The following is a 72089-nucleotide window of genomic DNA, read 5'->3' as shown; positions in this document are numbered from 1 at the left end:
CCATTAAAGTAATCCCATATTTGAGGAATCTCATTGTTGATCGTAATGCTTCTGGTAACATGAAGCATTGCTGACGTTTTAAAATTTCTACTGTCCTTGCGTGATTGCCATGAACATAATTAAGATGCTTCTTTTCATTTTGTATATGTTTCGTATATTCTTATTGACCAACAACTGTTTACTTTCTATCTTTTTGTGCAGATAGGGATATCCATTTCACCTTGTTGCTATTGTGACCTTTTGGTGAACTGCACAAAACACTTTTTTTGGAATGAGTGTCTTGTGCAGTTCAACTAAAATGTCACGTGGGCAACATCTCTCAATTTTGGTGGAACTGCACAAAATGGTGATTGGAGTTTCCAAAATCTCCGTCAAGTTCTGCTGGTAATCTCGTGCAACATTTTATTAGCCTTTGCAAGATGGAGCCGTCACTGTCACCACAATGGCACTTTATTTTAGTGGAACTGCACAAAAGGATAAGAAAATTATAGTTGCACCTTACATGAGCCGGACAGCCAACCTTAATGTTCCTCAATTTTAGTGCAACTACTAAAGAAGAACCTGCCAGCTCACAAGAGCAAGTACTTCTTGCTAGCTGAATGATGCAATCTTTGCTTCATTTCAGGTGAACTGCAGAAAAAGGCGCATGAATTGAATCATGGAACTCCAGGCAGACCTCGTCCAAGTAGAGCTGGAGGTTGAGTTCAAGGAGGCCGCTATTAAAGCGAAATCATGCTCTCCTGTCTCCTTGTTTGTGTTGTGCAAACATGATGTGCAAACAGGAATACTCAACTGCAGATGTTGTGACGGTCAAGAGCATTCGCCAAGTTCTTCGATTGTATGACATGGCTAGCGAAGATGGATTTAATCCCGATATTCACTTTATCAAAAGGCTCTAATGGGTTGGTTCTGAATCTTGCAAGCTGGGAATCAGTGAGATGTGTAGGCATCTTTGTTGTACTTATTATTTGAATCTTATTTGTTGGTTCTGAATCTTGCAAGCTGGGAATCAATGAGATGTGTAGGCATCTTTGTTGTACTTATTATTTGGATCTTATTTGTTGGTTCAGAATCTTGCAAGCTGGGAATCAATGAGATGTGTAGGCATCTTTGTTGTACTTATTATTTGGATCTTATTTGTTGGTTCTGAATCTTGCAAGCTGGGAAACACGGCATGATGATGCAGAGGACAACAACCATAACAAACAGTTCAAACTTGGTAGTATTATCTTTGTGAAAGTGCGACAAATTTGCTGATCGTGTGCGTCCTGAGAATAATAATTCTAATTGTTGTGCATGTTGATCCTGTGGCACTGATAGAACGAGCGAATGCATTGCTTGTTTTAAGTATAAATTTCTATTAAAGCTAATTAAATTTAAGTAAAGTGACCACTAACTCCTGTTATTACAGTACCAATACAGACCCGCTCGTGAACCGACGTGTGGCCGAGGGTGCATCTTCTGTCGGGCGTGCAGCGGACGAGGGAGGGGTAGTAACTGTTGTCGCCTGTACACACTCAGCTTACTGTTGAATCCAGTTCCCCAAGAGCTGAAAACAAACTGCTGCCGCCGCCTACACACTCGTTCACTCGAAGAGACTCCAATGGCAATCCGAGGGGTGAGCCTGCTGGATATGGACTTCAGCAAGGAGTTCCCCTTTGAGTTCGCCGTTCAGTCCTATGGCTGCACCAAGTTGAATGTGATGTACACCAACGATACGGACTCGGTGAAGCTCTGCCTCGCCTCAGTCCTATGGCTGCACCAGGTTCTGGAGCATTCGCCCATTTCATCGGCAGCGCCGACTGCACCTTCGCTACGGTGGAGAGAAGGAAGAACGCGACGATTCGGCCATCTGGTGCAACAAGCTTGTCAACATCCAGAAGCAATACAGGGTCATCAGCAACGGGCAGGAGAAGGACTCCGTGGTTGACCTCGCTGAGAACATCATCGACCCCTGATACGCCAACATGAAAGAAGACGACCTGAACACGTGGGAGGTACCTCTGAATCTAGCCTACATAACCTACGCGGCCAAGGACGCATATGCATGCTACAACATGTACAGGAAGATCTTGGACATGAGGGCGTGTCTGCTTCCCGTAACCGACGAGTACACGGACAGCCGCAGCGTCATGATCAAGCATGCCAGGAAGGTCTAGATGTTGTACTTTATCTGTTTATAAGCACCTTTATCATCTGAGTGTTTCATGCATTAGCCTATGTGTCGTAATTATCTGTTTTGTCCGAAATATTTCTTTTAAGAACCCATTAACCTGATTGCTTTTTTAGTGGCTATTTGCTTATGTATGTAAACTAGTTCACTTGTCCGTAAAAAAACTAGTTCACTCGGCTGCCGTGCTTTGAATCTCCTTCCTCCCAACATATTCCCCTCCTCAGGTGGACCCAGCAGGTCTCTGAATTTTCTCCCACTTTCTTTTTCGCTGTAAACTGAGTTTTCTCCCAGTACTTTCCCCTAGAACCAACTCAACTGTCCCACGTCTAGCCTAAAAAATAATAATACCCCACGTACTATTAACTCATCAAATTAAAATGATATTTTATTTCGTAAGTTGAAAGTTCTTACAAAATAATAATAATAATTGTTTATATATAACTTGGCAAGTTAACTCCTAGTGATTGCGTACATAGGCTTGCAAAGATTTTACTGACGTGCAATCATGTGTTTATGTTTTTATAACATTTCTCCGTCTAGCCCAACATGATATTTTCACCCAGCCCAGCAAGTCCGCGGATTTCGAGAAAAATGGAAATGGGATTTAAACGGGCTGCATAGATGCTACATCATTGTTTCACCGAGCCCACCAAATGGACTAAAAAACAAATGGACTGGCTGACATGTGGGCCAGTAGGTCGAAGCCTAAGAAGGTGTTGGATTTACATCCAACGGCCGGCATTCTTCTTCAATCTCTCGTCTTCTTCCCCCAGCGCTGCCGGAACCGCCTGCTCCAGCCTTCGGCGTCCAGCGGCGCTGTTTTGCGCTCCTCAGCAAAACGCTACCCCGCCGACGGCCAGGCCATCCCTCCACTCCGCACCTCCTGATATTCTCTGCCGAGTGTAGGCCCACCCCGCACCCGAACCAGCCAAGTTTCCCACTCCTCTCCGTTTGCGACTCCACTGCCGCGTCTTCCCCATCTCCAGGTCATTCCAGTCTGGGGCCTCGCCATCGTCCACCGCCTTGGTGCGCTCGGCGCGGCGTGGTCAACATACGAGAGTCATCGGAAGAGGACTGTACGTGGAGAGCCTGACAGCTGGGACCCACGTGGTCCATGGTCGCACGCAAGGAAAGTTCCTCCTTATTACGCACTGTACGTGCACTGTACATGGGAAGGGCTTCTGTACTTCGTGAAAAAAAAACGTTCCCCCCGCTGACAGGTCGGACCCACCAGCTATATCTTCGCACGCAAGGAAGTGCCTCCTTATTACGCACCAAAAAATGAATACCCCCTGCTAGCTGGGACCCACCATAGTGGGTGGCTGACTTGTGGGCCTACTAAGTTGACGAGGATGGAGGGCTTTGTCAACTTAGTCAATATGAACGATTCTAGCTCCAGTGACCGTACGATGTCCATCCAACGGCCATATTGCTTCTTCAACCTCTGGTCTTCTTGCTCCAGCCGCCCAAAGCAGCGCCGGTCGTGCCGCGTGCTCCTGCCTCTCGTGGCCGGCTGTGATGCCGCGGAGGCCTCACCGCCCCCTACTACTCGCACCGCTGGCCCAGGGTATCCCTCTACTCACCCACACCCCCTGTTATTCTGCGGCGACGGCAGTCTCACGCCGCAGCCGAACCAGTGAACCCTCGTACTCCTCTCCGCGTGGGCATCCACTACTGCGTCTCCCCGGCTCCGCGTCGTCCCCTTCCTAGGCCTCGCCCTCATCCACTGCCTTGGTGCTCTCGGCGCGGTGTGGTCAATGTGGTCAACGACCGACTTCCATCGGAAGAGTACTGTCCGTGGAGAGGCTGACAGCTGGGTCCACGGCCACAGCCCAGTTTTTTTGTGATTTGCCAAGTAAGTCGCTTTGTCAGGCCTGTTGGGCTGCAAATCTTTCAAGATGAGGAGAGCTTCATTCGGCTGGCCGAGAAAATAGCCTATCAGTAATGAGAAATGGGTTGTACATTTTTTAAACACATCAAACTGGCAATTAGTTTCAAATACCTTTTTTTTTCATTTCAAGATTTTAAATTGCATTAATTTTTATGCGTGGAGAATTTGTTGGATTTTATACAGATATACATTTATTTTTAAAATCAGTTTGAATGTGAGTCGAAATTTTGGAATTAAAAACAGTTCGGACCGCACCGAAATATGCAAAATTTTGTACTATAATTTTTTAACCGTGGCCACAATATGGGCTGTAATGCTAACAAAAAGAATATGGGCTCCAAAAAAACCTTAAGAATTAGCAAATGGGCTGTAAATTATTAGAAATAACAGCAGATGGGTTGTATGCTGTTTTCCACAGATTTGAGGCTTTCCTAAAAAAAAAGGTTGACGCACAAGCAGTGACTGTTGGATGGCCATCCAACGACCGTCGTGCTTCTTCAATCTCTGCTCTTCCTGCTCCAGCCGCTCAAACAGGCGCCGGCGGGACTGCCTGCACCCTCCTCCCCGCGGCCGGCTCTGCTGCCGCGCAGGCCTCACCGCCCCACCGTACTCCCATCGCTGGCCTAGCCATCCCTCTACTCATCCACACCTGCTGTTATTCTCCGGCGACGACAGACGAACCAGTAAACCCTCGTACAGTCGTACTCCCCTCCGCGTGGGAAACAACTGCCGAGTCTTCCCTGCCTCCGTGTCGTTCCCTTCCTAGGCCTCGCTGTCGTCCACCGCCCTGGTGCTCTCGGCGCGGCCAGGTCAACATGGTCAACGACCGACATGCATCGGAAGTGGACTATACGTGGAGAGGCCGACAGCTGGGTCCACGGCCGCACGCAAGGAAATGCCTCCTTATTACGCGCAAAATAATGATTCCTCCACCTGACATCAGGGACCCACCGAAAGGGCCTCTGTATTTCGTGAAAAAACGTTACCACCGCTGACAGATCGGACCCACCAGCTATATCTTCGCACGCAAGGAAGTGCCTCCTTATTACGCACAAAAAAATGAATACTCCCCCTGTTAGCTGGGACCCAGTATAGTGGCAGGCCGACTTGTGGGCCTACTAAGTTGACGGGCACGGAGGGCTTTGTCAACTTAGTCAATATGCACGATTCTAGCTCCAGTGACCGTACGATGTCCATCCAACGGCCGTAGTGCTTCTTCAACCTCTGGTCTTCTTGCTCCAGCCGCCCAAACCAGCGCCGGTCGTGCCTCGTGCTCCTGCCTCCCGTGGCCGGCTGCGATGCGGCGGAGGCCTCACCGCCCCCTACTACTCCCACCGCTGGCCAGGCCATCCCTCTACTCACCCACACCCCCTGTTATTCTCCGGCGACGGCAGCCTCACACCGCAGCGAACCAGTGAACCCTCGTACTCCTCTACGCGTGGGCATCCACTACCGCGTCTTCCCCGGCTCCGCGTCGTCCCCTTCCTAGGCCTCGCCGTCATCCACCGCCCTGGTGCTCTTGGCGCGGCGTGGTCAACATGGTCAAGGAACGGCTTCCATCGGACGTGGACTGTACGTGGAGAGGCTGACAGTTAGGTCCACGGCCGCAGCAAGGAAGTGCCTCCTTATTACGTGCAAAATAATTATTCCTCCACCTGACAGCGGGGACCCACCGGACGGGCCACCGTATTTCTCGAAAAAAACGTTTGCCCCTGACTGCTGGGACCCACCAGCTACATCTTCGCACGCAAGGAAGTGCCTGACAGTCGGGACCCACCTGGTCGAAGCGTACGTAGCGTTGTCATTCTGGTCGCGAACGTGTACGTACATATATACTGGTTGATGTAGAGGCGCGCACGTGTCGTAGTAGAGGCGCGCATGTAGCATGTACACGTACGTACAGCGGCCAGGGTGCAAAAAGAAAATACGGCCACGTACGTACATACGGGCAGGGTCTCGAACGCCTACTCGCGCATACGTACGGCGAGGGCTCGTGTACATGGCTGGGTCAGAACGAAGAAACAGCATCGTCGTCGTGTTCATGGGGAGGCAACGGAATGCGTCGTGTTCATGGGGAGGCAACGGAATGCGTCGTGTTCATGGGGAGGCAACGGAATGTGTCGTGTTCATCGGGAGGCAACGGAACGCGTGGGAGCCAACCGGCTGGGTCGGAACGGAATGCGTGGTCGTGTTCATCGGGAGGGCTTGGACGGAACAGGCGATGGAAACGAGGCCTGGCGTACTGTAGAACGGAGGAAACGGACCTCCTACGGTCGAAACGGGGGTCCTGTTGATCGGGAGGGGTGTGGCGTACCGCAAAACGGACGAAACGGACCTCCTACGGTCGAAACGGGGGTCCTGTTGATCGGGAGGGTGTGGCGTACCGCAAAACGGACGAAACGGACCTCCTACGGTCGAAACGGGGGTCCTGTTGATCGGGAGGGGTGTGGCGTACCGCAAAACGGGACTCCACGGGATACTGTTCATCTCCACCGTCGACCTCCTCCAGCCTCCACGGGCTCCTGTTCATCCAGCCTCCACCGCGCGCTACTCCACCGGCTACTGTTCAACCACCCCTCCACCGTCTACTGTTCATCCAGCCCTCCACACCACGGGGTCCTGTTCAACCACCCCTCCACGGGCACCCCTCCACCGTCTACTGTTCATCCAGCCCTCCACACCACGGGGTCCTGTTCATCCACCCCTCCACGGGCACCCCTCCACTGTCTACTGTTCATCCAGCCCTCCACCACACCACGGGGTCCTGTTCATCCAGAGGCAACACCACCGCTCACTGTTCATCCAACCCCCCCCCCCCCCCCCCCGCAACGCTCACTGTTCATCCCAGAGGCAGCATCGATCGGCTTCAGTTAGCAGCAGTAGCGAAGGAATCGCTCGATCGGGTTCAGTTAACGGCCATCGATCGATCGCTCGGGTTCAGTAACGCGTAGCCTGCAGTGCAATCGCTCGGGTTCAGTTAGAGCCCAACGCCTCGCTCGGGTTCAGTTAGAGCCAACGCCTCGCACACACGCGCGTACGTGTACGAGAGAAACACGCATCGCTCGGCCCCCGACCTCCCACCGTAACCGGGAACTCCCCGAAATTTTCCTCCCCCTCGCTTCTACCACGGTTTTTTCCATCATGGACGGCCCAAAGAATGTCATGCAGCTGCGTCTCCGGCCCGCCCAGGACGAAAAGCCCATTTTCTATCATGATTTTTTGTCATAGAAGTAGGAGCCCACCACATCTATGATGATACCGGGTTTTGTCACAATTATCGTCATAGAAGTGTCATATGTATGACAAAAAAAATTTCGTTCGGTCCAAAATGTCACGGATGTGTCTTTTTTTTGTAGTGATTGTATATTTTATTTATGGTGCTGTCCTATGGTGCCCTCTGCCTCGCGCAAACGTGAGGGGCCCCCGCTATAGGGTGTTTCAATATGTTCATGGTTCGCTTATGGTGGGTTGCGAGTGTGACTGAAACTTAAACCCGAGTAGGTGGGGTATGACGTATGGGAGTAAAGAGGACTTGATACTTAATGCTATGGTTGGGTTTCACGACCTTAATGATCTTTAGTAGTTGCGGATGCTTGCTAGAGTTCCAATCATAAGTGCATATGATCCAAGTAGAGAAAGTATGTTAGCTCATGCCTCTCCCTCATATAAAATTACAAGAATGATTACCGGTACTTGTTATCGATTGCCTAGGGACAAATAACTTTCTTGTTGACACAAACCCTTTTACTAAACACCTAACTTTATTATTTTGCAAAGCACTTCTAGTTTTATTCTTGCAAAGTAGGTCTAGCATCACTCCTACAAACAAGTTTCATACTTGTTTTCGGTAAACCAGACGTCAAGTGTGCGTGGAGTTGTATCGGTGGTCGATAGAACTTGAGGGAATATTTGTTCTGCCTTTAGCTCCTCGTTGGGTTCAACACTCTTATTTATCGAAGAAGGCTACAAACGATCCCCTATACTTGTGGGTTATCATATCAACCTTACCTAGCTCCAAAATGACCGATTTTAACTAGGATAGCTCTAAAATGACCTACACTTACCATTTTGTCCTCCAAAATGAATAAATATGCTTAGTTAGCTAAAAATGGCATAACTACCTAGGTTAGCTCAAAAATGACCTGTACTTAGCTTCTTTAGTTCATTTATGACATGCTTAGGTAAAAAATGGCATGATAACCTTGGTTTAGCTCCAAAATGACATAGACTTAGCTTATTTTCCTCCAAAATGACAAAATAACCTTACCTACCTCCAAAATGACCGATTTTAACTAGGATAGATCTAAAATGACCTACACTTGCCATTTTGTCCTCCAAAATGAATAAATATGCTTAGTAAATGGCATAACTACCTAGGTTAGCTAAAAAATGACCTATACTTAGCTTCTTTAGTTCATTTATGACATACTTAGCATATTTAGGTAAAAAATGGCATGATAACCTTGGTTTAGCTCCAAAATGACATAGACTTAGCTTATTTTCCTCCAAAATGACAAAATAACCTTACTTACCTCCAAAATGACCGATTTTAACTAGGATAGCTCTAAAATGACCTACACTTGCCATTTTGTCCTCCAAAATGAATAAATATGCTTAGTTAGCTAAAAATGGCATAACTACCTAGGTTAGCTCAAAAATGACCTATACTTAACTTCTTCAGTTCATTTATGACATACTTAGCATACTTAGGTAAAAACTGGCATGATAACCTTGGTTTAGCTCCAAAATGACATAGACTTAGCTTATTTTCCTCCAAAATGACAAAATAACCTTACTAAGCTCCAAAATGACCTGTTTACCTAGCTTAGCTCTAAAATGACCTACACTTAGCATTTTTACCTAGCTTAGCTAAAAAATGGCATTTTTACCTACCTTAGTTAGAAGAAGAAGATAAAGAAGAGGAGAGGAGAAAAAGAAAGAGAAGAAGTTTTCTTCTCTTTCTTTTTCTCCTCTCCTCTTCTTTATCTTCTTCTTCTTCTAGCTAGTCTTCTTCTTCTTCTAACTTTCTTCTTTCCCAAAATTGCAGATTTGCTTTAGATGAGGAAGCTTGCATTGATGGAGTCTACTCTTCTCCTTGTGCTTACTTTTTATTTTTATTTTGTATGATATGTATGTATGGATGAAACTTGGAGTCTACACTTTGCATTGATGAAACTTGCGACCTATATATGTATGTATGGATGAAACCATTGTATGCTTGTTGTTGGATATGTTGCATATGTTCCTCTCTTCACGATTCATGTGTTGGTATGCTTGTTGAAATTCTTTTCAAATGTGTATATATATATATATATCTGTGAAATTGAATGAATTTAAGAAAAAATAGAAAAAATAGGGGCTATACATGCTCTTTGCTGTCTGCAGGTAGACGGCAAAGAGCTTTGCCATCAGCCAGCAGATGGCAAAGCTGCCACGTGGCAGCTACCTGTGCAACCTGGGGGGGGCACTGGGCTGGCCTATATGGTTGCTTTGCCGTCTGCTGGCAGACGACGAAGACATTTGCATCTTTGTCGTTTGCCGGCAGACGACAAAGCACGTCGTTAACCCCTTAACGGACCTAAGCTGCCACGTGTGCCGTCTGCTAGCAGACGACAAAGGCCTTTGCATCTTTGTCGTCTGCCAGCAGACGGCAAAGTGCCCTTTGCCGTAGTTTGTTCAGCCGGATGTGTTGCTGTCTGCTGGCTGATGGCAAAGGCCTTTGCCATCCGCCAGGCATGCCTTTGTCGTCAGCCATGGCAGACGGCAAAGTTCCTGATTCCTATAGTGATAGAGTCATATCGAGTTGTAATTCTTGAGTTGTAAGTAAATAAAGTGTGATGATCATCATTATTAGAGCATTGTCCCATGTGAGGAAAGGGTGATGGAGGTTATGATTCCCTCACAAGTTGGGATGAGACTCCGGATGAAAAAAAATAAAAAAAAATAAAAAAAATAAAAAAAGAGAGGCCAAAGAGCCCAAAATAAAAAAATGAGAGAAAAGACAGAAGGGGCAATGCTACTATCCTTTTTCCACACTTGTGCTTCAAAGTAGCACCATGATCTTCATGATAGAGAATCCCCTATATTGTCACTTTCATATACTAGTGGGAATTTTTCATTATAGAACTTTGCTTGTATATTCCAACGATGGGCGTCCTCAAATGCCCTAGGTCTTCATGAGCAAGCAAGTTGGATGCACACCCACTTAGTTTCTTTTTGAGCTTTCATACACCTATAGCACTAGTGCATCCATTGCATGGCAATCCCTACTCACTCACATTGATATCTATTGATGGGCATCTCCATAGCTCGTTGATACGCCTAGTTGATGTGAGACTATATCCTTCTTTTTGTCTTCTTGACAACCACCATGTTCTATTCCACCTATAGTGCCATGTCCATGGCTCACGCTCATGTATTGCGTGAAAGTTGAAAAGGTTTGAGAACATCAAAAGTATGAAACAATTGCTTGGCTTGTCATCGGGGTTGTGCATGATTTAAATACTTTGTGTGATGAAGATGGAGCATAGCCACACTATATGATTTTGTAGGGATAACTTTCTTTGGCCATGTTATTTTGAGAAGACATGATTGCCTTATTGTATGCTTGAAGTATTATTGTTTTTATGTCAATATTAAACTTTTGTTTTGAATCTTATGGATCTGAATATTCTTGCCACAATAAAGAAAATTACATGGATAAATATGTTAGGTAGCAATCCACATCAAAAATTCTGTTTTTATCATTTACCTACTCGAGGACGAGCGGGGATTAAGCTTGGGGATGCTTGATACGTCTCCAACGTATCTATTATTTTTTATTGTTCCATGCTATTATATTATCTATTTTGGATGTTTTATATGCATTTATATGCTATTTTATATTATTTTTCGGACTAACCTATTAACCTAGAGCGCAGTGCCAGTTTTTGTTTTTCCTTGTTTTTTAGTTTTGCAGAAAAGGAATACCAAACGGAGTCCAAACGAGCTAAAACTTTACGATGATTTTTTATGGACCAAAAGAAGCCCACGGAGTATCGGAGATGGACCAGAGGAGCCACGAGGCATCCACAAGGGTGGAGGGTGCGCCCCCTACCTTGCCGCTGCCTCGTGGACCCCCCTGACTTGAAACCGACGCCAAAAATTCCTATAAATCCATAAACCCCCAGAAAGAAACCTAGATCGGGAGTTCCACCGCCGCAAGCCTCTATAGCCACGAAAAACCAATCGGGAGCCCATTCCGGCACCCTACCGGAGGGGGAAACCATCACCGGTGGCCATCTTCATCATCCCCGCGGTCTCCATGACGAGGAGGGAGTAGTTTTTTTTTTGAAAGCTTGGGACAGTGAGGGCAACCCCCCACTGACTTTGTATTACATCTCAAGACACCAGATTACATGGGAAGTAGATTACATAGAGACAGGAGGAGTTAGAGTATCCCTATACATCAAAGGTATAAGGTTGTAAAGCTAGAGCAGAGCAACAATCTGGTCAACAAATGGCACTAAGGCCTCTTTGATCCTGTGTCTCATCATGCCAAAGTCCCCTTTGAATCTCTGGCTCCACCCATCGATGGTCGACGTCACACTTCTAAACAGCATATTGTTATGTTCCTTCCATATGCTCCAAGAGGCCACGATAAAGACATCCATGAACATTGGCCCGCCCCACGTATTCTTAGCTGCATGCAAAAGTTGCACCCGGTTGCCATGTATTGGCCATGCGATCCCCAGCTTCCCCCAACATGCTTTGCTGAATTCACAGTGGAAGAACAGATGTTCCACAGTTTCCTCGGGTGGGTGGTGGCATAGCAGGCATGCATAGTTATCATCTCTCAGCTTCATGTGTTTCCTCTTGAGCAGCCCCCGGGTGTTCAGCCTATCCGCAAGAAGCAGCCACGCAAAAACCTTCCATTTGTTGGTGCATTTTGCTTTCCAGATCCATTTAAACACATCATCCGCTTCCATGTCCCGAAAACAGTGCAGATAGAACCTACTAGAGGCGAGCTCCTCCGATCCCCAAAACCGTATGCCAGGCATCATTCACCTCCGTGAGCTCCAGCGAAGCCAAGGAGGTTTGCAGAACATCAAGCTCATCTCTAGCCTGAACCAAAAGCGGCAAGTAGAAGTTTTGTCCGAGCGTAGGCGACGTCAGGAGCATTTTGACAGATATGTCTTCATGTTTAGCGAAGGAGAAAAGACGGGGGTGACTATCAGCCAGTATATCACCATGCCAGGCATCTTTCCAGAACAAGGTTGAGCTCCCATCTCCCACCTCAACCGAAGTGACAGCTCTGTAGGTAGGCGCCAGGTTCATGACATCCTTCCACCAGAACGACCCACAGGGACCCGAGGCATGCGGGACTAAGCCGTCATAGTATGTGTTCCAAACAAGATCAACCCACGGAATGTCCCTGTGGTTATAAAATTTGTGTAGTTGCTTAAGCAGCAGGCCCTGGTTTTGGATCTTCAGATCAAGCACCCCGAGTCCGCCTTTGTGCTTGGGCCTGCAAACTAAATCCCAGGCTGCCATGGAGACTGCTTTCAAGCCATCATTCGTGTTCTTTGCCCAGAGACAATATCGCCGTAGTTTATCCAGATGATCCAGTATTTTCGGCGGGAGTCTGATGGAACACATCACATAGATCGCAAGAGAGGTAATCACCGAGTTCACCAGGGTAAGCTTCGAACCAAGGTCAAGCAGAGAGGCTGCCGTAGAGAGTTTGCGCTCAACAGACGATACCAGCGGCATGAGGTCTGCGACCGTCGGCCTGGCCGTTCCCATGGGCAGCCCTAGATATGTAAACGGCATGGCCCCGATGGAGCATCCAAAAACCTGTGCCAGATGCGAGGTGGTGTCTGCGGCGGTGTTGACTATAATAAGAGTTGATTTTTGGAAATTAATTCGCAACCGCACTGACGACACGTAGTCTTGTAGGATGGACTTGATGGTTTCGGCTTGGATCTCATCAGCGGGCATCACAAGGATTGTGTCGTCGGCGTACTGGATCACAGGGTAATCACCCTCTCGGGCAGGCATGGGCAGCTGGAGATCCCCCGCTCTGTAAGCGTCGTTGATGGCAGCTTGCAACAGATCGGCTGCGAGCACAAAAATAAGAGGAGACAGTGGGTCTCCTTGTCGCACGCCATGCAAACAGAAGAATTGCCTGCCAGGGGTTCCATTGAGTAGAACCGAAGACTTGGCCGTCGAAAACAAGAATTTGATCCACCCAAGCCACCGATCATCAAATCCTATGCACTTCATAATCTCCATCATCGGGGCATGTTCGATCGTGTCAAAAGCTTTAGCGAAATCCAGCTTCAAGATCGCGATCTCACGCCCCGAGGCTTGACACTGATGAATGAATTCGTACGCCCAAGCAACACAGTCTTGGATCGATCGGCCTTTCAGAAACCCATATTGATTTCGATGGATAATCTTGAGGATGACTCGTTGTAAACGGTTAGCGAGGAGCTTGGTCAGGATCTTGAGGCAACAGTTCAACAGAGTAATTGGTCGATAGTCATTAGCTGTTTCTGGCGATTGGATTTTAGGGATAAGAGTGATAAATCCCGTGTTCAGGCTCTCAAGATCCAGAGTACCTGCATGAAACTCGGAGCAAAGCCGATAGAAATCATCCTTAATGATCTGCCAGCACGACTTGATGAAACTACCACTAAAACCATCCGGGACTGTAGCACGGCCGGCCGGCATCTCTTTGATCACCTTGCCAATTTCCTCGTGGGTGAAAGGAGCAGACAGAGCTTGAAGCCCTTCTACCCTTTTGATGATCCGAGGCAAGTCAAATTTCATGTTGGTCTGGTTGGAACACCCTAGTCTTTCCTTAAACGCCTGAAAGAGCACAGCCTCCTTGCCGACGTGATCATGTATGATCGAGTTGTCAGGTAGTCTGAGAGATGCGATACTGTTTCTACGGTACCGTTCAGTGGCCACTCTATGAAAGAATTTCGTGTAGCCGTCTCCAAATTTGAAGTATCTGACCGTGCAGCGCTTCTTCCAATAAGCTTTCTGGCAGTCCAACAGATAAAGAAGATGTTGTTTCAGGATAACTCTGAAGTTGGTCTCAGGGGCAGACAGTCGTCTCCTCTCCTCTAGGCCGTCAATCTCTAAGAGGGTCTTGTTACAATTGTCTATGAGCATCGAAAGCTTGGAGATTTTCCTGCTCCACTGCTTGAGATCATAGCGCAGAGTTTTAAGCTTCTGGCACAGCACCGCGGCTGCGTTTGGGGCATAATAGCGTTTGGCCCACGACCGTTGAACCACATCAAAAAACCCAGGTTGTTTGATCCAGTAATCTTCAAAACGAAAGATTTTGGACTTGGGTATTTTGGATTGTATGCTGACATAACAAGGGACGTGATCGGACGTGGGTTTACCCAGAGGCATAACAACACTGTTGGGGTACTTCGCGGCCCAATTAACGGAGGTAAAGTGCCAATCGAGTTGCTCAAGCAATGGATCCGATTGCATGTTACTCCAGGTGAACGAACGCCCCTTGATTGGTAACTCAATCAGGGATTGCCTGCGGATGAACTCATTAAAGAGTAACATATCGTTTGCGTCTCCCCCTCCTCTGTTACGGTTGTCCGGCGCACGAATAAAATTAAAATCGCCGAGAATGAGCCAATCTTCGCTGTTAGGGATATCAAGGTCAAACAACCAAGTGGTAAAGATCGTCCTGTTAGGATCGACACATGGTCCATAAATATTAACTAACGTCCACGAATCGTTAGACTGCGTTGAAGTGAGCCTGACGCCGAGCGCAAAGGATTCAGAGAAAATTGGAACCAGTGAAAACCGAGCTCATCCACACAGTAATAAGACCACCAGAATTCCCAACAGAAGGCACAAATTCGAACATATCAAATTTTTTTGGACAGAACTGCTTAACAAATGAAGCATCAAAAGAGTCGCGCTTAGTCTCTTGTAAACAAACCACTGAACACCCACTAATATCGATAGCATTACGAAACGCCAACTGCTTCTTTTCAGAGTTGATCCCACGCATGTTCCAGCAGAGAACGTTCCATTTCTTATTCTGCGACATCTCACCTAATGCAGCTGCTGGTCTTCCTCCCCTTGATCGCCCTCTAGGAGCTTCTGGGAGCTTAGATCCTCAGGTGGAATCCCACAAAGAGTAGTGCCAACAAACTGAAGCTGATGGATAGGAGTCGGGGGAGGCACCTGCTCATCTGTCGCGGAAGAGACGTTGATCAGCAGGTTGGTGCATGGAGCTGTTGCTTTGGAAGAACAGACAACAGAGGGTGCGCCCCTCTGCTTAACCCTGGACTGTCCCCTCTTCATGTCAGTGACCTGGGGGATTCTGAAGCCGTCATATTTCATGGAGCGAGAACTGCGGCGCAGAGGTGCAGTGTCAATGGGACCCTTTTCCGCCGCGACCATCTTCTGAAGATACTGATTGGTTGGCTTAGCAGCAGATAACATAGGCACTAAAGAATCAGGAGGTATGTACCAGTAGCTATGTGTTTGATCTCTCTCTTGTGTTCTTGATTTGGCACAATATTGATGTACCACGAGCTTTGTTACTATAGTTGGATCATATGGTGTTTCTCCCCTTCTACCTTCTTGTGATGAATTGAGTTTTACCTTTGAGGTTTCACTATTATCGGATTGAATACTATTATGGATTTGAGAACACTTGATGTATGTCTTGCGTGGGATACCCGTGGTGACAATGGGGTGTTCTATTGATTCACTTGATGTATGTTTTGGCACTCAACTCGCGGGTTCCCGAGGTCACATTGGGGTAATTTATGCATAGGGGTTGATGCACGTTTTCTTCCTTGTTTCTCCGGTAGGAATCTTGGGGCACTCTTTGAGGTTCTTTGTGTTGGATTGAATATTATGAATCTAGAGTTTTCTTATGCATATCGTATAATTGGTCCATGGATACTTGTGGTGACATTGGATTATCTAGGTGACATTGTGTTGATTGATATGTGTCATATGGTGTTATTTTACTACGAACTCTATGGCTGTTTGTGACACCTATAGGAATAGCTCAATGGATTGATCGAAAAGAATAACTTTGAGGTGGTTTCGTACCCTACAAGCAATTACATCTTATGTTCTCCGCGATAGGAACTTTGGAGTGACTTTTGTCGCACGTCGAGGGATTGTCATATGATCTAATTATGTTATCATTGTTGAGAGAACTTGCACTAGTGAAAGTATGAACCCTAGGCCTTGTTTCCAAGCATTGCAATACCATTTTCGCTCACTTTTAGCACTTGCTACCTTGCTGTTTTTATATTTTCAGATTACAAAAACCTATATCTACCATCCATATTACGCTCGTATCACCATCTCTTCGCCGAACTAGTGCACATATACAATTTACCATTGTATTGGATGTGTTGGGGACACAACAGACTCTTTGTTATTTGGTTGTAGGGTTGTTTTAGAGAGACCATATTCATCCTACGCCTCCCACAGATTGATAAACCTTAGGTCATCCACTTGAGGGAAATTTGCTACTGTCCTACAAAACTCTGCGCTTGGAGGCCTAGCACGAGTCTACAAGAAGAAGGTTGCATAGTAGACATCAATGTATGCCATTTGTCGCAACGTAGAGCTGACACGTGGATCCGTTGGCGAATGAGAAAATGACACGTGGAAGATCGTCAGTGGTTGGGGCTGTTAACGGGTATCTGATCCAAAATCGGCACTCGTTAGTTTAATGGCGACCCGTTACGGTGGCTACCACGTCTCGGTTACCCTTGACGAAATCATTTCTATGACGCTCCATTTATCGTCATGGAAGTGGACACTTTCTTGATGATAATTTGAGTATTGTCATGAAACACTTCTACGACAACAAATGTATGATTGTCTTGATTGTCTTAAAATCATCATGGATGTACATGCATGATAGAAAACGTGACCTATCATGACAAACACGTATTATTACATAAGTGTTTTTTGTAGTGGTAGCATAATTTTTGTTGCGTAGCACGTTTCCCTTCAGGTTTAACGGTGTCCGGATGCACAAGTAGTATTATCTCTACTTAGTACATAAATTTTGGCTAGCAAAAGATTATAAGCAAGCACCATATGTTAGAGGATCCATGACAATATAACTTCTATGCGAATACAAGTGAACATAACCCATTACGCTGCCTTCCTTGTCCGACATCAACTACTTGATAAAGTTTGAAAATAATTAATGAGGGTTCACAATCATAGAAAGTTATCCAAAATAGTATATTTATATGTGAAATCGCTCTTACTTTATTATTCCTTCATGAATTGCATCAATGACCAATGCTATGTTTGTTAATTTTCAATAAATTTTACCAATCACACTCCTTTTATGTAAAGTCATTACTCCCCATGGGATTAGCATATGAACTTTTTATTATTGTTGTTGTAATCTATGCAAAAGAATTAAAGTAAAGAAATACTCAAACTCGTACTACTCTTTATTATAACTTACACACACAATTACATTGATAGCACTGGAATGAGACAAACACTCAAACTATTAATGCTTTTATTCTAGATCATGAAATAACCAAGGATCGAACTAAGATAGATAGTAATAAAAAGTGATGGTAATACGATATCAGGGCACCTCCCCCATGCTTGGAACAAGCCAAGGGTGTTGCTCATACCCGTGTACTCAAGTTTCCTTCTTTGGTGATGGTGGTGATGAAGTGGTGCGCTTGTAATCCGTCTTTCAAGGCATGTGCTCCCCATTAAAGAAAGAAGAACGACTCTCCGGAATCCTGAAATCTGCAGCTAGACTCATCCTTTTAAACTTGGATACATACTCACAGTTTTGGTTTTGTAGGTCAAAGATTTGTGCCTAGAGATCCTCGATCCGTACATGGAGATTATCGATGGCCTCCCCAATCTTGTTGTTGTCCCACTTGTGCTCATGAACAAAATCCATGATCATGGAGTGGTTATCATTGAGTCCACGCTTCACCATCCTTTGGCACTTGAAAATTTCCTGCTCCACAGCTTCAAGTCTGGCCTTCTCGCCTCCTCATTCTTTGGTCCTTGAACATCCCGTGTGTGTAGCACCCCCTCACGCAACTCCATGGTTTGAGGGTGCTTCGTCACTTCTAGAACATAAAATTTGATGGCCTTCTCATAGAATTGATCCTTGGAGGAGCTTGATGGCGACATGGCGATCTAGATCTGACAGAAAATAGGCCAAAACAAAATCATAGGAGAAACTTGCGATACAGAGGTCAAAACCGCAACTCCCGTCCTCGCCGAACGTTGCTTGGAGAAGCGCCACACCTTGCTGCCCATGATCACCACGCTCACCAGCCTCGGCTGTGGCAAAAAAACAAAGCCGATCGTAGCAACAAACGAAGTAGGTTGTAGCAAAAACAAGTCATTGTCCGCGGTCACCATGCCTGCCATCATCGGTTTGTAGCAAAAAAGAAGCCGGTTATAGCAAACAACCGAGCCGGTTGTAGCAAAAAACAAAAGTCGTCGTGCCCATTGTAGCTTACCTCGTCACTGGTTGTAGCTTCCCTGGGACATGGTTGTAGCATTCGACGTTGTGTTTGTAGCAAAAACGTGGTGCCATTGCAGCTTCGCCTGTTTTAGGGGGAAAACGTCACCGTCGTCAAGGTGGCGCATCTCCGGCATTTATTGATGTAGCAACCATCCGCGCTGGTCTAGGAGGGAGGAGAGACGAGGTGCACGCTAGCCAGGGAAGAAGAAGGGAGGAGAGTTGATGTAGTAATATATAAAGCTACTAGTAGAATGTCTGTGCGTTGCCACAGACATTTCAAATATTTCACATGTATAGAAAAAAATAGCCAGTAACACTCGGGTAATAATTAAATCCACTTGACGTGAAATAAAGTTGATAAAAAATAATTTCATAGAGAGAATGATCCAACTAATCAATAATCTGTAACAAAATAATATCTACTTGATGCACTTACGATATTATCGGACAATATCAGAAATGTTGTTTTTAGCTTCATTCGTATGATATTTGAGCAAGTATAATAATAACTTCGTCCTCAACTTATAACCATCTTGTAGAAGCAATATATGTAGTTAGCACAAATATTTCACATGGAAGTCTAAAAATGTGCAACGGAGAATACTCATCGTGCAAACCGGACGAACCAAATCTTTATCATTCCATGAGAGCATAAATTCAAAAATAAAATAGCCAAACACATCCCTACAATTGAATATATTAGTATTATCTTGAATATAGTGATAACAAAAATATATGTTTGTACCTTGAAAGTTATGATAATGAAATATATGAATTTACTAATCCATGCTCGTTGGAATACCAGCCAAAAATATATGTTGCCATCTAGAGATATCAGAATTACAGCCGGATTGCGCTATTTCGAGTGCGTCGTTGAATTCCCTTCCAATTTTTTGCAATTCCTCTAAATGTCTCAAAGTTCAATCTCTGGCAACTGTGATGTATGAAGTGTCCAGAATGTATACACGACATGCATGTTTGTCGATGGCATATAAGATGTATGGGTCGATGAATGCAATTGGATGATAAGTCTACAAGTCGACGTGCATGTTTTCTTCACGCTGAACTTTAGATCTCGTCTTGAATCTAGTGTCGTCGACTTAGTAAATGCATAATGCATATTAATATTGAAAAGAAAATTAATTGCACGTTGATATTAGATAGGGTATGCTATTAGTCGCACGCTATAGACGAGCCAGAAATAATATGTATCGCTTGCGACATGTTTTGAGACAAAAAAGGTAACTCCTTAATTTGTGACTGCAACAAACATAATGGAAAACAATTGTGGTGTAGCTTAAAAAATCAAACTAACACAAAGGCGGGAATAACTTCTCCCATTCTATTGTGTTGGTCATTATGGATGACGTGGGTGGTGGGATTGCACTAAGAACATTCGCTTATGATACCTAATTTCCTACTCTCTTCGTCCAAAAATACTTGTGGGGAAATGATTGTATCTAGATGTATTTTAATTCTAGATACATCCGTTTTCATCCATTTATGCGACAAGTAATTTCGGACGGAGTGAGTACTAAATAGACACAATTACTAAAAAAACAACTAAGTAAAATGAAATTCATTCTAAGCAGCAGTAAAAAGATTCAAAATAATGGGCATAACTTGTTAACAAAATAATATACATAGTACATGATCCTCTTCAAGAACTCTGGATAATAAACACAGTACAAGAGCCTTAAAATAATAGAGAATTTCTTATGTGACTTCTTTGCTTGCAACCTCTTCTTCTCTGCATCTTGGTTCTGTTCTCAACAATAACTTCATCATCTTTTCAGTTACATAACAAGACGCTTTAGCCACACACAAAAACTCAATCTGATCAAACTATAAAGGGCATCTGGTCAAAAGTATCAAAACAATATGTAGAGGCCTAAAATCTTGGTTGCCTGGCCAGTAGGCACTCATAGTTTAATATTTAAGCATACATCATTGATCCTAGAAGTTTCATGAGTGAACAGAAGGTTGTTAAGCTGCTAGCAGCATCGGTGTACCAATGAGTGATGAGATTTTAGCATCTATATCCATGCAAGTTTTATTACCTGATTGTGGATCAATGAAAAAAGTAGACAGGAAGAGGAAAGGCAAAAATAGTATCACGGAGACATAAACAAAACATGAAGTCTATAGGAGGAAATCATATAAGTGCATCTTGGATATAGAGATTTTTTAGCTCGGGGCAACAATCTCCTCATTCTGGTCTACACATTCAAAGGTTGCCGACTTGTTAATTTAAGTTGCTCTTATCAGCCTATGAAGCAAAATCAATAGCTCTAATGAAAACTCAATGCATGGAAAATTAGCATATCGACATTCAACAATAAGAAGTGCGCTCTCCCATATCTATAGTAGATGAGGAACAATGGCTAACATGTGCTGCTCCCAAGTGGCTGCACAGATGGAGTGGTGGTGCCGACAAGAATGGAGTCTTCCCATGAGGTTTCTATGGGTAGGACAACCTTTTGGATTATTATTTTTTTAGAAAAAGAGGATTACCCCCGGCCTCTGAATCTGGGCGATGCATGCATCTAGTTTATTAATTACTCAAGGACAACCTTTTGGATGGAGTAAACACCAAGTGCTCGGATACCTTGATCGTCCGCCCATCTCCGTTGGATATATCTCCCTTCCCACCCTGTTGCCCCTGCTGCAGGAGAATGGTCATAGCTGCAATAGTGATGGTGGTGAGGGTCCTTTGGATGTACAGGACCCACAAATTATTTTTTGCTTCGCATACTGATAACCCACAAGTATAGGGGATCGCAACAGTTTTCGAGGGTAGAGTACTCAACCCAAATTTATTGATTCGACACAAGGGGAGCCAAAGAATATTCTCAAGTATTAGCAGTTGAGTTGTCAATTCAACCACACCTGGATAACTTAATATCTGCAGCAAAGTATTTAGTAGCAAAGTAATATGGAAGTAACAGTAATAGTAGCAAAAGTAATATTTTTGGGTTTTGTAGTGATTGTAACAGTAGCAACGGAAAAGTAAATAAGCGAAGAACAATATGTGAAAAGCTCGTACGCATTGGATCGGTGATGGAGAATTATGCCGGATGCGATTATTCATGCAACAGTTATAACATAGGGTGACATAGAACTAGCTCCAATTCATCAATGTAATGTAGGCATGTATTCCGAATATAGTCATACGTGCTTATGGAAAAGAACTTGCATGACATCTTTTGTCCTACCCTCCCGTGGCAGCGGAGTCCTAGCGGAAACTAAGGGATATTAAGGCCTCCTTTTAATAGAGTACCGGACCAAAGCATTAACACATAGTGAATACATGAACTCCTCAAACTATGGTCATCACCGGGAGTGGTCCCGATTATTGTCACTTCGGGGTTGCCGGATCATAACACATAGTAGGTGACTATAGACTTGCAAGATACGATCAAGAACTCACATATATTCATGAAAACATAATAGGTTCAGATCTGAAATCATGGCAATCGGGCCCTAGTGACAAGCATTAAGCATAGCAAAGTAATAGCAACATCAATCTCAGAACATAGTGGATACTAGGGATCAAACCCTAACAAAACTAACTCGGTTACATGATAAATCTCATCCAACCCATCACCATCCAGCAAGCCTACGATGGAATTACTCACGCACGGCGGTGAGCATCATGAAATTGGTGATGGAGGATGGTTGATGATGACGATGGCGACGGATTCCCCTCTCCGGAGCCCCGAACGGATTCCAGATCAGCCCTCCCGAGAGAGTTTAGGGCTTGGTGGCGGCTCCGTATCGTAAAACGCGATGAATACTTCTCTCTGATTTTTTTTCTCCCCAAACACGAATATATGGAGTTGGAGTTGAGGTCGGTGGAGCTCCAGGGGGGCAGGCGCACCCCCCACCCTCGTGGTAAGGGTGTGGGCCCCCTGGCCTTGATTCTTTTGCCAGTATTTTTTATTATTTCCAAAAATAATCTCCATGAAGTTTCAGGTCATTCCGAGAACTTTTGTTTCTGCATATAAATAACATCATGGCAATTCTGCTGAAAATAGCGTCAGTCCGGGTTAGTTTCATTCAAATCATGCAAGTTAGAGTCCAAAACAAGGGCAAAAGTGTTTGGAAAAGTAGATACGACGGAGACGTATCAACTCCCCCAAGCTTAAACCTTTGCTTGTCCTCAAGCAATTCAGTTGATAAACTGAAAGTGATAAAGAAAAACTTTTACAAACTCTGTTTGCTCTTGTTGTTGTAAATATGTAAAGCCAGCATTCAAGTTTTCAGCAAAGATTATGAACTAACCACATTCACAATAACACTTAGGTCTCATGTTTACTCATGTCAATGGCATAATCAACTAGCGAGCAATAATAATAAATCTCGGATGACAACACATTCTCAAAACAATCATGATATGATATAACAAGATGGTATCTCGCTAGCCCTTTCTGAGACCGCAAAACATAAATGTAGAGCACCTTTAAAGATCAAGGAGTGACTAAACATTGTAATTCATGGTAAAAGAGATTCAGTCATGGTCATACCCAATATAAATTAATAGTAATGGATGCAAATGATAGCGGTGCTCTCCAGCTGGTGCTTTTTAATAAGAGGGTGATGACTCAACATAAAAGTAAATATATATGCCCTTCGCAGAGGGAAGTAGGGATTTTTAGAGGTGCCAGAGCTCGATTTTAAAGCAGAGATAAATAATATTTTGAGCGGCATACTTTCATTGTCAACATAACAACCAAGAGATGGCGATATCTTCCATGCTACACACATTATAGGCGGCTCCCAAACAGAATGGTAAAGTTTATACTCCCCCTCCACCAACAAGCATCAATCCATGGCTTGCTCGAAACAACGAGTGCCTCCAACTAACAACAGTCCCGAGGGAGTTTTGTTTGCAATTATTTTGATTTGATTTGCATAAAGCATGGGACTGGGCATCCCGGTGACCAGCCATTTTCTCGTGAGTGAGGAGCGGAGTCCACTCCTCTTGAGAATAACCCGCCTAACATGGAAGATAAGGACAACCCTAGTTGATACATGAGCTATTCGAGTATACAAAACAGAATTTTATTTGAAGGTTTAGAGTTTGGCACATACAAATTTACTTGGAACAGCAGGTAGATACCGCATATAGGAAGGTATAGTGGACTCATATGGCATAACTTTGGGGTTTAAGGAATTGGATGCACAAGCAGTATTCCCTCTTAGTACAAGTGAAGGCTAGCAAAAGACTGGGAATCGACCAACTAGAGAGCGACAACAGTCATGAACATGCATTAAAATTAATAAACATTGAGTGCAAGCATGAGTAGGATATAATCCACCATGAACATAAATATCATGAAGGCTATGTTGATTTGTTTCGACTACATGTGTGAACATGTGCCAAGTCAAGTCACTTGAATCATTCAAAGGAGGATACCACCCTATCATACCACATCACAACCATTTTAATAGCATGTTGGCACGCAAGGTAAACCATTATAAGCTCCTAGCTAATTAAGCATGGCATAAGCAACTATAATCTCTAATTGTCATTGCAAACATGTTTATTCATAATAGGCTGAATCAGGAACGATGAACTAATCATATTTACAAAAACAAGAGAGGTCGAGTTCATACCAGCTTCTCCCATCTCAATCAGTCCATCATATATCGTCATAATTGCCTTTCACTTACATGACCAAATGATGTGAATAATAATAATAGTGCACGTGCATTGGACTAAGCTGGAATCTGCAAGCATTCAATAAATAGGAGAAGACAAGGCAATATGGGCTCTTGGTTAAATCAACAATAATGCATATAAGAGCCATTTCAACAATTTTATCATGGTCTTCTCCTATCGACCCCCAAAGAAAAGAAAAGAAATAAAACTATTTACACAGGACAGCTCCCAACAAGCAAAAGAAGAACAGGAAATCTTTTTGGGTTTTCTTTTAATTATTACTACTACAACAAGAAAGGTAAACTAGCTAACGCTACAACTATTTTTTTTGGTTTTCTTAAGGTTTATCAAACGCACAAGAAGAAAGCATAAAAAGGAAAATAAACTAGCATGGATATTACAGTGAAAGAGTATGAGCACCGACAACTAGCAATGAGTGTGTGAACATAAATGTAATGTCGGTGAGAAATAGGTACTCCCCCAAGCTTAGGCTTTTCGCCTAAGTTGGTCTATTGCCACGGCTGGCCGGGCGGATATCCAAAGTTGTAGTTGGGATCATACTGAGAAGAAGAAGCCTCTGATTGCCACTGGTTGGCGATCATCTCCGGATCCCACTGGTAATTAAACTGTCGTGGAGGAAGTCGGTGAGGCCTGCATTCTCAGCCAACTCATAAAAATCATCATAAATCCCGGCTGCTCTCAAGAAATCATCGCAAGGCCATTCACACGGACGAACCTCCGTGGTCCGAGGCAGATTATATTTGGGCCTCTCCGCTTCTTCACTTTGCTTCTCCTTCGAGCTTCAGCTCGAAGAGCCCCTCAAAAATCTCTTCATCATTTTCTGAAAATTTCTGAAATTTTTAGTAACTTCAAATAAAAGTGAACCAAGCTCAACAAAATTGATAGCAACTACTCCTACAAGTGCCTAGAGACTATATCATGCATTAGAACTACTTGGAACCATATAAATTTGACATGCAAGCTCAAGAACATGGTCACCTAGGCAGCACAAATTTGCAATGAATAAAGCACTAGAACAAAAACTAATTGGACCATTGGAGGAGTCACATACCAAGGAACAATCCCCCAAAGCAGTTTTGTGAGAGGTGCTTTGAGCAAGGAGATTGAAAATTGCAGCAAAATGAGCTAGAACTCGTGCTTGAGCTGGTTGGTGATTTTTTTAGGAGGAAGGAGTGTGTGGGTGCAGGAATAAGTGGAGGGGAGCCACCATGGGCCCACGAGGCAGGGGGCGCGCCCAGGGGGGTGGGCGCGCCCTGGACCCTCGTGGCCAGGTGCTTGCTCCCCCTGTTGTGTTCTCAGTGCCAGATATTCTCAAATATTCCAGAAAATCATATTAAATTGGCAGGGCATTTGGAGAACTTTTATTTTTGGGGTATTTTTATATTGCACGGATAAATCAGAAAACAGACAGAAAAATACTATTTTTACTTTATTTCAACTAAATAACAGAAAGTAAAAGGAGGGTACAGAAGGTTGTGCTTTCTAACTTCATCCATCTCATGCTCATCAAAAGGAATCCACTAACAAGGTTGATCAAGTCTTGTTAACAAACTCATTCCGAATAGCATGGAACCGGAGAAATTTAGAATAACACTATGTTACCTCAACGGGGATATGCACATCCCCAATAATAAGAATATCATATTTCTTCTTGACAGTAGGGAGAGGAAATTCAAAACCTCCAATAATAATCGATGGAATTTTTCCAATAGAGTTTATACTGTGAACTTGAGGTTGTTTCCTCGGAAAGTGTACCGTATGCTCATTGCCATTAACATGAAAAGTGACATTGCCTTTGTTGCAATCAATAACAGCCCCTGCAGTATTCAAAAAGGGTCTTCCAAGAATATTAGACATACTATCGTCCTCAGGAATATCAAGAATAACAAAGTCCGTTAAAATAGTAACGTTTGCAACCACAACAGGCACATCCTCACAAATACCGATAGGTATAGCAGTTGATTTATCGTCCATTTGCAAAGATATTTCAGTAGGTGTCAACTTATTCAAATCAAGTCTACGATATAAAGAGAGAGGCATAACACTAACACCGGCTCCAAGATCACATAAAGCAGTTCTAACATAATTTCTTTTAATGGAGCATGGTATAGTGTGTACTCCTGGATCTCCAAGTTTCTTAGGTATTCCACCCTTAAAAGTATAATTAGCAAGCATGGTGGAAATTTCAGCTTCCGGTATCTTTCTTTTATTAGTAACAATTTCTTTCATATACTTAGCATAAGTATTCATTTTGAGCATATCAGTTAATCGCATACGCAAGAAGATAGGTCTAATCATTTCAGCAAAGCGCTCAAAATCCTCATCATCCTTTTTCTTGGATGGTTTGGGAGGAAAAGGCATGGGTTTCTGAACCCATGGTTCTCTTTCTTTACCATGTTTCCTAGCAACAAAGTCTCTCTTATCATAACGTTGATTCTTTGATTGTGGGTTATCAAGATCAACAGCAGGTTCAATTTCTACATCATTATCATTACTAGGTTGAGCATCAACATGAACATCATCATTAGCCTTATCACTAGGTTCATGTTCATCACCAGATTGTGTTTCAGCATCAGAAATAGAAATATCATTTGGATTCTCAGGTGGTTCAGCAATAGGTTCACTAGAAGCATGCAAGGTCCTATCATTTTTCTTTTTCTTCTTTTTAGAAGGACTAGATGCTTCTATATTATTTCTCTGAGAATCCTGCTCAATTCTCTTAGGATGGCCTTTAGGATACAGAGGTTCCTGAGTCATTTTACCAGTTCTAGTAGCCACTCTAACAGCATAGTCATTATTCTTACTATTTAATTCATTGAGCAAATCATTCTGAGCTTTAAGTACTTGTTCTACTTGAGTGGTAACCATAGAAGCATGTTTACTAATGAGTTTAAGTTCACCTTTAACTCTAGACATATAATCACCCAAGTGTTCAATCATATAAGCATTTTGTTTTAATTGTCTACCAAAATAAGCATTGAAATCTTCTTGCTTAACCATAAAGTTATCAAACTCATCCAAACATTGGCTAGCAAACTTGGTAGGAGGGATCTCAGCTTTATCATATCTATAGTGAGAATTTACCTTTACTACCTGTGTCGGGTTATCAAGACCATGTGTTTCTTCAATAGGTGATGGATTAAGATCATATATTTCTTCAACAGGCGGTAAATTAAGACCATGTGTTTCTTCAATAGGAGGTAAATTCTTAACATCTTCAGCTTTTATACCTTTTCTTTCATAGATTTCTTTGCCTCTTGCATATCTTCAGGACTGAGAAATAGAACACCCCTCTTCTTCGGAATTGGCTTAGGAGTTGGTTCAGGAATTGGCTTAGGAAGTGTCCAATTATTTTCATTAGTCAACATATTATTCAATAGGATTTCAGCTTCATCTGGTGTTCTTTCTCTGAAAACAGAACCAACACAACTATCCAGGTGGTCTCTGGAAGCATCGATTAGTCCATTACAAAAGATATCAAGTATTTCATTTTTCTTAAGAGGATGATCAGGCAAAGCATTCAGTAATTGGAGAAGCCTCCCCCAAGCTTGTGGGAGACTCTCTTCTTCAATTTGCACAAAATTATATATTTCCCTCAAAGCAGCTTGTTTCTTATGAGCAGGGAAATATTTAGTAGAGAAGTAATAAATCATATCCTGGGGACTACGCACACAACCAGGATCAAGAGAATTAAACCATATCTTAGCATCACCCTTTAATGAGAACGAAAATATTTTAAGGATATAAAAGTAGCGAGTTCTCTCATCATTACTGAACAGGGTGGCTATATCATTTAATTTAGTAAGATGTGCCACAACAGTTTCAGATTCATAGCCATAGAAAAGGATCAGATTCAACCAAAGTAATTATATCAGGATGAATAGAGAATTCATAATCCTTATCAGTAACAAAGATAGGTGAAGTAGCATAAGCAGGATCATATTTCATTCTAGCATTCAGCGTTTTTTGTTTAAGCTTAGCTAATAATTTCTTAAGATCACTTCTATCATTGCAAGCAAGAAAGTCTCTAGCAGTTTCCTCATCCATAACATAGCCCTCAGGCACAACAGGCAATTCATATTTAGGGGGAGAGTCTTCATCATCACTTTCATCAATATTATCAGTTTCAATAATTTCATTCTCTCCAGCCCTAGCAAGTTGTTCATCAAGAAATTCACCAAGTGGCACAGTAGTATCAAGCATAGAAGTAGTTTCATCATAAGTATCATGCATAGTAGAAGTGGCATCATCAATAACATGCGACATATCAGAATTAATAGCAGAAGCAGGTTTAGGTGTCGCAAGCTTACTCAAAACAGAAGGTGAATCAAGTGCAGAGCTAGATGGCAGTTCCTTACCTCCCCTCGTAGTTGAGGGATAAATTTTTGTTTTCTCGTCTTTCAAGTTCTTCATAGTGACCAGCAGATATAAATCCCAAGTGACTCAAAGAATAGAGCTATGCTCCCCAGCAACGGCGCTAGAAAATAGTCTTGATAACCCACAAGTATAGGGGATCGCAACAGTTTTCGAGGGTAGAGTATTCGACCCAAATTTATTGATTCGACACAAGGGGAGCCAAAGAATATTCTCAAGTATTAGCAGTTGAGTTGTCAATTCAACCACACCTGGATAACTTAATGTCTGCAGCAAAGTATTTAGTAGCAAAGTAATATGGAAGTAACGGTAACAGTAGCAAAAGTAATATTTTTGGGTTTTGTAGTGATTGTAACAGTAGCAATGGAAAATTAAATAAGCAAGAACAATATGTGAAAAGCTCATAGGCATTGGATCGGTGATGGAGAATTATGCCAGATGCGATTATTCATGCAACAATTATAACATAGGGTGACACAGAACTAGCTCCAATTCATCAATGTAATGTAGGCATGTATTCCGAATATAGTCATACGTGCTTATGGAAAAGAACTTGCATGACATCTTTTGTCCTACCCTCCCGTGGCAGCGGGATCCTAGCGAAAACTAAGGGATATTAAGGCCTCCTTTTAATAGAGTACCGGACCAAAGCATTAACACATAGAGAATACATGAACTCCTCAAACTATGGTCATCACCGGGAGTGGTCCCGATTATTGTCACTTCGGGGTTGCCGGATCATAACACATAGTAGGTGACTATAGACTTGCAAGATAGGATCAAGAACTCACATATATTCATGAAAACATAATAGGTTCAGATCTGAAATCATGGCACTGGGCCCTAGTGACAAGCATTAAGCATAGCAAAGTCATAGCAAGATCAATCTCAGAACATAGTGGATACTAGGGATCAAACCCTAACAAAACTAACTCGATTACATGATAAATCTCATCCAACCCATCACCGTCCAGCAAGCCTACGATGGAGTTACTCACGCACGGCGGTGAGCATCATGAAATTGGTGATGGAGGAAGGTTGATGATGACGATGGCGACGGATTCCCCTCTCCGGAGCCCCGAACGGACTCCAGAGCAGCCCTCCCGAGAGAGTTTAGGGCTTGGCGGCGGCTCCGTATCGTAAAACGTGATGAATCCTTCTCTTTGATTTTTTTCTCCCCGAACACGAATATATGGAGTTGGAGTTGAGGTCGGTGGAGCTCCAGGGGGCCCATGAGGCAGGGGGCCCGCCCCCCACCCTCGTGGAAAGGGTGTGGGCCCCCTGACCTTGATTCTTTCGCCAGTATTTTTTATTATTTCCAAAAATAATCTCCGTGAAGTTTCAGGTCATTCCGAGAACTTTTGTTTCTGCACATAAATAACACCCTGGCAATTCTGTTGAAAACAGCGTCAGTCCGGATTAGTTCCATTCAAATCATGCAAGTTAGAGTCCAAAACAAGGGCAAAAGTGTTTGGAAAAGTAGATACGACGGAGACGTATCACATACCTGACGGGGAACAACTTGGTGATGCTCCATGAGGGAGACATGAACCCCGCAAGAAGTTGTAAACTATCACCATGAAAATTGTTCCAACCTGAAAACCAGATGGCAATATAAGGGTCATTAATTATAAAGATGTAGACATTGATCAGTAACCGAACTGTCATAATTTTTGTTTAAAGAATGTTCAGCAAAGTCGATAATGCATATAATACCCACATCTTAATTGCCAATAAAAACAAAGAGGTAACAGACTCCTATAAATGATAAAATGTCGATAAAACTACGGCAAAGTGTAGTCAAAATGTATTATACCAATTTGAGAATATCTACCCACCCCTTTCAGAGAAACAGGCCACCATGAGTGCTGGAGAAATATGCAACACAGTAGGTGCACATCCAGAACAATGGTTCTTTGATCATTGGCAAAAGTAAATCAGAGATAAGAAATATCAGTGTTTAATTTTATTTATATGCATAGGCATGACAATCTCTTGTGTCTCAACATCACTACCGTCCAGAAGGGACCAACAAAATAAATATTTAACCATCTGTTTCATACAATCAGCAGCTGAATAGAGACAACAGGCCAGCGATCACTGGCTGCTAGAATATTGAGGGAAGACATCTTACCAGCCATAGAAAGTTCATGTTTAGGTTCAGACATGACCTCGGCGACAGCAGCTCCTACTCTATGGCCTCGGCGATGGATTCGGCTCTGGGGCGACCATGACATTGACTCCATGGGCCGCTCCAGCTCTGGAAGAGGCCACAATGTTGCCCTCGGCGGAGGTCTGCTACCTCCTGTGCAAAAGGAGGCTCTATGGCGGTGGGGGTCCACTCCAAATTGCCGGTGCTCTTTAACTGGATGGTGGCAGTTCCGGGGCCTTGTCGGAGAGGTTTGCCTCATCTCGCCTCCATCCTTACGGGGTACATCTAGTTCCGCTCATGACCACGTGATCATCCTTATATTTTGGCAGGCCTAAGAGTTGTGGTGTAGTATTCAAGTTTCCTATGTCCATATGGAATTGAAGAAATTGAATCGGAGAGCCATATAACAATGTAGCTCTTTCACCATTGTACAGAAAAATATAGATGTTTCACAAATCCAAGCATATTGTATTTTTATGTGCAATAAGTTAAGCAATTTACAATCAGTAAGCGAATCTAGGTAGCAAATGGATAAACAGTTAGGATCTTGCAAGAAAAAAACTACGTCGGTAAACCTTACACATACACAACTGCAAATCTTCTCCTACTATTCTCCTTATATACAAAAATAATTCGTAACACATAAGACTCTCCAAAATTTCAGAGATATCTTTAAGATAAACTGATATTCTTCGGTGCGAACACTACTTCTGCTTAGCCTAAAACATATTACAGTTACGTTCTAAGAACCATAAAATCAAGTTGGGATGGGTTAAATCTAGAAAATGCTTTGGGAATTAATAGAATTGAAGCAGAATCTGATTCTTTGAGTGTTGTTAACTTGCCAGGGACAAACACAATGGTGGGATGCAGCAGCGGCAATCTTTGCAGAATGTATTGATACGGCAACATCGATAGGGAAGGTCATCTTTTCACACCGTTTTCGTGATGCTAATTCAATATCTCATGAGCTAGCAAAGTTTAGTTTTTGTAATAGATGTAATGAAAATTGGACTGATGAACCCCCGGGGTTTCTGATCAGCCAATTAGTGAACGATGTAATTCTTGTTTGAGTTAATAAAGCTAGTCATGATGGCCTTTCCCCCCCAAAAGTTGTGTGTTCACTTTACCTTTCCTACTGTACTGTAATTTGCACACATACACAAGTGCAGATCTTCTCCTACTATTCTCCTTATATACAACAATAATTCGTAACACATCAGACTCTCCAAAATTTCAGAGATATCTTAAAGATAAACTGATACTCTTCAGTGCCAACGCTGCTTCTACTTAGCCTAAAACATAGTTAAGTGACATTCTAAGAACCATAAAATCAAGTTGTGTGTTCACTTTACCTTTGCTAATGTACTGTAACTTGTTAAGGAAAGAAATAACCCCATTGAGACGCACATCTGTAGCTCATATTACTTCCGGTGTCCATTGAAGGATATCAAGCATTGTGGTCCAGTGACTGACTATAGGAACTCGGTGACCCTTATTTGCTGAAGAAGGTTCAGGCTCTGCTAGGGTCTGCACACAAAGCAGAATTTAAGGTAAAGCATAAATTGTTAACAGAATACATTTCAGTTCAAACATGCGTCGGCAGTAGACATTTTAGTAAAATAAAAACAGTTTATGTGTTTTACCGCTATTCTTCTTTGTTAGATTACAGGGGGGGATACAACACCTGACATATTGCTGATCCAAAGACATGCTCGTCTTTTATGGCAGCCTTTGTACCAATATCACAACATGTAATAAACAGTTGGAGGAAAAATTGAGATATATAAGTGCGCCCCACTAAAAAGGACTAACAAGCTAATTTTGGACATAACATAAGGGATGTGTTTCGACAGAAGACCATGCTTTGTCTAGTACAACCATTGGCAAATAACAAGAAATGCACACTATGAATTCGTTGCCGCACTCATGTGTTTCAACAATAGACCAAAGCTTTGTCCAGTACACATTAGCAAATAACAAGAAATGCACATTATGTACAGCGCGTAGAATAGCATGAAAAGCTAAGAAGCAGGATAAGGAAAATCAGATAACAAAGTTCAAGACTCGTTATAATTCAATAGGCAAAGTCAATAGGAGGCGACACACCTGATTAGGACATAGGTAGAGAAAAATAACAATACTTGGTGGATAGTGAGATCACTGTAGTTTTTAGCTCTCGGATTGCTACTATAGATTATATAAAACTTGAGTGAAATTGAGCTTAAGCAGTTAGAAGTGCCTAATTGAACTAACTTCCGACAGAAAAACATCAGAAATTCAGTGATGTAAGTATTCTTATTTTTCATGCAATGACCTAAAAAAGGAATTATGTTCAGTTGTACTGAGTTTGAGCTGCTTAAACACATAGAGAGTAAATAGCAGATTATATTTTCTGAAATTGATCTTGCTGGAGAGGATTATATTAGCAGCAACTGCTTAGTTCTAACAAAATATGGTGTGTCTATTTACTTAGATAGTGGTCCACTTATTCACCTTAAATGCTTTGGTGTGATGGTGTTGATTCCCTTTCCACCCTGCTCGTAATCTCAGCAGGGCTTGGAATTTCCAATTTGTTGGTGCTTGAAGGGCAACCATCGGCTACGAGAAAGTCTCTGTTCAACATGGACACCCTGTCATTACATACAAGTTAATTAAAGCATCTAATTAATTGACATATTCTTGCTCATGGTCAACGACTAACAATCAAACTAAGAACGCATGGCACTTAATTCTCACTAACTAATAATTCGTCTAATTCAGTGAATTTTAAGTTAATCAAAGAATCGAACTAATTAATTACCCAACTGCGTATAATTCAGTGAACGAATGGGTCTTATTTTTGCCCAACTGCGTTCCCTTCTCTCCATTTGGGGTCCTTTTCATAAAAAGTCTGGAACTAGTTTGTATTTTGTGTTTTCTTTTGAGGTCCTCTTGTAAACTGTACTGTGTCACCCACCGCTCCAAATTTAATGCATTGTTTGGGTCCTTCCTTCAGCTAATTTTATTTAAATAATACATTTTTTTATTAAATTACAGAAATATTACGCTGAAAAAATAATTTTTAAAAATAATACACCGTCGGCCCGCTGCAGGCCGACTGAGCCTAGTCAGCCCACAGCAGGCCGACTGATGGCCCATCAACTTGCTGCTGGCCGATTGGGCTGTCGGCCACCAGATCAAGCCCAGTCGGCCTGCAGTGGGCCGACAAGGACTAATTGGCCTGCTGTGGGCCGACTGGTGCATGCCACCATTTTTTTCCCGAACGATCCCAGGTTTTTTTTAAACTATGACGTATTCCGCACAACCCTTTCCCGCCATATGTTCCCGCAAACTCTTTCCCAGCATATGTTGGCGCCAACTATTTCCCGCCACCCGTTTCCCGCCAACCCTTTCCCGCCATACCGCAGTCGTTCTTTCCCGCCATTTTCTCCTCTCTACCTATAAAACCCCCTTCAGACGGAGGTGGATAAGCATTCCAGTGTAGTGTAGTTGAGATGTCCCATTATCCTTTCGATCGTAGTTTTCACCCTGGGATGAGCAGGACTCTTCTGAGGCTAGCTACCGATTTCAGGATGGATAATAGGATAGTTCCATGGGACGAACTCACCGGTAGTGACACCATAATGAATGAGTTGGCTCACCAATTACGTAGGTCTGGGTGGCCTGAAAGGACCTATGAGGAGGTACGTAAAGAACTTCTTAGGTTGCATGACAGGTGGAAGAAGGTAGTGGTGCCGAAGAGTGAAACTTTCAGAAGGATTGCAGCAAATAATCCATGTTTATGGATTGAGGAGAGCGAGGACGAAGATGATATCTTCATGCCGCCGCTTCCGGGTTCTGCATCGTCGAAGGGCAAGAGTTCTTCATCATCGAAGGGCAAGGTTTCTGCATCGTCGAAGGGCAAGAGTTCTTCATCGTCGAAGGGCAAGAGTCCTGCATCGATCGAGGATGACGATGATGACTTCATGTAGTTTTTATGCTGTATGTTGTGAGTTCAGTTATGTACCATTTAATTTAGATGTAGTTCTATCTAGTTGTTTGTAATGTCTCGTTGTATGAGTATTATATTCTATCTAAATATGATCTTGTAGTTCGGATAACAGAGTACTAAAATAGAGTAGGCATATGTCTCATACATAAGTACATAGTCATTTGTCTCATACATAGAATAGACATAAGTCTCACACAGAAATAGATGGTAATGTCTCTACTGATAGATAGAAGCGTCAGTGACGACGTCTGGCCTGGCGGGGAGGCGGATCTGGAAGCGGCAACCATCCCAACCTGTCGGGTGCCCTAATGTGACGAGGAGGAATCTCAGACTCTCCCTGGTCATGCTGTGTATCCTGTGTGGGGCCTGGTGGAGGAGTCGAAAACATGTTCATCCACTGGGTGTGCTGCGACATCTGAGCCTGTATGTTCTCCTCGGGATGTTGATCACTCCCCACGTACCATCTGATGCCGACATAGACGCCTGATATCCGTAGGCTCCTACGCGATGGAACGTTTCATCATGAAGAATGAGGTCGCGTCAATTAATATTGAAAACAATAAATATGAAGACACATACCTGCTGGCTGTGACGGCTGCTCTGGCTCAAACACGAAACTGGACGAGGGACCGTGCTGATGTGGCTGTGGAGATAACACGAAGCTCGACGAGGGACCGTGCTGCTGTGGCTGTGGAGAAAACACGAAGCTCGACGTGGGACCATAGTGCTGCGGGTGCCACGTAGAACTGCCAGGTTGGTCAGGACGGGGTGACCTGGTTGTCGGCTGATGTGCTAGACGTGGACGTGGTTGATGTCGGTGCATGGAGTGACGCGGCTGCTCCTGCTGGTGCTGAACAACATCGGTTCTCCGGGTGCACGTGATAGCCTCGTACACAGTCCGTATCTTATTCTGAATTCTTTTCAAGAAGGGCTGTAGCACTGGACGATGCTGAAGAAGAGGTCCAGACGATAGTGATCGTCCAAAGGTGGTCACGTCGTCGTAGAGTTCGCGTGTCAAGGTAGCCTGCAAATTTCCATGACGATTAATAATGTCTGTCTCTTGCACGTCAAAGTATGTGACAACATTACGTAAAGAAAATATATCTCACCGCGTACTGCCTAGAGCCCGAAGTATCATAGCTCAAGTACATATCCGACGGAGTAGGATCCGATATCTCCTCTGGGTGGGAGTACTCAACGATGCGTAACCGTGTTCCGGTCATGTAGCGCCGCAAATAGAGATTGAATTCATCGAGATCGAAATTGTGATTCTCGTGCCATAGATTTGTGTTTGTTGTCTCCCATTCTATAACATACGGCTCTAGTCTAACTAGCCAGTCAGCAGTTGTCCTGGTCATGCCCTTCCTTGTCATCCTAAAATTGTGGTGTGTGTTCAACAATTACCTAAAGCTTCGAATGAAGTACTATGAAAGATAATGCAACATTGAAAAACTGGTTAATACCTGTGGATGTGTGCTGGCACCGGGTTCTCTATAGGGGGAGGTAGCTCCAACTGCAGAAGACCAAATTGCCTCATAACCCTCTGTTGTGCCATCTCCTCGACGAAGACATCGAAGATGATCTTAGATTTTGTCATCCAGTAATCTCGGTCCCTTGTGCATAGCACAGACATACCACCAGGGTTTGGAATGTAACGCCTTTCGGCGGGGTTGACGCTGTTGAAATTACCCATTGATCGAAAACCCATCAGCTCATCTGTCCGGGTATTGAGGACAGACTCTTTCAGAAAAAATGGAGACACAAACGATATTGTGTCCATTCCAAGCTGCCCGCAAGCAGCAAGTACATGTGAGCAAGGTAGGTGAAGCAATTTCGGTTTATTGCATGTGCACTCACACGTTGGCCAGGCTTCATTGCTAATTTTCACCTCATGCGTCCTCAACTCATTTGCACATCCGAATTTGTTGTTGGCTAAGCGGACCTCAAACCTTCTTTCTTGATTACCGATGGCGACTATAGTGTGTGACCTAGCTTTTTGCATCTTGTTGTCCATGTACTTCGTGACTCTTTCACAGTACCGTGTATTTGGGTTGTTCAAGATATGCTGCTCTGCTTTTTGACGTCTATCTCTGAAATACTTGACGGTGCCATAGAAAATACCCTCAACGATGGCTGTAAGTGGCAATGCCCGGTTTCCTCTAAGGACAAAGTTGTATGTTTCCGCGAGGTTCGTTGTCATGACACCGTACCTTGCTCCATGTGTGTCATGTAGCAAAGACCACCTCTCCAGAGGCTCATGCTCTATCCACTGCTCGAAGGTTTTAATCGACCTCCCGAGCCTTCTCCTAGTACCAGGTGGGTCAAAGCCTGGCAGGTCACATAGCCCAACAGGCTCCTCCTCCACGGCCGTTGTTCCTGTTGCCAACTATGCAGCTACTGCTTCAACATGTGCCCTCACCGCTGCATCTCTTGCAGCTTTTCTGTCCCTCACGTGTCTCTGCGTGCACACATTAAGTCTGTCGCGTATCAAATTGTACTTCCATAACTGGTTCTGCTTGCAGAGTTTTTTGAACAGATTCATCAGGTTCTTATTTCTAAACTGCGAGAAGAAATTAGCCCCCAGATGGCGCATGCACCAACGGCTCTGCAAGTCCTGCCATGGAACTTGTTCCTCAGGGCTGGGTTTGTCAGTGTCCTTATCGCACTGAGTATACCTACATGCCTGTCATGAAGGATGCACACATTGGGCTTCTCCTTCACAATTGATATTTTCAACTGCCTGAAGAACCATGTCCAACTTTCAATGTTCTCACTCTCCACAAAAGCAAATGCCAGTGGGACGACTTGATTTTGGCCGTCTTGACCTATGGCTGTCAGGATCTGACCCTTGTACTTGCCTGTGAGAAAAGTACCGTCAACACATATCACCGGTCGGCAATGCTTGAAAGCTTCGATGCATACACCGAAATAGAAGAAGAGACGATGCAACACCCTCACAGTTGGGAACTCTGGCATGAACATGTCTTGGATATCGATATAGGTGCCTGGATTCCGCTGCTGCAGGGTGTGGAGGAGGTGGACAACAGAGTCATATGCATCAAAATAAGAACCAAATCTCCTCTCAAGCGCCGCATGCTTAGCCCTCCAAGCCTTGCCATAAGAAATTCTGTACTTGAACCTGGCGAAGACTTTTGTCTGGACTGCCTTCACTTCCATAGCTTTGCCCTGCACTATCTCATTGTAAAACAATCGAGCAATAAGCGTGGATGAAAGGTTGGCATGATCTTGAGGGATGTAGGGAATAAGACAAGTGTGATTAACTAAGTCACTTATCACCCAACTTGTGCCATACTTAGGGAGAAAGCCGTGCACCCTGGCGGGACAATCTGCGTTCTTGCATACCATTGTCAGGAATTTCTGACTGGACACCTGAGCTGTGAAAACCCTTTGCGTGGACATTGCCCAATTAATTATTGCATCCTTCAGGGCTTGCTTGTTCGGATACATAGCACCCGTCGCAATATTGTTCTGGTGATATTGCCAGGCTGAATCATGTCCATCATTCACGGTCATTGCAGATGAGAAGTCATGATTCCACCATGCAGGATTCGTGACCTCCTCTGCATTTTCTTCTTCATCTGACTCGTCAGAATCATCGGCATGACCCCTTTCAACATCGGTGTCTTCTTCTTCCATCTGGTTCTGCATGTGCCCATCTACCTCGTCAGCATCCACCTCGCCATTGTAATCACCATCGGCATTTCCTCCTTCTACCTGACTACTCTGCCCTGGTTCATAACCATAAGCATTTCCTCCTTCTACCTGACTGCTCTGTTCTTGTTCGTAACCATAAGCATTTCCTCCTTCTACCTGACTGCTCTGTCCTTCGTAGCCACCCTCGCCTTCATGTGCAGTGACCTCCTTCACGACGGGAAGCACTAAAGCAACAGGATTGCATCCCCTTCGTTCACAACCTTGTAACCACCGCACCCAATCGGAGTCTCCCTCTATTGGCCTCAAATAAAAGTAATTATTGAACTTGACCGTGTCCACAATGCATGAACACCGACGGTGTGTGTTTCAGTATCAAGACCTAAACTTGCCGCAATCCATTCTTTCAACTGACTGACAGACCATGTTTGTGGTGCGCTCATTGGCACCTCTATGTGAGTAAATTCACTCAGATCTACTCCCATCTCAGTTGTTTGGACAGTACCAGGACCGTAGTAAAATCTGAACTTCACTACATCGAACATCTCGACTCACCTATTTTTTTTTCAACAACGAAATACAAGTATTAAGCAACAACTTAATATCCCCACTAACAAATATTAGACATGTCTATATATTACCTAGCTATATATTACAGAATATTAACGGAGCAACTAATACAATTCACACACCTACAAGTATATTACGAATATTTGCCGTAGCAACTACAAATATTGACAGATTAATATATTTGACTGGACTGCCTATATTAGGGACCTTTTTTCAGAACTACTACAAATACTGACACTCCTAAATACTTGACATTCACATATAGTACGGAATATTACCGGAGCAATTACACATTTTTACACAACTTATTAGTTGACATCTAAATATATTTACGTATACTACCGGGGCAAATAACAATAATCGCACACCTAATTTATTTCACATCGAAACATATTAACAAATACTACCGGAGCACCTACGAAAAATAAAATGTTTGCTGAAATATACCCTTGAAGCGTGCGTGCGAACGAAGAACGACGAACGGCGGCCACCAAACTGCCGGTGCTCCGCCTCCAACGAAGAACGACGAACGATAGCTTCACCTCCACCACACTGCCCCAACTTCACCACCACCACACTGCCCCAACTTCACCACCGCCACCTCCACCAAATGCTCACCACGACCACCACGAGCTACCCCATCAGTAGATCGAGACCTCTTTTGGCTGCCCTAACTGAGTTGAATCCATTCACGGTGCCAAAATCGCGAAAAACTTGCTCATTTAGGTGTATAAATTGGTGGCATTTTTGTGTAGAGAGAGGAGAAGGTAAGAACAGAAGAAGAACAGAAGAAATGGGAGGAAGGGGAGGATAAGGCCGTAGGGAGCAGCCGGCCAGCCGCGCGCGAGGTGGGGCCGCACCCTGTCGGCCAGCAGCTGGCTGATCGGCCCGCGGTAGGCCGACAGGGGCACGCCAGCGCCGACAGCTCCCTCCCTCCCCCTCGCGACGTGGCCAGCCCAATCCGAGGCCGACGCGTGCCAGGCGGGCCAGCAGTCGGCCAGCAGCAAGCCGATCGGCCTGCTGTGGGCCGATTAGGTCCAGTCGGCCTGCAGCGGGCCGACGATGTATTATTTGTGAAAAATATTTTTTCAGCGTAATATTTGTGTAATTTAATAAAAAAATGTATTATTTAAAAAAAATTAGCCTTCCTTCACCCCGCCGCCGCCGCTCCCTCATATGCAAATCGAAATCCTCCGCTTGATTGTCGGTTCTTCTTCTCCTCCCACGCCTTGAAGCTGCCTCCTCTTTTACCCTAATGCAGCGCCTCTACTCTTGTTCGCGACCACTCGTATCCTTCATGGCCTCTGCTCCGCCTCGCTGGTGGCCGCCAGCGCTTGCGCGACAAGTTTTCGCACCCATGGAATCTCCCTATCCACCTGTCCGTCGCGTTCACAGGTGTGTTTTCTTGTTCTGATGTTAAATCTCGCGACTCTAGTTGTTTTCGATGGTTTTGGATCTGGATTGCGGCAAAAAATAGTTTTTTTATTCACCCTAATGTTGATTTTTTAAGGTAAACGGGGGGAAATCCTTTCATAAACCCATATGATTCTCAAAAAGGAGAAAATCGCCGAAAGAAAAATAAGAATCGATTTCAGACTTACTCCTCAGAGTAGAAAATAGTACTACTTTGCTATTTCAATCCTGACTGATGATACCATATTATTTGTGCCGGATGATGAATTGACTTTTTATGCTCTTTGTTGGTAGATCTCCTCATGGATCTCAGAATATGGACGGCAGCAGTGGAGTAAAAAGCGATGAAATCAGTAAACTAGACATGCGACTGCTCATCTCTTCTGCCAACGAGAACCCTACCTTCAGTCAAGGCATGAACAACGTAGAGAGGAGGCCGATAACAAAGGTGTTTAAAGCCCATGGTGAAGATGCGAGGAAAACCAGCATGGATGTTATATATGGTAATGAAAGTGCCTGTAGGACAACCTTGGAGGTTATAGATGTTATAGGTGGCAAACAAGATACATGGGGGAAAGCTGTGGATGATTCTGGTCATGGGGAGGGAATTGTGGCGAGCGATGACGAAGAATACGATAGCTTGTTTGCAAAGATGGTTGAGCAACGTTCTGATGGTGTAGCCCCTTTGTATACACTTCCGAAATCCAAACACCGTGATGGTTCTATATACAAGAGCACTGATCCTAATCCTTGGAGAAAACAATACAATATTGCGGACTGTAAGGAGAGTAAGTGATCAATACCTCCTTTCCTATTTATTTGTACTGCCTCATGTTCCCAAGTAGTACTTACGTTTTGGACAAGGTTGTTGTCAAACCTTTTAAACTTTCAACATGCTAATTTTAGAAATATTTTGATTGCCTGTATGGAAGTCAGGTCGATCGATTTGTCTCTAGAAAATATTTGCGTGATATAAATTTTTTATTACCCAAATGCTGAATCATACAGCATGATTCGCACGTGGTAGGCTCAAGCCAGCCAGCCACCCCCCCCCCCCCCCCCCCCCCCCCCCCCCCACACACACACACACACACACACAACCAGCCATGCAGCACACATCCGTGCATCTTGGCACCTGTGACCCATGTCCGGTTGCCCATCCTCTTCTCCCTCCCCTCCAAATTGCCTCTGCCTCCTTCCTATACACATGCACACGATGCTCCTCCCTGACCGGCCTCCCTCCAAATCGATGAGGACATGGAAGCCGCTGGCGCCCAGTTCCCACAGCCAGTCGTTGAACTCCACTTACCCCAGCTTCATCGCCGCTGCTGTCGTCGCTGAGGAAAACCCGCTAGTTGGTGTGCTTGTGGTGGTGGTGGAGGAAAAATTCAGCGCTGATGCTGCTGCTTCCAATTCTTTGTGGTGGTGGTGTGATGGATTGCTGGTGTTGGAGGGGAGCAGTGTTATCGTCGTGTGGAGAGGATGGATGGAGGGAGGTGGCCATGGTTGCTCTCACCTCTGGATCTACTGCATCTGTCGTCTTCTCTGAAGACTAGTAATAGTAGGTCTGGTTGTTGGTGCTGTTGAGTGGTTGGTGTAGCATAGGCCACTTGCACGCCTCCTGGTCCAACTGCTTGCTTGCCACACTTGCGGGAGTTGCTCATCCACTGCTGTGTAGTTGCACAATCATGCTTTCGGAGTTGTCTGGCAAGCCGCGCAAAGTTCGAAGGGGTTGGAGAAAATGGACAGGACAGAATCGAAGTCGTTGCATGGAACATGGAGGGGATGAGGTGCGGGAGAGCGATTCCTTCTTTTTTGCAGAGCTGCTACCCAGACTACCATCTACTGACATAATAGCTAAGCAGGACAGCTCAATGCAAGCTTTTACTGCTGTCTAGGTCCTACTGCTCTCCGTGTACAGCTCAAAGTCAAATCCGACTTTGCTTCTTACTGCTGACAGCCATATCCTGAAGAGTCTGGAACTCTGGATGCATGCCTATACTGCTAGCTGCTGCTTCTTGCTGACATGCACGCCTTATGCATAGCTAGCTAATTTTTCATGACATCACACAACATCCACATGACCGATCATGACAAGATCAATACTAACAGCACCCTTAGATTTAACTCACACCTCCGCGTCGCTACCATCATGGTAGCCAGCAGAGGAAAGTAGCAAGAAACAGGAGAGAAAAAGATTGAGAGCTGAAGGCAAGCAAGCAGCACCTAGAGCACCAAATCTGCCAATGTGGGGACATACGGATCTGGAAGAACTCCAGCCAGATTCCCCTTAGGCACCTCCGACTTGTCACCATGGATTCGACGAGATCTGGGATGAACTTGAGGGGTTCCAGATCTTGGCATTGCTTTATTCGTCCCTTGCAATGCCACCTCCGGGAGCCTAAGAGTAATATACAAAGCCTCCCTCTCCTTCCTCTCCGGGCGCTGGAGCTGCCAGGGAGAGAGAAGAAGGAGGCTGGAGGGGAGAGCGAAGGACATATCTGGAAGAGGAAGTTGAGAGGCTCACACAGGAGCAGACCCACCAGGGAAAGCAAAATGTTGGTTTTTATTTTCTTTTTAAATAATAGATAATGAACATAGATAGTTTGCACTAAGATGAAATAGAAAATATTCAATAGGGCCATGGAATCCTCAAGCAGCATGTTCACTTCTGCTGTGTCAATTCTATGTTTACTGTATTAATTTCCAAGTAGTGTATAACTTTGTACTTTCTTTATGAAGCTTGTTTGGAGGCAATGATGTTAGCAGACCCACCAGGTTGCTTCTACTTAAATGGATTTTGCCTGCGGCATGCACCTAGTCACATGTTCCAAGTTTTCTCATTGAAGTTGGCTGAAATTACTGGTGATGATGGGTTAGTACAGTTGTATGGATACATAGCAGTGCGGGATCATCTGGATCCATTGCGTAATTATGTCGTCAATTTTACCAGAGATGCTCCCATCACTGTGGAGAAGGTGCACACCCATACTTATCTGCAAATATTTCTAGGAATGAGTCTATCTAACTCCCCCAAGTATTGACGTAAGTCTACGACTTAACTCCCTCAAGTATAAAACCAGGTATTTTGGGTCCTTAAAAGTGTTAAATGCTGTCTTCACTCTCTGGTGCGGGTTTGGATGTGGTTTATGCCCACATGCTCCGTTACGTGGATGCTGCCACATGTGCAAAACCACACTAGGAAATTGGTTAGACTTTAGACAGTATGGTATACTTTGCGGGTCAAATGCCCAATGTCATACTTAGGGGGTTAAGCAGACGAATCTTGATACCTAAGGGGGTTACGTAGACTTTTCCGTTATTTCAAATTACTTTTTTTTTTCATAATATATCACGTGCATAGAACTTGTGATTGGACCATACATAATCCTGATAGTGTATAACAATCTCTTTGATGTCATTATTAAAGATGCTTCAGTGATATTAATCTGTCCCAAAGCAGCTTATTAATACTTTGGATTTTATAAACCACTATTATACGAAGTCTCAGATTGTTCTTATATTGCAAAATGACAATGCACTATGAAAACAGTTCTAACTTACATAACTGTGGCTATCATTAATTCCAAACAAAATAAAAAAGATTTAAGTTTTGGACTCTTGGTTGCTACTAGTTACACCACACAATTGATTTTCTTTTGTTTATTGACATGTGAAGATGCATAGCATGAATGATCCCATTACTAAAAAATGCTTTCTTTTCTCTTCTCATTTGAACAGGTTTATGCAACTAAATACTTAGGATTTGATACAAAAACGAATAAATTGAGGGGGCCAATTTTCCATCATTTTTTTTGAAACGACCAATTTTCCATCATTAACACCGTTATGCACTTTGTAACCATTCAGTTCGACAAACGACAAAGATCTGTTCCAGCAATTGCAAAATATCCTTTCAAGTAAATAGTGTTACTAGTGAAAACCATAATGGAAGTATTTAGCTTCAGATTACTCTTACTTTTATATGAAGAGATACTAAATGATATGAATTCTACAGGGTTCTCTCATCCACATGACTGGCCCTAAGCGAGGGATAGATTTTCGTGACGATATTGTAATTGAATATGACATGAGGATCAAGACAGGCGAAGAAGAAACGCATGATCTATCGCTTATAGATGGTGCATCGTTCATAGGGAATGTGGACGTATCGAGCGCACGCGCACGTGCAAAACGTATCCTTGGCAATGGTGGTGCAATTGACATAACAGTATCGCGTATCGAGCACGCCGTTGAGGCGACTGTAGAAGTTCTTATATCAGAAGTGCAGAGGGGTTTCAATTTGTGCCTTGGTTGTTTTACCAGTGATTTGGATGAAGAAATCCAACTCTTTGATGGTGCCATTGGTGAGTCACGATGCTTAAAGAGGTCTGTGGTTGCTGTAGCTATACGTTCTTGGTTGGAGCTGAAGTTCAAGGTTGGCCCGGAGTCATCCAGTTCAGCTGAACATTGTTGTTCCTTCCGGGCGAACAGCCATGGGCTTGGTACTCAGAAGATAAACACTGGTTCTGCGTTGATCTCAGTGAATGTGACTTGGTCGCCATTGCCTTGTGGGGCATCGAAGTTTTTCTAGTTAATCTTTAAACTTTGTCAGCTAAGCATGCCTGTAGCGAGCTTTCAAATAGGCAGTCTAGAGTGGAACACTTATACGTGATAAAGCGCTATATTGGCTGCCTATGTTGAGTGAACATGGATCAAACCAGTGTGATAAACAAGTTTCTGTATTGTACGTGAATATTCTGTGCGTTCTTTTTCTATTTTTTTGTGAAAGATATTCTGTGCAGGGGTTTTGGCGAAAGATATTCTGTGCGAGGGTTCGCCCTGACAGGAGTACATGCCCTGCGGGAGTTTATACATGCCCTTGAGAACCCCAAATACACACGTTGCTGTCTCGATCAGTAATGGCAGTGAACCTGGCGAGCAATCGCGCCGGGAGGGGATCAACTAGTATAGAAAATGAGCCTAGGGTGCAAAAATAGAAAAACAAACCTGAGCCATTAGATGCAGCATCATTGGTACAGATAGAGGTGCACGGTTCTTAATGTACATTTCTAACACCCCCCCCCCCCCCCTCATATATCAAGGAGGAGACTAGAATGAGATCGGAGCTTCATATGCGATCTACTCCCTTCGTTTCAAAGTAGATGACCTAATTTTATACTAACTCAAGTATAAAATTAGTACAAAGTTGAGTCATCTATTTTGGAACGGAGGGAGTAGCACTTGGGCTATTAGATGGTTGTCGTATGGTACAGATGGTGAGGTGGGTTTGGATGACAAATTATACATCCAGCCCCCTGAGCTCTCGTAATATTGCCTTTAGTAGCTCTCTCACTTTTATTTTGTAGTAAGTACCTGGTACACACAAAATGGATTGCGTGAAGTACGGTATATGCATGAAACAAATATTTTTGGGAATGTAAAATATATATATAATTAAATGGTATATGCATGAAACAAATATTTTTGGGAATGTAAAAAATATATATAATTAAATGTTAAAACTGCTCTCTAGCTGTAGACATTACTGACATAGGAATATCTCCGGTTGTGCCATATTTTCCAATAATGCACAGAATCCATCATCAAGAACACAAACTTGAAAATGTTTATCACAATTTTTTTCACACGTGCTTGTTTTCAAAAGCTGAAAATTGTACTGAACAACAGCATCATCTAAGTGTTCTTGCCTAAAACAGATCTTTTTTGCCTGAAAGAAAAAACATCACCAATGTGTTTATGTCACAATAATAATATCATTGACAGGTATGGAAGAAGAAATATACCCAAAAAGAAACTTTTGCTAGATAAAATGCACCAGAAAGAAGATTGGCTTACAAACTGATGAGTATTTTTTTTGAAACGGACAAATTGATGAATACACGTACATCCGAAAAGATATGATTGGACGTACAAACAAAGAAGCTTGCTTGCATAAGATTAATGAACAACACAAACATGGGATTGGACGAGAGGAGCATCTGCACTACATATCAAGACATGAATTAACACACAAACCACGCCATCCGCCCAATAAATGAGTCTCGCAAAAGGGGAACAACAGAGTTGCGGCTAGATCCGCAGCCGAGGGTACCGGGACGCCGTATCCAACGGATGCGTGTGGCAGGAACTCGATGACGTCTTGGAAGAGGGGCGACACTTTCTAGCAGCTGGATCGCATGGCATGGCAGGGTCGGGTCTCGTGATGGCCGGAGATGGAGGCAGTGTGCCTTGGAACCATAAGATCCAGCGACATGGAGGATTGGGACGGGTGGATCTGGGTGGCTGTGAGACTTAGGCATGGTTGATCCAGCGAGGTCAGCGGCGCACGTCGGAGCGGCTCACCGCTCACGACGATGCACTCCGGCTGCTCGTGCCAAGAATGGCTTGATTTTGATGTTGACTGCTGAGTCGTGTGGTGAGAGGAGCTCAGACTGCTATATTTCAGCATGTTGAGGTGTTTCATGCAAAATGTGTAGCACCTCTCCACCTTGCTCGATCTGTACCATAGGATCGCCATTAGATGGCTCAGATGTATTGATCGTACGACCGCATCCCAAGCCCTGATCGTATACAAGTTGCCCCCCATATATCAGTCATACAATTCTTCATTAATAAAACTACTTTTCAGATCTGTACATATGCCCTCTCGTCTTAGATTTATAAAAAATCTGCACATATGTACTGCGTGAAGCTTCTGTGTATCTAATTTCGTCAGTAACTTGTGTTATCACGAATCATGCAAGAAATTCGAACATGTTGGTCACTAAAAAGTATGTGAGCATCATCAGAAATATCTTTCAGTGCATGAGACTTAATTCATCCACTTCAAGCAAACATAGATTTCAAACTGCACAATCACAATCATGAACCAACAGAAGAGACATAAATACATATCAAGTGTTACATTGCATTAGAGGATCATTTGTGGTACATCATGGGCAAGACTGATTATGAACGGCGAAAATAAATCACAGCTCAACAAGCAGTGACATTAGAAACTCCATCAACTTGGCTAGAATGGTTATACAGAACAGAAAAGCTACAGCCTTTTGCCTCCAGTTCTAGTGCTTCTTGCTCATCAAGCTTCTTGTGCTGGTAGAGATCAAACCTAACAAATACAGTTCAGTTAGCACAGGTCCATGCAAGTGTCATATCTTCACACTTGATGAAGTTTTAACATAGCCTCAAGCAGATTACAAGTTTCAAGGACCACATAAAAGCAGAAATAGCAATGTTAAAAAATGGTAATGAACAAAAAGGCAGATTATTATTTTAATTCAACAGTACTAAACAAAGAATGATGGCACGCATTACATTATGCTTTGTAGTAACTAGATGACCCCGTTGTGCCCATGGCACAAAAAGCGAGAAACGAGCCGGGCATTTAAACCATGCAAATGAGTGATTTAGAACCAAATTAATAGATACTTAGGTACACATATTGTTATATATTCTATTACATGGTAGCATGATAGCTCAAAAGAAAGTTATGAGATCACTTGATGATAGCTTACATTGGCTTTATAAACCAAGTTGTATTAGGAGAGATGCATCATAGATATAGCACTTGTCTCTTAACATTAGGCTGAGTCTTGTATCTACTGCCAGATGAAAAGACCAAGACATGAAGACGGTGGTATTAGGTAGTCATTGCTGAATGTCTCATCTGTACCGTACTTCATTTGATGGCAGTCTATCAACAGAGTTGGTTAATAGAAGCAAGCACCAGGCATAAGAAGCCTCCATAGTAGAACAGCAATATGCAGGGGCGTGTACAAAAGCATCTTAAAGCAGTGGGTGTAAAAATACATTGTGTTCCTACAACATCAGATCTCATACTTGCACATAACAAAAGCAATTCGCAGGGCAGGGCTATAGATGTCGCATTAGTACCATTGTTAGTAAGATCATAAGCTTGCCAAATATATAAGTGGGGCACAACTTATAAGGAAAAGGAAGCTAGCCCATCACCTGAGCGGTAGAGTTCTTCATCCGAGCTATCATAGTTGAAAGCACCCAACTCATCAGCACTGCTGTTCATCATCTGAATAGCAAGGTCCTGACTTTGTTTGCTGCAGCATATCATTTGAGAGACTGAGACCAAGGTTGATTCATCAAGGTGAGTTCAACATACTGCACATGAAGCAAGGCATGATTAAGCCGACACTCTGACATATCTTATACATTGAAGCTCATCCTTGGTGTCATAGCCAGTGTCTAGCGCACCACCCCAACCTTTTGTTAGGCTGTTGATGGCCTTGTCTCTTTTTTTTTTGTTCAATCTGACGCAAAAGAGACTGATTTTCGTTTTGAGTGGACTGAATTTCTTTCTTAGCAGACTGTCCTTCTCATAGTTGTAATCCCATGGGATCCTATTGCAAGTTAGCTCCATATATTGCATAGCTTCATTTGGCAGAAATTCTACAGTTGTTTTTAGCCCTTCTATTTGCAATATACTTATATGATGACAGATATATATGAAATAATATGAAATAAAATTGAAATACTACTCAGGTTCGGTATTGTTCTCTTTTGTTTTTTAGTGGGTTTAGGATGGCTAACATATTTAGCTCAGAAACTTCTGTCCAGTGGGTATTCTCCATTTATTTATTACAACCAATTGTCATAGCCTGCTATGGTTGCTTCATGATGCCTTGTCTCCTATTTTGTTTGCTTGTGATGGATTAATCTGTCAGAAAACCGATGTAACATCATGTAACGAAACTATATGAAAAGCATGCCCTATTCTATCAAACTACCAAGACACGACAACAAATAAGTAGAAATCACTGGAGCACCATTGGTGGATCAAAATTTTAAATGGTGAAGCTCTATTTGCTGGTTTAGCATAACCTAATTGTAAATGATAATAACAACCTAAAAGGCTTGAGCACGCCGGACAGACCATGCCTGCTGCCAAATCCTAGTTCTTAATTTAGCATCGGTCAATCCTAGAAGCCAGCCTAACCCAAGAACCCACGCTGAATGCTAGAACATCTCCAACCAGATCAAGCTATTTCCAAGTAAGAAGGGTACATTAGTTCTTAATTTGGTATGTTTTATGTACAGAAATAACATTAAAAGCAGAACATGTTTGTCAATGTATTCCCAGAACAATCCTCCTGGAAGGCTGGAACATAGCAAGCATACAACATACTAATCAAATCCAGCACATATTTGGGACACTCAAGCGACACATTCATAAAAATTTAGCCAAATCTGACCATAAGGATCATTCTATATTACAAATCAGCAATATTAATACTTTGTTCTCCCCTATAACAACTACCTGAAAAGCGAAAAATAAGAACACACTTGGTAATATACATGGTCTAATATTTTTTTGCAAAGATAATTCAGTTAGCTCAGTTTAATTTCATAGTACATGAGTAAATACCACGATGATGCATACATTCTGATGCAGCGGACGCGCCACATCGGAACCCGGGTGTGGTGGAAAATGGGCAAGGGCCGGGCCGTCACCCCCCAAGTGGCGCGCCGTATCTTGATCCGGATACGGTGGCAAGTGAGCGAGGATCAGGTCGTCGCATCCTTAGTGGCACGCTACATCGGCGCCCGGATGTAGTGGAAAATGAGCAAGGGTCTTCGCATTTGACTCGACGAGTGCGAAGGGTAAGGAAGCTAGCCGAGCCTAGGAGGATTCGCTTAGGTAGCTGGAACGTAGGGTCTCTGACAGGGAAGCTTCGGGAGCTAGTTGATGCAGCGGTGAGGAGAGGGGTTGATATCCTTTGCGTCCAAGAAACCAAATGGAGAGGACAGAAGGCGAAGGAGGTGGACGATACCGGCTTCAAGCTGTGGTACACGGGGACGGCTGCAAACAGAAATGGCGTAGGCATCTTGATCAACAAGAGCCTCAAGTATGGAGTGGTAGACGTCAAGAGACATGGGGACCGGATTATCCTGGTCAAGCTGGTAGTTGAGGACTTGGTTCTCAATGTTATCAGCGCGTATGCCCCGCAAGTAGGCCACAATGAGAACACCAAGAGGGAGTTCTGGGAAGGCCTGGAAGACATGGTTAGGTTAGGAGTGTACCAATTGGTGAGAAGCTCTTCATAGGAGGAGACCTCAATGGCCACGTGGGTACATCTAACACAGGTTTTGAAGGGGCGCATGGGGGCTTTGGCTATGGCATCAGGAATCAAGAAGGAGAAGATGTCTTAAGCTTTGCTCTAGCCTACAACATGATTGTAGCTAACACCCTCTTTAGAAAGAGAGAATCACATCTGGTGACTTTTAGTAGTGGCCAACACTAGCCAGATTGATTTCATCCTCTCGAGAAGAGAAGATAGGCGTGCGTGCCTAGACTGTAAGGTGATACCTGGAGAGAGTGTTGTACCCCAGCATAAGTTGGTGGTTGCTGACTTCCACTTTCGGATTCGTGTCCAGCGGGATAAGCGTGCCAAAGTTGCTAGAACGAAGTGGTGGAAGCTCAAGGGGGAGGTAGCTCAGGTGTTCAAGGAGAGGGTCATTAAGGAGGGCCCTTGGGAGGAAGGAGGGGATGAGGACAATGTGTGGATGAAGATGGCGACTTGCATTCGTAAGGTGGCCTCGGAGGAGTTTGGAGTGTCCAGGGGAAGGAGAAGCGAAGATAAGGATACCTGGTGGTGGAATGATGATGTCCAGAAGGCGATTAAAGAGAAGAAAGATTGCTTCAGACGCCTATACCTGGATAGGAGTGCAGACAACATAGAGAAGTACAAGATGGCGAAGAAGGCCGCAAAGCGAGCTGTTGGTGAAGCAAGGGGTCGGGCATATGAGGACCTCTACCAACGGTTAGGCACGAAGGAAGGTGAAAGGGACATCTATAAGATGGCCAAGATCCGAGAGAGGAAGACGAGGGATATTGGCCAAGTCAAATGCATCAAGGACGGAGCAGGCCAACTCTTGGTGAAGGACGAGGAGATTAAGCATAGATGGCGGGAGTACTTCGACAAGCTGTTCAATGGGGAGAATGAGAGTTCTACCATTGAACTGGACGACTCCTTTGATGAGACCAGCATGCGTTTTGTGCGGCGCATCCAGGAGTCTGAGGTGAAGGAGGCTTTAAAAAGGATGAAAGGAGGCAAGGCGATGGGCCCTGATTGTATCCCCATTGAGGTGTGGAAAGGTCTCGGGGACATAGCGATAGTATGGCTAACCAAGCTTTTCAACCTCATTTTTCGGGCAAACAAGATGCCAGAAGAATGGAGACGGAGTATATTAGTACCAATCTTCAAGAACAAGGGGGATGTTCAGAGTTGTACTAATTACCGTGGAATTAAGCTGATGAGCCATACAATGAAGCTATGGGAGAGAGTCATTGAGCACCGCTTAAGAAGAATGACAAGCGTGACCAAAAATCAGTTTGGTTTCATGCCTGGGAGGTCGACCATGGAAGCCATTTTCTTGGTACGACAACTTATGGAGAGATATAGGGAGCAAAAGAAGGACTTGCATATGGTGTTCATTGACTTGGAGAAGGCCTATGATAAGATACCGCGGAATGTCATGTGGTGGGCCTTGGAGAAACACAAAGTCCCAGCAAAGTACATTACCCTCATCAAGGACATGTACAATAATGTTGTGACAAGTGTTCGAACAAGTGATGTCGACACCGATGACTTCCCGATTAAGATAGGACTGCATCAGGGGTCAGCTTTGAGCCCTTATCTTTTTGCATTGGTGATGGATGAGGTCACAAGGGTATACAAGGAGATATCCCATGGTGTATGCTCTTTGCGGATGATGTGGTGCTAGTTGACGATAGTCGGACGGGGGTAAATAGGAAGTTAGAGTTATGGAGACAAACCTTGGAATCGAAAGGGTTTAGGCTTAGTAGAACTAAAACCGAGTACATGATGTGCGGTTTCAGTACTACTAGGTGTGAGGAGGAGGAGGTTAGCCTTGATGGCCAGGTGGTACCTCGGAAGGACACCTTTCGGTATTTGGGGTCAATGTTGCAGGAGGATGGGGGTATTGATGAAGATGTGAACCATCGAATCAAAGCCGGATGGATGAAGTGGCGCCAAGCTTCTGGCATTCTCTGTGACAAGAGAGTGCCACAAAAGCTAAAAGGCAAGTTCTACAGGACGGCGGTTCGACCCGCAATGTTGTATGGCGCGGAGTGTTGGCCGACTAAAAGGCGACATGTTCAACAGTTAGGTGTGGCGGAGATGCGTATGTTGAGATGGATGTGTGGCCACACGAGGAAGGATCGAGTCCGGAATGATGATATACGAGATAGAGTTGGGGTAGCACCAATTGAGGAGAAGCTTGTCCAACATCGTCTGAGATGGTTTGGGCATATTCAGCGCAGGCCTCCAGAAGCTCCAGTGCATAGCGGACGGCTAAAGCGTGCGGAGAATGTCAAGAGAGGGCGGGGTCGACCGATTTGACATGGGAGGAGTCCGTTAAGAGAGACCTGAAGGATTGGAGTATCGACAAAGAGCTAGCTATGGACAGGGGTGCGTGGAAGCTTGCTATCCATGTGCCAGAGCCATGAGTTGGTTGCGAGATCTTATGGGTTTCACCTCTAGCCTACCCCAACTTGTTTGGGACTAAAGGCTTTGTTGTTGTTGTTGTTGTTGTTGTATGCATACATTCTGATAATGACTTCCATCAAGTAGAAGGTGATCTGAAATAATTATCTCCAGTGGCACTACCCTTTCCGGTACATCAGTCCAATGGTGCACTTTTTGATTACTGAGACGGGAAGAAGATGCCTTGCAATATCTGCAAGGTACAATGCACAAGTTTCAATATGCGGTACTTTTTACCAAGAGTGCACGGATAGAAAATAAGCTGTTTTTTTAAATCTTTGCATGAAACTCAAGTTTTTTACGTGTAATGTGCATATATGGACCATATCATATATAGGAAGCGTAACACGTGTGCTAACCAACCTTGATATTGCTTGCTTGGGATGCTGGTTGACAGGAAAATTAATTATAGACTGAAAGTTGTGCAGAATCATAAATAGATTGAGAAATTTCAAGATGTGTAAAAACAAGACTTATGACATTCTCAGACAGGTGGTACAAAGTAGAAATATATATTATTGCAAGTTTTAATTCTTCAGGTATGTACGCCGTTATTCTTATTCAGAAAAGCCAATGCTTAAGTACTAATTTGTATACCGAGGATCCACCTGTGTGAGTGTGATACAGGGCAATTTATAAGTCTAGGTTCAGCAAAACGTCAGTATCAGCAAGGCAATACCTGTACCATATGATATGGATACAATCTTAACTAAAACTTGTGTGGACTATACATTTTTTGCTTTGGTTCTCAGGAGGGTAGGCAGTGATTAAGCACAAGATTTAGGCCGTGTTCGGAACTTCCCCGCTCCGTGGAGTTCAGGAGTTGGGTTTTGGCAGCTCCGCCTAATTAAGCTAAAGGATGGTCCGCTCCGGGAGCGGAGTTAACGGAGCCGAGAGAAACCGAACGCAGCCTTAGTTCCTACTCTTTAGAGTTCACATGCTATAAACTTGATATCTAGTCGTAACAGAATCAAAGTGAGACCAAATTATAGCCTTTTCTGCTCCAGTGTCTGAACAATTAAGCATAGACATTTTGATACCATTTTCAGGTGGTGGTTAACAGATGGATAAAACTCAAACACAGTATCTAGCAATAGAGTTAAGATAATCCCTCATAACCATGGCGTACATGTGATAAGAAAGCAAGGAATAGTCACCAACGAGCATTATGCACATGCTGATCAGTCCCTGTTGCTGAGTTGCTGAATGCATCAGGTTGAAAGGAAGGAAGACAAACATGAAAAATTCACAATGCTAGTATTAGCCACGAATTCATCTGCAAACTGATATAACATCTAAACTGTAGAAAAGTATATACTGGTTCAGATCGCAAGCAGCAGGGTCTAAAGAGGTACTAATACACAGTATTTTTTAAAGGACAATATATTTTCATGGTGTAATCTGCTAATTCAAGCTAGACAAGTTTTGTGGTTCAGAAAACCAAATCCATTGTTCCGAATTTGCATCGTACACAGAACATACCCAGGCACGGACAATCAACTGAACCGAGCCAACAGATGAAACAAAGACTTGCAAAGCAGGCAAGAAGCAGGACGCGAAGGAACACAAGGGAAAAAAGAACGGAATCCATCAGGGCACAAGCATTTCACCGAACAGTAGGGCAGCAAGAAAAGGTGGGGCTAATTTTCTCACCTCAATGCCGAAGGCAAGATTGACGCAGGGACCTACTCCAGAGCGAGAAACAGGCAAACATCACAAAACCTACGGAGGACAGAAATCTACTGTAAGGAGTAAGACCAAAGAAGAATTTGAGGAGGCAAAGGAAGGAAGAGGATGGAAGAACAAACCTCAGCGACATGAATGGAGCAGAGGAAGCAACCCCATCGCCGTAGACAGAACGAAAGCACCGGCGACTGAGGGGCGAAGAAGTGGCGTGCCTGCCGGCGTCGCAGGTCTGGATGCAGAGACGAAGCTCGTCGCCGTCCGGACGGCCACCCTCGAGGCTGGCCCGAAACGCGCACTCCACGAGCGGGAGGAAAACTGCGTACACACGACAAGTCGTCCTCCTCGCCGCTGAGGGCCCCAACACCGGCCTTTAACTCCACGAGCAGGAGCTGCATCTCGTGCGAGCCGTGGCTGCCCTTGCCCCTGCGCCATCCATCACACCATAAAACGCACCGCACGAATAAAAATCAAATCAGATCAATGCCGATCGAGATGAACCAAACAATCGCACCAGGTAGGCGAGCGGACGGACCTCGTAGCGCCGAGGGGGCCGACATCGACGGGCCCATCGCCGACGCGGACGATGCCAGGACCGTGTTCGGCGGGCCGGAGAGCACCGCGCGACCGCGGGCCGACTGCTCCCCGGCGGCGAGGCTGACGGATGACCCGGTCGTCATCTCGTCCTCGCACTCCACCGTGGGGATGGGAAGGCGGAGCCAGGCGAAGTGAGCAACGAGGAAGGTCGAGAGGCAAGCTGAAGGTGGGGTTGAGGACAAGCGACTGGCGAGATCGGCAAGGAGAGGGGTGCGGGGGGAGAAAACTGCGAGGGCTGCGCACCCACCCACCACGACGGTTCAACGAATGTGATCACAGTGCATCCCTGACAAACCCAGGCACCGAGGCGCTGTAAGTTTCAAATGAACCGACCCACTTCTACCCTTTGAACTTACAGGCGGGACCAGAACACACAGGCCCAGTCGCAGCGACAAAACAAATAGGACGCCGATATCTCCCGAATGTTCGGTCTGGACCCCTCACGAACGCTTTCGTTCGGCAGGGGCAATTTTTGACAAATTTGACCTATAGACGAAATCAAATCACAGAATGAACTATCCGTGAAACTATTTCACGCGGCTGACCTTTTTGTGTGACGCCCGACACGAAGGCGCCACACTACACTGTGCAACGCCTCACAGATAGGCGCTACACGGCCAGCGTCGCACCCGTGTGATCAGAAAATTACTAAGTCAGTGTGCAGCACCTGAGAGCTAAGCGCCACACTATACAGTGTAGCGCCTAGCTACCAGGCGTTGCACTAGTGCAGCGCCTAGCTCCCAGGTGTTGCACTAGTGCAGCGCCTGAGAGCTAGGCGCCACGGGTCAGCCGCGTGAAATAGTTTCACGGACAGTTCATTCTGTGATTTGATTTCGTCTCTAGGTCAAATTTGTCAAATTTGCCTTCGGGAGGAGAGAGCATCGAAATCACGAACGCCCTCCCCAGGCCCGGGCCTTTTTCATGTAAAATGAAAAAGAAAAAAAAGCCCAATAGCACAACAAAAGAAGAAGCCCAGATTCTGTTTACTTTTTCTGTGACAAATAAAAAGACTAGTTTTTGCTATACTACAAAAAAAATGTCATCAACTTTAGAAGCAGAAAAATGCCAGGGAGAATTTCAAAAAGTACCATTCGAGTTTGACCAAACTATTTTATGATTTTCCATGATATAATTTTACAAATAGCAAGGTTTACAACATATTTGATTCCTAACAAAAGCATGGGAAAGTTGCCAGGGCAAAAAATTCAAAAATACAATGGCAAAAAATAATTCCCATGACAAAAAAGAAAAGTAAAAATTGCCGTGCCAATAAACTGGAAAATGCCATGCTACAATCTGAATAATGGAAAATGTAGAATGTATTTTTTGGAGTACTAGTCACAAAAAAGCAAGTTTATGGAATTTGTTCATAGCATGGCAAGTTCCATGCCTGGTCACATGGCAAAACTATGAAATTTTCAGACTTGTCACATGGGCAAATTTATGTATTCCAGGACATGGCAAATTTATGCATATTCGGTGCACAAGAAACATGGCAAAATTATGCATTATTTCCACTAACTGAAAATTGCCATGGCAAAAAATGAAGGTATATTTGCCATGGAGAATGAGAAGTAAAAATTGTCGTAAATGATAAGTAAAATTTGCCATGCATGCATAAGTAAAAATGCCATGGCGATAAAGGATAAAAGTTGCCATGCCAAACATAAGAAACAAAACTTGCCATGTCAATAAAATGGTGAATTTGCCATGGGCTTTGAAAGTTAATTGCCCATGGCTATACAAGTTAATTTAAAATTTCCATGGGATTTAAAAGTTAGTTTACCCATGGCTATATAAGTTGTCGTGGGAAAAAACACAACTACAAACAAATAGTGATTTTAGTTGACATGGCAAGTTTGCCATGTTTTTCAGCATATTAGGTTGCCATGATTTCGAACATCTTTAGTTGCCATGGCAAGTTTGCCATGTTTTTGAACATCTTAAGAAGTTTGCCATATTTATGTATGAACTTAATAAAAAAAGTTTGCCATGTTTTTGCACATCTTTAGTTTGCCGTGGCAAGTTTGCAAATGGTTTTGAACATTTTAAAAATGGCATGGCAAGTTTAACATGTTTTTGAACATCTGTAAGTTTGCCATATTTTTGAACATCTTAAGTTGCCCTGGCAAGTTTGCCATGTTTTTCAACATCTATAACGTTGCCATGGCAAGTTGGAATGTTTTTGAAAATCTGAAACATTGCCATGGCAAGTTGGAATGTTTTTGAACATCTAAAACCTTGCCATGTTTTTTAACATCTTAAAATTGCCATGGAAACTTTTCTGATAACTAACTTCGAATTAGTTCTCTCTACAATTTGCCATGGCAACCTTCTGATGTCAACTTAAAAAAATCACTCTACGAAATTTCCATGGCAACTTTCTGATAGAAACTTAGAATTATGTGTCTCTCTATAATTTGCCATGGCAACTTTTCTGATAACAACTTAGAATTATTTTTGTCTCAACAAATTTCCATGGCAAATTTTTGGTAACAACTTAGAATTACTGTCTCTATTTACAATTTTTCGCCATGGCAACTTTCTTGATAACTAACCTAGAATTATTTTCTTTTTATAGTTTGCCATGGCAACTTTATTATAACAATTTAGAATTATTGTCTCTAACTACAATTTGCCATGGTGAATTAGTAAAAATGTCATGATGCATAAACTAAATTTGCCATGGTGAATTAGTAAAATTTGCCATGATCCATGAACTAAATTTGCCATGCTTTAAAAAGAAACTTGCCATGTATGTTAAATAGTTTTCTAATATATTTCCCATTTGACCATAGCTGAATTTGCCATGTGACCATTAATGAATTTGCCAAGTTATGAACAAAAAGACTAGGAAAATGAAAAATGACAGAATATGCCATGTGACAAAAAATAATGGAATTGTTGTGACAGAAATGCCATGTTACGAAAGTCACCGAATTTCATAGGACATAACATTACTCAGCTAGCTACATGAAAATTCAAAAATAAAATGCATCAGCTCGAAGAAATAATGCGATTGACACATCAAAACTATGACAGAAATGTAAAACTTGATGGCAAAACTACGGCATGGCAAAAAAGAACTCCTATGTAGTGATGGCAGAACGTATGAATTTGGCGCGGCAAAATTTGGTTCTCCCTAAGAAAACAAAATGGAAAAATTGTGGTGGAACGATTCTAAATTTGCCGTTCACTGCATATTGGAAATTGCCCTAGAATATCCCTACCAGTTCTGAACCAGATCGAAAACTACATATCACAAAAATACCATGGTACAGAATGGGGGTGAAAATTGCCATGACATATCTACTAGTGCACTGGGTCATGGCATGTCATCTGTACTAGTTTACTGGGTCATGGGATGCAATTTGGGGTGAGAAAACTAAACACAAAACTCGGATGTGCCTCTACTGGGTCATGGCACATCAATTTGCAGATAATCAAACTAACAAAAATGAAAAAAAAGACGGGGGGTTGAGGATGTTGCCACCTGCAGTGGAAAAAGATCCAAATGCCTTTTGCAGTTTGCCGCCGTGGTGGTCAAGCTCGACCTGCGGCTGCGGCGTCACCTAGCGAACAACGACGAGCATGGATTCCCTGCAGCCTTGCAGCAAAAGATGATGCGGAGGACCGCCACGCCCGTCATCGAGTAGTGCGCCTCCCCAATCTTGCAGCCATAGGGTGCGCTGCCCCCTGGCTGTGGCTGCGGGCCTGCGGCAAGGACGCCCAGCCGCATGGGAGGTGATAGCCGCACCGAGCGATTAGAGCAGCCGCAACAGTGGCCATGGACGGCGGCTAGGTGCGCGCAGACGGAGGCGGCCTCGACGGCGGCGCGGGCAAGCAGGCGGCGCTCGCTCTCCGCCCACGTCGCCTCGTTGAGTCGGTCGGCGCGGACCCGGAGCGCGCCAGCCTCGATGATGGCCGCCAGGTCGAGCAATCAATGTGCGCGCAGACGGAGGTGGCCTCGACGGCCGCCGCGGCCACTCGCCTCGCTTGAGCCGGTCGGCGGGAACCCGGAGTGCGCCGTCCTAGAGCTTCGCGTCGGCGAGCAGCGCGGCGCTCGTCCTCCTCCTCATCTCGAGCCGAGTAAAACGAGTGGTGTGGCTGTGGGCGAAGGTGGGAGTGGATAAGGAGAGAGACGTGCGGCGGGAGGAAGAAACGTTCGGGCTGAGCAAAAGAATCCCCGAACGACTTTGGTTGCTGACCTGTCAAGCTCCAGAGCTTCAAAATTCGTGCACCACGATGGACGGCAACGAGTGCGTTCGGAGTGATTTGCTAAAACCTGGCACGTTCGGGAGTTATTGATTCTGAACAAATAAGGCCGAGTAGAAAGTATGCGTGCACCTTTCACCTGCCATGTTACTCTCTTTTACCCAACGGGCGCAGGCCTCTGCGTCACTTTACCCAACGAGCAGAGATGGCGAATGCAACCGCTCACGCGCACAAGACGCTGCAACGCGGGCCTAAATGCAAGCCGGGACCACCATAAAAGGCAGGGACGAGTAAAGCAGCGGGATTCCAATTCTCAGCCAATCAACGCGCATTCAGCGGGCAACGCGGGAGCCAATCGACGTGCATGCAGCGGGCAACGCTGGCGAGCACAACCCTTTCACCCGCAAGACACTGCAACGTGGGACAAAACATAAATCGGGACCACCATCAAAGAAGAGTAACAAGCGGGTGAGTAAATCAACGGTATTTCACCCCATCCCGCAAAACGAGCTAATGCAATCCCTCCGCTGAGTCAATCCATGCGCATGACAACAACGACCACGTGCGCGCGCAACCCAGCCACTGCCACCCGGCCCCATGGAAAGATGGACCCAGCAGCCAGTCAGTGATATACTAAGCGCATGTGTGTAAAAGCAACCGATGGCTGACCAATCGACAACAGCATAAAAACGTGAACAGTAAAATGATCGAAGGGTCAAAAATCGCTAGCGCCAGCAGGGGCTCCAGAATGGCGGGTGGCGTAGCAGGGTTTATATGTTCAACTAGTATAACACAACATGACCAATAGTACTAAACACAGGTTGTGAACATTTATAGGACCTTGTAGTTTCAACCATGAAATCTCTCGGTTGTTCACATTAGCGCCTACTTGTTCCGCACCCATGGTTTGGCATGAACATGATAGATGATAAGGCCGTATATTTTCCTATGAAATATTAATGAAATCATGGAACATGGAAAAAAGTGAAAATTTTACATTACATAAAATCCAGAAGTGTGTGTACCTCTTGAAAGAACGATTGTTTCTTTTTCATTGTACTGGAATCAGTAATGACAAGCATTGGGGAATTAATCTCTGCAAATGAGCTAACATTGCTGAAATCTTGATTTTGAGCACTATTGGCCGATTCCATGGCTGCAAAGAATTTTATAGGAAACAACATCACACACGGGATTAACAAAATGTTAGGTACCTCAACAGATTATTTACTTTCTTAGACGGATTTCTCACCTGATAGTGTTGGTGCATATGTTGTGGCCATTGCAACTATGGCTCTCCTGATGGCGAAGTAGTGCTGCTCCCCTCCATTACTGAATCCTCAGATGACATATTTTTTTCACTTGTCCGAGATGAGAATTGCAAAGTCAAAAATGAGATCATCTTTTGTAGTTCAGACGTTAGAGTGTTAGGCACAAGGATCACATAAAGGACACAGCCTAGGGCATAAGTCTACAAATTAGAATATTTACTAGGACACTTCTAATTGTTGGCCCTGTATGCATAAATTGTTGACCCTCAATGTCACCATCTTTGGGAATCATAATTCATATATACTAGTAGGACACTTCTTACTATTCCCTGTTTAAATGGATCAAATTCCAGCGGTGAATCATGTATACATGAATCAAAATTTTGATATGCTAACAAATGGACCGATTTCATTTTTTTGCCTAGCAGAATCAATTTAATTTCTTTCCAGCTGCATAAGAACTGCAGGTACTAATATTTTTACTGAATTTTCCTGAAGTTCACGCCGGCGCGATTATCTAACCATCCTCAACCTTCCAACTTGATCCTCCAGAATACTAATCAGTGGAACAAAATGTTAGCAATGCACCATCAAATCGGAGTTGTTAAACTGCACCATTCACTCGACATGAGCAAGAAAACAGAGAACTAGAGAGATGCAGTACAATCTACATGATAATAAAATTGGGATGTAGCACAAATTTACTAGCAAACAAAAGTTAACACCTATTTAAAGGTGAACCACCTCGTCGCACGGACCGGTCGGGAAGGAGCCGAGGAGACCACCACCGGCTTGCCGCCGACGAGAGGGAGGAGGATGTGAGCTAATACTGGAGCATGAGAGAGAGAGAGAGAGGAGAGAGAGAGAGAGAGGCGACGAAGGCACCGCTGCCGGAGCTTCAGAAGGGAGGTTGTGACGAGCAGCGGGGCGAAGGTTGCCGACGAGCTCCGATCTGGTCCGCCTCAAACCAGGACGCCACCCACACAACGGCAAGGAGCCGTCAAGAGTTGGAACAACATGGAAGAGGGATCTGTGCCGCCTCTACCGGCCGTACTCGCTCAGCTTGGAGGAGAGATCTGGGCTGCCGCCGCGGCCGCCGTCGGGGAGATTTTGGTTCGTGCGCTGTATCTAGCCCTCTGCCGAGTGGATTTGGGTTTGAACGGCGAGGGGCATGGGGAACGAAATAGCTTGCAGGGAGGGACTTTCTTGCAAATTTTACGCACACAACGACCCACCCAAATCTGGGACATCAATTTCCCATCCGATGGTACATCTCCAATTTTTTCTATTTTTGCACCCTAGGCTCAGATTCTATACTAGTCATGCCCGGGAGGAGGTGACATGCACAAGAGAGAAGGGGACCAGACAGACGTAGGGAGGAGAAGACGTGCCTGTGAAGGAAAAGGAGAGAACGAGGGGCTCGATATGGGTGCCGACAGCACACACATTCTTTTCTTCTCTCTCCACATTGATAGCGCGAGGACCTCCACTCGTTCCATTTGCTGGAACGCGCAGTGCGCCTCTGCCAATGTGGACAGCGCGAGAGGGCGCTCCTTACGCCATGCTTATTATGTTCGATGTATGATCTTTTGGTACAAGGTATTGTGGTCGAGCTCCTACTCCACAGTACTAATTTAACGTCAGTCAACTATTTTTATATACTATGCAGATTAAATTTCGCATATGAGGATTCTAATGTGGATATTTGATTTTCGGTTCAAGTAATTGGGTTCCGGGTTGTACTGCCATTTCTGTCTGTACATACATCCAATTTCTAAGCAGCAGAGGTACACAGTCCAGTAAACCAGAAGGCTTCGATTCTCTGCCCATCGGCATTAGTCTGTACACTTTGTATTGTACTCATGTGCGTGTTTTCTCCCTGCCCCCTGTCTCCTCTGTGGCTTTCTGAGTCCTGCGGGCATGTAGATGACTTATTTGGCCTTCTGGAAGATGTCTGTTGATTCATGCAAGTATTTTTTGATCAAGCTTACCTGTTAAATTTCAGATTTGACACATCCCCTAGCTACTCACTAGCATACCCGCGCGGCGGCATGCCACGCCCCGCGATACTATATGTGTACATATGCTATTTTTTGGGCTTAGTTCTTGTACGTATCTACTGTAAAATGTGCAGTTGTCTTTTAAAATATTCAGCGTTTATTTTTTATATGGGCTCAAAGAGGCTAAAGTTTAGACTCTAAATGTAGGTAAAGATGTTGACTAAAAAGGTAATGTTTAATAGTAAGGGATTTTTACATCTGTTCCCCTGGTTCCTTAGCTCTATTCATTCATTCCCGCACTCTTAATTTTTGCTCAATTTTCCCCACTCCCTTGCCAGAAACCCTCATAACTGGGCACAATGGACGTTGCCGTCGGGTCAAAGGCTTGACCGTTAACTCTGACTAGTGGGGCCATGCTGGACTGTGTCGTCCGTTAGACCTGACAAGTGGGGCCGCGTTGGGTGGTGTCGTTGTTCGACCGTTGGGCCGTGGTTTCGTTGGGCCGTCGCTTGCATTAAACGTCTGCGCGCGCCGCCAGGACAGAAGCCTGCTATGCATGCACCCAGCAAACCCTGCCTGCATCCGTCGATCGAGCCTGCATGCGCCGATGCCACGATCCCACGATGCACCGACCGAGCCTGCATGCGCCGATGCGTCCGCCATGATGCACTGACCGAGCAGCTTTCTTGCACGCCAGCCGCCACGGATGCAGCGACGGTCACTGCGCTGGTTCCTCTCTTCTAGCTAAGTGGCTACATATTTGTTCCTTGTGTAAAAAAAGAGCCACTCCCTTGCTTAGTTGTACTCATTCATCCTACTAACAAAGCTTGCTTGCATGCACTAGGTGGTTACTAACAAGGGAACCCTACTAACAAGCCGAGCTCTCTAAGAAAATAATCAACAAATATGTAGTTCCGATATGTAGATAGGGCCAACAAGCCCATAGCACGATCACATAGCTCAAACTAGGAAGAACTTAATAATAGAACAAATAGAAAACTTAATAATAGAATTTAAGAAAAGGGCCAACAAGCCCATAGCAACTCCAACATAGTTCGATTACAACTTAACATAACATAGACTAAAAAAAGATAGAGGGTTTAGAACCCTAGCCGCCGCCTTCTCCACCTCGCTCCTCCTCCGAGCGCCCTTTTCATTGCTCCTCCGGGGCGTTGTCGATGGGGTACGGAAGAGTGTGCATGCGCGTCGCGGTGGGGAAGATGTTGTTGTACTCCGTGAACCTGTTTGTGGGTGGTGAAAGCGATGAACTCGGAGCCACACCAAAACACCCGACCGAGGAGGTAGAAGGCGTCGAATGTGTTGGTGAAGTGGGCAAGGAGAGCAACCACCACCCGGTTTTGCATGACCTCTGTCGGTGTCAAAACCGGCGGATCTCGGGTAGGGGGTCCCAGACTGTGCGTCTAAGGTCGATGGTAACAGGAGACAGGGGACACAATGTTTACCCAGGTTCGGGCCCTCTCTATGGAGGTAATACCCTACTTCCTGCTTGATTGATCTTGATGAATATGAGTATACAAGAGTTGATCTACCACGAGATCGTAATGGCTAAACCCTAGAAGTCTAGCCTGTATGACTATGGTAATGAGTCCTCCGCCTCCGGACTAAGTCCTCCGGTTTATATAGACACCGGGTGGACCTAGGGTTACACAAGGTCGGTTACAAGGAAAGGAATCTACATATTTGGTCGCCAAGCTTGTCTTCCACGCCAAGGAGAGTCCTATCTGGACACGGGTGCAGTCTTCGGTCTTCGTATCTTCACAGCCCATCAGTCCGGCCCAAGGCTAACAGGCCGGACGCCCGAGGACCCCTTAGTTCAGGACTCCCTTAGTAGCCCCTGAACCTGGCTTCAATGACAAGGTATCCGGCGCGTAGATCTGTCTTCGGCATTGCAAGGCGGGTTCCTCCTTCCGAACTCCAAGATAATCTTCGGACGTATTGAATGTGTCCGGACCTATAACACACGCACAACACACAACCGCAGAGGGAATATAATATTCCACGAGTCCCATCCGCTGACAAATTTTTGCAAGATGACATCACATCTGTTCGGTCACTATATCGAACCGTTTTTGTCCGCCGTTCTGCGTGTCGAGACGCAGTTTCCATTGGCACGTCTTGTCGAAGCAGAGATCATGTCCCCTTATGACGGGATTCTCATCAATACGGGCGTGGGTAACCCAACCGTGTCGTTTACATATGTTGGGGAACGTAGTAATTTCAAAAAAAATCCTATGCACACACAGGATCATGGTGATGCATAGCAACGAGAGGGGAGAGTGTGTCCACGTACCCTTGTAGACCGAAAGCGGAAGCGTTAGCCCAACGCGGTTGATGTAGTCGTACGTCTTCACGATCCAACCGATCCAAGTACCGAACGTACGGCACCTCCAAGTTCAGCACATGTTCAGCTCGATGACGTCCCGCGAACTCCGATCCAGCAGAGCTTCACGGGAGAGTTCCGTCAGCACGACGGTGTGATGACGGTGATGATGTTACTACCGACGCAGGGCTTCGCCTAAGCACCGCTACGATATTATCGAGGTGGATTATGATGGAGGGGGGCACCGCACACGGCTAAAAGATCAAGAGATCAATTGTTGTGTCTATGGGGTGCCCCCCTCCCCCGTATATAAAGGAGTGGAGGAGGGGGAGGGCCGGCCTTCTCTATGGCGCGCCCTAGGGGAGTCCTACTCCCACCGGGAGTAGGATTCCCCCTTTCCTAGTAGAACTAGGAGCCCTTCCAAGTAGTAGGAGTAGGAGAGAAGGAAAGGGAAAAGAGAAGAGAAGGAAGGAGGGGGCGCCGCCACTCCCCCTAGTCCAATTCGGACTAAGCCTTGGGGGGGGGGGGGGCGCAGCCTCCTCTCTCTCTCTTTCCCCTAAAGCCCAATAAGGCCCGTATACTCCCAGGCGAATTCCCGTAACTCTCCGGTACTCCAAAAAATACCCGAATCACTCGGAACCTTTCCGATGTCCGAATATAGTCGTCCAATATATCGATCTTTACGTCTCGACCATTTCGAGACTCCTTGTCATGTCCCCAATCTCATCCGGGACTCCGAACTACCTTCGGTACATCAAATCACACAACTCATAATACAAATCGTCACCGAACTTTAAGCGTGCGGACCCTACGGGTTCGAGAACTATGTAGACATGATCGAGACACGTCTCCGGTCAATAACCCATAGCGGAACCTAGATGCTCATATTGGCTCCCACATATTCTACGAAGATCTTTATCGGTCAAACCGCATAACAACATACGTTGTTCCCTTTGTCATCGGTATGTTACTTGCCCGAGATTCGATCGTCGGTATCTCAATACCTAGTTCAATCTCGTTACCGGCAAGTCTCTTTACTCGTTCTGTAATACATCATCCCGCAACTAACTCATTAGTTACAATGCTTGCAAGGCTTATAGTGATGTGCATTACCGAGTGGGCCCAGAGACACCTCTCCGACAATCGGAGTGACAAATCCTAATCTCGAAATACGCCAACTCAACAAGTACCTTTGGAGACACCTGTAGAGTACCTTTATAATCACCCAGTTACGTTGTGACGTTTGGTAGCACACAAAGTGTTCCTCCGGTAAACGGGAGTTGCATAATCTCATAGTCATAGGAACATGTATAAGTCATGAAGAAAGCAATAGCAACATACTAGACGATCAAGTGCTAAGCTAACGGAATGGGTCAAGTCAATCACATCATTCTCCTAATGATGTGATCCTGTTAATCAAATGACAACTCATGTATATGGCTAGGAAACATAACCATCTTTGATCAACGAGCTAGTCAAGTAGAGGCATACTAGTGACACTCTGTTTGTCTATGTATTCACACATGTATCATGTTTCCGGTTAATACAATTCTAGCATGAATAATAAACATTTATCATGATATAAGGAAATAAATAATAACTTTATTATTGCCTCTAGGGCATATTTCTTCGGTCTCCCACTTGCACTAGAGTCAATAATCTAGTTCACATCGCCATGTGATTTAACACCAATAGTTCATATCACCATGTGATTAACACCCATAGTTCACATCGCCATGTGACCAACACTCAAAAAGTTTACTAGAGTCAGTAATCTAGTTCACATCGCCATGTGATTAACACCCAAAGAGTACTAAGGTGTGATCATGTTTTGCTTGTGAGAGAAGTTTAGTCAACGGGTCTGCCAAATTCAGATCCATATGTATTTTGCAAATTTCTATGTCTACAATGCTCTGCATGGAGCTACTTAGCTAATTGTTCCCACTATCAATATGTATCCAGATTGAGACTTAGAGTCATCTGGATCAGTGTCAAAACTTGCATCGACGTAACCCTTTCGACGAACCTTTTGTCACCTCCATAATCGAGAAACATATCCTTATTCCACTAAGGATAATTTTGACCGCTGTCTAGTGATCTACCCTTAGATCACTATTGTACTCCCTTGCCAAACTCAGTGTAGGGTATACAATAGATTAGGTACACAGCATGGCATACTTTATAGAACCTATGGCTGAGGCATAGGGAATGACTTTCATTCTCTTTCTATCTTCTACCGTGGTCGGGCTTTGAGTCTTACTCAATTTCACACCTTGCAACACAGGCAAGAACTCTTTCTTTGACTGTTCCGTTTTGAACTAAGTCAAAATCTTGTCAAGGTACATACTCATTGAAAATCTTATCAAGCGTCTTGATCTATCTATATAGATCTTGATGCTCAATATGTAAGCAGCTTCACCGAGGTCTTTCTTTGAAGAACTCCTTTCAAATACTCCTTTATGCTTTCCAGAAAATTCTACATTATTTCCGATCAACAATAAGTCACTCACATATATTTATCAGAAATTTTGTAGTGCTCCCACTCACTTTCTTGTAAATACAGGCTTCACCACAAGTCTGTATAAAACTATATGCTTGGATCAACTCATCAAAGCGTATATTCCAACTCCGAGATGCTTGCACCAGTCCATAGATGGATCGCTGGGGCTTGCACATTTTGTTAGCACCTTTAGGATCGATAAAACCTTCTGGTTGCATCATATACAACTCTTCTTTAAGAAATCCATTAAGGAATGTAGTTTTGACATTCATTTGCCAGATTTCATAAAATGTGGCATTTTGCTAACATGATTTGGACAGACTTAAGCATCGCTGCGAGTGAGAAAATCTCATCGTAGTCAACACCTTGAACTTTGTCAAAACCATTTTTCGACAAGTCTAGCTTTGTAGATAGTAACACTACTATCAGCGTCCCTCTTCCTCTTGAAGATCCATTTATTTTCTGTGGCTTGCCGATCATCAGGCAAGTCAATCAAAGTCCACACTTTGTTCTCATACATGGATCCCATCTCAGATTTCATGGCCTCAAGCCAATTTGCGGAATCTGGGCTCATCATTGCTTCCTCATAGTTCGTAGGTTCGTCATGGTCAAGTAACATGAACTCCAGAATAGGATTACCGTACCACTCTGGTGCGGAACGTACTCTGGTTGACCTACGAGGTTCGGTAGTAACTTGATCCGAAGCTTCATGATCATCATCATTAAATGAAGGAAATATGCCCTAGAGGCAATAATAAAGTATTATATATTTCCTTATATCATGATAAATGTTTATTATTCATGCTAGAATTGTATTAACCGGAAACATAATACATGTGTGAATATATAGACAAACAGAGTGTCACTAGTATGCCTCTACTTGACTAGCTCGTTAATCAAAGATGGTTATGTTTCCTAGCCATAGACATAAGTTTGTTGGAAATATGCCCTAGAGGCAATAATAAATTGGTTATTATTATATTTCCTTGTTCATGATAATCGTTTATTATCCATGCTAGAATTGTATTGATAGGAAACTCAGATACATGTGTGGATACATAGACAACACCATGTCCCTAGTAAGCCTCTAGTTGACTAGCTCGTTGATCAATAGATGGTTACGGTTTCCTGACCATGGACATTGGATGTCGTTGATAACGGGATCACATCATTAGGAGAATGATGTGATGGACAAGACCCAATCCTAAGCCTAGCACAAGATCGTGTAGTTCGTTTGCTCAGAGCTTTTCTAATGTCAAGTATCATTTCCTTAGACCATGAGATTGTGCAACTCCCGGATACCGTAGGAATGCTTTGGGTGTACCAAACGTCACAACGTAACTGGGTGGCTATAAAGGTGCACTACAGGTATCTCCGAAAGTGTCTGTTGGGTTGGCACGAATCGAGACTGGGATTTGTCACTCCGTGTAAACGGAGAGGTATCTCTGGGCCCACTCGGTAGGACATCATCATAATGTGCACAATGTGACCAAGGAGTTGATCACGGGATGATGTGTTACGGAATGAGTAAAGAGAATTGCCGGTAACGAGATTGAACAAGGTATCGGGATACCGACGATCGAATCTCGGGCAAGTACCATATCGGTAGACAAAGGGAATTGGGTACGGGATTGATTGAATCCTCGACATCGTGGTTCATCCGATGAGATCATCGAGGAGCATGTGGGAGCCAACATGGGTATCCAGATCCCGCTGTTGGTTATTGACCGGAGAGTCGTCTCGGTCATGTCTGCATGTCTCCCGAACCCGTAGGGTCTACACACTTAAGGTTCGGTGACGCTAGGGTTATAGAGATATTAGTATGCGGTAACCCGAAAGTTGTTCGGAGTCCCGGATGAGATCCCGGACGTCACGAGGAGTTCCGGAATGGTCCAGAGGTAAAGATTTATATATGGGAAGTCTTATTTTGGTTGCCGGAAAAGTTTCGCACTTTATCGGTATTGTACCGGGAGTGCCGAAAGGGGTCCGGGGGTCCACCAAGGGGGTCCACCAGCCCCGGGGGGCCACATGGGCTGTAGGGGGTGCGCCTTGGCCTATATGGGCCAAGGGCACCAGCCCCAAGAGGCCCATGCGCCAAGAGATAAGAAAAAGGGAGAGTCCTAAAGGGGGAAGGCACCTCCGAGGTGCCTTGGGGAGGAAGGACTCCTCCCTGGCCGCACCCTTCCTTGGAGGAAGGGCCAAGGCTGCCCCCCCTCTCCCTTGGCCCTATATATAGTGGGGGGGAGGGAGGTCAGCAATATCTAAGCCCTGGCGCCTCCCTCTCCCTCCCGTGACACATCTCCCTCCTCCCGCAGCGCTTGGCGAAGCCCTGTTGGAATCCCGCTGCTTCCACCACCACGCCGTCGTGCTGCTGGATCTCCATCAACCTCTCCTCCCCCCTTGATGGATCAAGAAGGAGGAGACGTCGCTGCTCCGTACGTGTGTTGAACGCGGAGGTGCCGTCCGTTCGGCGCTAGGATCATCGGTGATTTGGATCACGACGAGTACGACTCCATCAACCCCGTTCTCTTGAACGCTTCCGCTCGCGATCTACAAGGGTATGTAGATGCACTCCTTCCCTCTCGTTGCTAGTAAACTCCATAGATTGATCTTGGTGATGCGTAGAAAATTTTGAATTTCTGCTACGTTCCCCATCAGTGGCATCATGAGCTAGGTCTATGCGTAGTTTCTATGCACGAGTAGAACACAATTACTTGTGGGCGTAGATGTTGCCAATTCTTCTTGCCGCTACTAGTCTTATCTTGTTTCGGCGGCATTGTGGGATGAAGCGGCCCGGACCGACCTTACACGTATGCTTACGTGAGACAGGTTCCACCGACTGACATGCACTAGTTGCATAAGGTGGCTAGCGGGTGTCTGTCTCTCCCACTTTAGTCGGAACGGATTCGATGAAAAGGGTCCTTATGAAGGGTAAATAGAAATTGGCATATCACGTTGTGGTTTTACGTAGGTAAGAAACGTTCTTGCTAGAAACCCATAGCAGCCACGTAAAACATGCAACAACAATTAGAGGACGTCTAACTTGTTTTTGCAGGGTATGCTATGTGATGTGATATGGCCAAAAGGATGTGATGAATGATATATGTGATGTATGAGATTGATCATGTTCTTGTAATAGGAATCACGACTTGCATGTCGATGAGTATGACGACCGGCAGGAGCCATAGGAGTTGTCTTTTTTTTTGTATGACCTGCGTGTCATTGAATAACGCCATGTAAATTACTTTACTTTATTGCTAAGCGCGTTAGCCATAGAAGTAGAAGTAATCGTTGGCGTGACAACTTCATGAAGACACAATGATGGAGATCATGATGATGGAGATCATGGTGTCATGCCGGTGACAAAGATGATCATGGTGCCCCGAAGATGGAGATCAAAGGAGCAAAATGATATTGGCCATATCATGTCACTATTTGATTGCATGTGATGTTTATCATGTTTTGCATCTTATTTGCTTAGAACGACGGTAGTAAGTAAGATGATCCCTCACTAAAATTTCAAGAGAAGTGTTCCCCCTAACTGTGCACCGTTGCGAAGGTTCGTTGTTTCGAAGCACCACGTGATGATCGGGTGTGATAGATTCTAACGTTCGAATACAATAGGTGTTGATGAGCCTAGCATGTACAGACATGGCCTCGGAACACATGCAAAACACTTAGGTTGACTTGACGAGCCTAGCATGTACAGACATGGCCTCGGAACACAAGAGACCGAAAGGTCGAACATGAGTCATATAGTAGATACGATCAACATGGAGATGTTCACCGATGATGACTAGTCTGTCTCACGTGATGATCGGACACGGCCTAGTTTGACTCGGGTCATGAATCACTTAGATGACTAGAGGGATGTCTATCTGAGTGGGAGTTCATTCAATAATCAGATGAACTTCAATTATCATGAACATAGTCAAAAGGTCTTTGCAAATTATGTCATACGCTTTAGTTCTACTGTTTAAGATATGTTCCTAGAGAAAATTTAGTTGAAAGTTGGTAGTAGCAATTATGCGGACTGGGTCCGTAAACTGAGGATTGTCCTCATTGCTGCACAGAAGGCTTATGTCCTTAATGCACCGCTCGGTGTGCTGAACCTCAGCGTCGTCTGTAGATGTTGTGGAACATCTGACATACACGTTTTGATAACTACGTGATAGTTCAGTGTGTAATGCTAACGGTTTAGAATTGTGGCACCAAAGACGTTTTTGAAACGTCGCAGAGCATATGAGATGTTCCGAAGACTGAAATTGGGATTTCGGACTAGTGCCCACGTCAAGAGGTATGAGACCTCTGACAAGTTTCTTAAGCCTGCAAACTAAGGGAGAAAAGCTCAATCGTTGAGCATGTGCTCAGATTGTCTGAGCACCACAATCGCTTGAATCGAGTGGGAGTTAATCCTCCAGATGAGATAGTGATGGTTCTCCATAGTCACTGCCACCAAGCTATTAGAGCTTCGTGATG

At 44.4% G+C, this 72089-nt stretch overlaps 1 protein-coding gene and 1 long non-coding RNA gene across 12 annotated transcripts; one reads left to right on the top strand and one right to left on the bottom strand.

The window, feature by feature from the left end:
• Window positions 1-40196: 40196 nt before the first annotated feature.
• On the top strand, window positions 40197-45190 carry LOC123180552 (uncharacterized). Its single transcript, XM_044592621.1, has 4 exons — window positions 40197-40422; window positions 40735-41228; window positions 43183-43418; window positions 44459-45190. Exons 1-4 carry the CDS (start codon window positions 40283-40285, stop codon window positions 45032-45034), a joined length of 1446 nt encoding a protein of 481 aa, XP_044448556.1. The 5' UTR covers window positions 40197-40282; the 3' UTR covers window positions 45035-45190.
• A 2089-nt stretch (window positions 45191-47279) lies between these two features.
• LOC123180550 (uncharacterized) lies at window positions 47280-59453 on the bottom strand. Of its 11 annotated transcripts, none has more exons than XR_006491103.1 (6): window positions 55222-59450; window positions 54812-55112; window positions 54657-54725; window positions 53127-54205; window positions 47979-48597; window positions 47280-47572 (listed from the first exon to the last, which is right to left on the bottom strand). It is a non-coding gene; the product is annotated as an uncharacterized lncRNA (long non-coding RNA). The 11 variants fall into 11 exon arrangements; XR_006491104.1 differs by having other exon boundaries at window positions 48436-48597; XR_006491109.1 differs by having other exon boundaries at window positions 48436-48597; window positions 54133-54205; window positions 55222-59446.
• Window positions 59454-72089: the final 12636 nt, after the last annotated feature.

The sequence above is a fragment of the Triticum aestivum genome, chromosome 1D (genome assembly GCF_018294505.1).
Source record: "Triticum aestivum cultivar Chinese Spring chromosome 1D, IWGSC CS RefSeq v2.1, whole genome shotgun sequence".
Classification (NCBI taxonomy): Eukaryota; Viridiplantae; Streptophyta; class Magnoliopsida; order Poales; family Poaceae; genus Triticum; species Triticum aestivum.
Note: the sequence above shows the minus strand (reverse complement) of the source record. Positions and strands in the feature narration are given on the sequence as shown.

Bases quoted from the DNA above. Each gene is read 5' to 3' on its own strand.
- LOC123180552 (XM_044592621.1), top strand. From the start codon at position 40,283: ATGCAGCGCCTCTACTCTTGTTCGCGACCACTCGTATCCTTCATGGCC. The intron at 41,229-43,182 runs GTAAGTGATCAA...TTCTTTATGAAG, and splicing joins TATTGCGGACTGTAAGGAGA to CTTGTTTGGAGGCAATGATG. The intron at 43,419-44,458 runs GTGCACACCCAT...TGAATTCTACAG, and splicing joins CTCCCATCACTGTGGAGAAG to GGTTCTCTCATCCACATGAC.